At 36.7% G+C, this 72,089-nt stretch overlaps 4 protein-coding genes and 1 long non-coding RNA gene across 5 annotated transcripts; 4 read left to right on the forward strand and 1 right to left on the reverse strand.

Moving 5' to 3' along the window:
- Positions 1–5,760: 5,760 nt before the first annotated feature.
- On the forward strand, positions 5,761–7,095 carry LOC120014155. The gene is made up of 2 exons (XM_038866077.1): positions 5,761–6,357; positions 6,415–7,095. The coding sequence occupies exons 1-2, from the start codon at positions 5,761–5,763 to the stop codon at positions 7,093–7,095; spliced, it is 1,278 nt and encodes a 425-aa protein (XP_038722005.1).
- Positions 7,096–17,636: 10,541 nt separating this feature from the next.
- Positions 17,637–21,581, forward strand: LOC120014157 (probable LRR receptor-like serine/threonine-protein kinase At3g47570). Its single transcript, XM_038866079.1, has 3 exons — positions 17,637–18,359; positions 18,821–21,274; positions 21,418–21,581. The coding sequence occupies exons 2-3, from the start codon at positions 20,935–20,937 to the stop codon at positions 21,579–21,581; spliced, it is 504 nt and encodes a 167-aa protein (XP_038722007.1). The 5' UTR covers positions 17,637–18,359; positions 18,821–20,934.
- Positions 19,131–20,666, forward strand: LOC120014156 (probable leucine-rich repeat receptor-like protein kinase At1g35710). The gene is made up of 3 exons (XM_038866078.1): positions 19,131–19,353; positions 19,915–20,024; positions 20,307–20,666. Exons 1-3 carry the CDS (start codon positions 19,131–19,133, stop codon positions 20,664–20,666), a joined length of 693 nt encoding a protein of 230 aa, XP_038722006.1.
- A 124-nt stretch (positions 21,582–21,705) lies between the features above and the next one.
- On the forward strand, positions 21,706–30,848 carry LOC120014158 (probable LRR receptor-like serine/threonine-protein kinase At3g47570). The gene is made up of 8 exons (XM_038866080.1): positions 21,706–21,784; positions 24,641–24,735; positions 24,836–25,475; positions 25,562–25,860; positions 26,050–28,093; positions 28,237–28,596; positions 28,773–28,874; positions 30,525–30,848. The coding sequence occupies exons 1-7, from the start codon at positions 21,706–21,708 to the stop codon at positions 28,793–28,795; spliced, it is 3,540 nt and encodes a 1,179-aa protein (XP_038722008.1). The 3' UTR covers positions 28,796–28,874; positions 30,525–30,848.
- A 12,040-nt stretch (positions 30,849–42,888) lies between these two features.
- Positions 42,889–45,102, reverse strand: LOC120015429. The gene is made up of 4 exons (XR_005471757.1): positions 44,933–45,102; positions 44,759–44,855; positions 44,251–44,309; positions 42,889–43,096 (listed from the first exon to the last, which is right to left on the reverse strand). It is a non-coding gene; the product is annotated as an uncharacterized LOC120015429 (long non-coding RNA).
- Positions 45,103–72,089: the final 26,987 nt, after the last annotated feature.

The following is a 72,089-nucleotide window of genomic DNA, read 5'->3' on the forward strand; positions in this document are numbered from 1 at the left end:
ATCCGCAGCCACAAACCATATTGATGCATAAATTTTGTACAAAATTCACATGCGCCCAAAACAATCCAAAAACTAGTTTGGAAAATATTTTATTTACTAAAATATTATGCTATACTCTATGAAGAATTTTACTCACACCAAAACACTTTAATTTGGTTTAAATTCTTTTTAAATAATTTTTTAACTAAATCAACACAAAATAAATATTTAACCATTTTGTAAACATGTAAAAAAATTTTAAAATAAATATTTTTTATTTAAAAAGTTCCATGTGAGCGGTTTAGGGAATCTTTGGCATTTAGTGGGTTCCTTCATCACCAAGAGAGGAATCTCTGACATTTCTCGCAGAATAAGCCTTGATTCGAAAGATTATACTATAATAATTAATACAGTAATAAGTATTAAGTAGACATAAACCTAACCCCTCTTTGAAAAGTTGTAATGATTCATAAGTTATTAATGCATGCATGTTTTGACTTTTGATTGGAAGTGATGTAACAGAGATGAGGTTCTGTTTGTTGAAGATTTAATAATTACAGGTCCTTTAGATTGCTAATCATCATCTAATAAAGCAAACGACCTTATATTTGGATTTATGTATTGGTGCAGTGACAACTGATATGATGGTCGAATGATGAATATTGCCTTCACGCTGAAAAATCTTGTGATGACCCTTCTCGGAAGGGTCTGTGAAATGACTAATTAGTATCGATTACCAAAATTTTTGTTACAATCCCCAAGGTGTATTTATTATTAAAAATAAATATTAAATAGTAAACTAGCATGACTACCGCAAAAAAGTCCATCGGCAACTAAAAGGTTACAATAATCCAATAAACTCCAAAACCCAACAATTCACAACCCAAAAAGAGACCATATATAGAGAATTTTAGTCAATGTACAATACCATTATTTATTTATTTTGTTACACCAAATTTGATGTGTAATTGAGACCTAACAAGTTAGGGTCTTTACCATGACCTATTTTGGTAAACAATATTGACTGTAGCATATATGCTACCATATATGATAGTAACAGAAATGTTAGACAATAATAGTAGCTAATATGCTGATTGAATGGTAGGTAGTGTTTGGTTAAACTTTTGCAGGTTACATTGATGTTGTGTAATATTTTGTGACAAATTATGTGCAGGGGTGCTATGCATTTTAGTTGTAACTGACGCATATAAATGTAAATAGATAAAAATTAATTTAGGAAATAAAGATAATTAATTAAAATATTTATAAATAGTTAGAAAACATGAGTTACATATTCTTTTGTCTTACAATTAATATAAATATATCCAAATAAGTTCGTACATTTTTGCATACATTAAAATGGGGATATGAGAGAGATAAGGTGCCAGGGGTAAAATGAGAATAACAATTAAGTATGAAGGTCATAATGGTCAAAACGAACCGAAATGCTACTAAAATTGTTCAAAATGGTAACATTCTCAAAAGGCTTTAAAATGCTCTCAAAATTGTCTAGGTTTTGCTGCTCAAAAATGCTTCTTTGATATGTCAGAGGCAAACATAATTACTTATAAAAATTGTTTACCAAAATGAGCCTGTGTGGAGCTGTTTAGATGAATCTCTAGCATCTGATGGGCTCGCTCGCCTCCAAAACAGGAATCTCTGGCAATTTCGGTAGAATAAAACTTCATTTCCAAGATTATGCTAAAACAAAGAACATAATACTAAATACTAAATAGACATAAACCTAATCCCTTTTGAAAGGCTGTTATAATTTATTAATGCATTCATGTTTTGATTTGAAGTGATGTAACAGAGAGACCAGGTTCTGTTTATTGATGATTTAACAATTACAGGTCCTTAGATTGCTAATTTTCATCTAACCAAATGACCGTAGATTTGTATTTACATTTGTGTGCAACGGCAGCGGCTTTGGTGGGGCGAAGATAGCAGTCGGCCGAAAACTCTTTAACATTCTGTTTTGCAGGGATCTATGAAATGGCAAAATTAGGCTCGACTATCAAAAATTTTGCCAAAATTCTCAATGTGTATTTATTATTAGAAATAAATACTGACCACCGCAAACAGCCAGTCAACAACAAGAAGTCTACAACAATTCAACAAACTTCACAGTCCAACAATCGGACAGATTCCAACAGAGCTTTTTCAATTACAGAAGCCTAACTCTTTGGCCTTTCATGACAATATGCTAAATGGATCAATACCTATATGTATTGATAATCTGTCTAGTCTGATATTCTTGTGGAGCTTACTTATATTCAAAATCTTTTAGTGGCTCCCTTTCTTCAGAAGTCAGAAGTTTGAAGGTCCTCGTAATATTCCTAGTAGCATTGGGGGATTGAAAGATCTCACTTTCCTCTCACTTGCAGATAATGTTTTTGATGGTGAAATTCCAAAATCATTTGTAAAGTTGTATTCTATTTAGTATTCTTAGAAATTTAACTTTCGTAGACGAAATAAAATTTGGAAAAACTTTCATATTTTAATGTCTCTTTCAAAAAGTTACAAGGAGAAATTCCAAAGTCTAGACAGACTGTTTGCAAACTTCTCAGCTCAATCGTTTGTATCCAACAATGGGCTTTGTGGCTTACCCCGATTTCAAGTCCCACGATGCAAAGCTATCATAACAAAAAGATCCAAGCCAGTTTTATTCAAATGCATTCTCCCTGTAATAGTTTCTTGTGCAATATTGGTGGTGCCTGTTATAATCATTCTTCTAAGATGCCGAAAGAAGAAACCCCAAATTTGCCAACACAATACAATCTAATCCTCTTGCAACGTGGAGAAGAATTTCATATCTGGAATTTCAACAGGCAACAAATGGATTTAGTGAGGCCAACTTACTTGGCACTGGAAGTTTTGACTTTATTTATAAGGGAATACTTTCTGATGGAAAGAAAATTGTGATAAAGGTGTTCAATTTGCAATTAGAGGGAGTTTTTATGAACTTTGAAGCCTAGTGTGAAATGATGTGTAACTGATGAATACCTGCCACACAGGATGGGGGCCCAAGTCTAGCATCACAAGTTTGGGCCTAACTCTCTATTGAAAACCCAAGTTGACAATAGGAGGTTTGTCCTCCCTTATAAGTTAGACTCCAAATCCACCATATTTCGATGTGGGATTCTCATCAGTAACGTTCGACATGAAATCTTGTAAAGATTAGCAAAACAACATGGATTTCAAATCCTTGGTATTGGAGCTCATGCCTAATAATGGAAGCCTACACAAATGGTTGTATTCTCACAACTATTTCTTGGATGTAGTCCAAAGGATAAACATAATGGAAGATGTTACCTCTGCATTGGAATATCTACACCAAGGCTATTCAACACCAATTGCTCATTGTGCTATAAAACCCATCAACATCCCACTAGATGAAGATATGGAGGCACATGTTGGTGACTTTGGGATTGCCAAACTCTTGGGTGAAGGAAAAACTATGAGACAAACAATGACATTGACAACCATTGGATACATGACTCCAGGTGATAACACTTAATAAATTTCACCATTTATTCTTAGTTCATTTAATTTTCTATAACTTGATTCATTCCTTAGAGAGTATAGTGGTATAATCTTGATATGACTAACAATTTCAATATTTTCAGAGTATGGATAGGAGGGAATTCTTCCTACAAGATGTGATGTCTTTGCTTTTGGTATTCTATTGATAGAAACATTCACAAGAGAGAAACCTACTGATGAAATATTTGATGCAGAAATAAATTTAAAAAGTTGGATGAAAGAGTTAGCACATGCACTAACTGAAGTTGTTGCTGCCAATTTGTTGAAGAGAGAGGACATACATTTTGTTACTAAATTTAATTGTATTTCATCTGCTATGGAATTGGCTTTGGTTTGCATAGAAAATTTACCAAAAAATCGGATAAACATGAATGATGTCTTGACAATGTAGTTGCCAAAAATGGTGTGACCCCACTCAGTCATGTAATGACAAATCAAGTTGGACAATCTGAGTCCACAGACTTGACCATTACAGTTATGCCCAACCTAAGGCCCACTGTGAGGCCCATATATGATCTTTACATCATCGTTAAGTAATGTAGTAGTCATCTGACACCATATCTGACACTTGCAGCTAAATGTCTTTTAGGTCATTTACTTTGTTATGTTTACCGTAATCGTTTCCCAAAGCAGGAACTAGGTTACAAGATGTCTTTATTATATTGGCGCCCGTGTAGAGACACCAATATAGTAAGGGCGCTGGCACGTACAAACGCCACTTCGTGGACTACTTTTCCTGTAAAGTAGTTTCAACCAATACAGCTTACAATCGACATTTATGGATGTGACAGACTCGTATCCCTAGGTATGACATTCTTTCATGTAAATATCTATTCATTGATATCGCCTACTATTCCATCCATACTTCAATCGACACTTGTCGTATTCGTTTCATATTGGAACCTTATCTCATTATTTACCTGTCAACCCTGACACAACCGAGATAATGGACTTTTGTACATCCACTTTATACAATTTGATCCAATGGAATACGGAAAGTAACACACAATTCCCGAGGTTGATCCTCATTCTCTTATAAATACCCCCTTCCTACCATGTGCGGGGGATTGAAACATTTTAGACTAAAAAGAAAGAACCGTACTTCCCAAACCCTCACAAAATACACTCAGACAAAACATAGAAACCATAGCTGGTCTTCCATCTCCGATAAATACTGACTTGATCGTCGGAGCCTCCACGATCGGCCCCATCCAAACCGGTTGAGGAGCTTTCACGATTGTTCTTGTTGTGACGTTTGCAGGATTTGAAGTTAGAGACGGACCCCACAGAGATAAAAGTTGACCCTTCAACGATTGTAGCAATTTGCCCCTACAATTTGGCGCGCCAAATAGGGGGACTTTTGCAAGCATTTGATCAAAAAGATTTCGCGACAAGCTCCAATTATGGTTGATGCCAACAAGGCCACTAATAAACAACTGATGGAATTCATGCAAGCTATGAGAGAAGACATCTCTAAGAATAAAGAGCAGATGGATGCGCGGTTAGAGTCAATGGTTAACGATAATGCAGCGCTCCGTGAAGAGATGTTACAGCTTAGAAATCAAAATACTTCGCAAGGTCATGATCCTGCGTCAGTCCAAATTCCATCTTTCCCCCACCTTGAACAAACACCACATAGAAATCTTTTGGCCTACCCTTTAAATACCCAGTTCGTTCCTGGGACCACCCCCTGGGGATATGATATTTCTACTTCACGGGTAAAATTCCGGCGACGGAAGAGATCCAGCAAAATGTTGATAGGGATTCTCTCGTAGATTTGATAAATTCTCCAAGAAATAGGCCTAACAGCCACCACGCTTTCCTACCGCACCTTTCACAGGACCCACTATAGCTTCTGTTGCTCAGGCAGCCATGGCCAAGCAGATTATTGAGTTGAGGGGAGACATAGACAAGTTAACTAAAGCACCTCCCGCCTTGGCCAAAATTAACGCTAATTGCTATATGGGGTCGTCGTTTGTGGATAGCATATACCAAACGAATTTGCCACATAGGTTCAGTGTACCAAGCATGAAATTGTACAATGGAACTGACGACCCCGAGGATCATGTGGCCCATTACAAATTGAAGATGGGTGAGATCGCCACACCGTATGGGATGCATAAGACGTGCATGTGTAAAGGGTTCGGATCAACTCTTACTGGTCCTGCTCTGCGTTGATACATTAACTTACCCAACGACAGTATCGCTTCTTTCGAGAAGCTAATAGAGACGTTTATGATACAGTTCTCAAGTAGTCGCAAGATCCATAAGTGTTCTGATGACTTATACCGACTGCCACAGCGAGTGGGAGAATCCCTCCGTGATTTCTTGGCTAGGTTCAACACGGAGAAGGTATCTATACCTTACTGCGATCCAGGGACTGCTATACAAGCACTTCGGAGTTGTCTACTCCCAGATGAGCAATTTTACGAAGAACTCACAAAGTATAACATAAGGAGTTATGAAGAAGCTCTTGTTAAAGCCACTGTGTTTGTTCGATGGGAGGAGGATGCGAGGAGAAAATCATCCAATCCTCATAAAGAAGAGAAGCGCGAAGATAAGCGCATGAAAAAGGAGCAATCCACCGTTGGCCAGCCTAGCAATAACTGGCGCTCCCATAAGTTGGGACCATCACATTATACGAAGAATTGCCCGGAGTATCCCCTTCGGATACATCAAGTCGAGGCTGTGCAAGTCTTGAAGAAGATGGGCAATGAGGTGACGTGGCAACCCAAAAAGGAAACTGAAGGGTGGAAAGACCCTAAGAAGTGGTGTGATTTTCATCAAGATATTGGGCACACCACTCCTGAATGCAGAGGCCTCACGTATGAGGTGGATTACCTGCTGAAAAAAGGTCATTTGAGGGAATTACTATCTGAAGCGAGGTAGAGCTATTTGGGAAAGAGGAAAGTTGATGACCCAGAGGCGTTACCACCGCCACCATTAGCCACTCAAACTTACTGTGTAATCTCTGGAGGGTCAGAGATTAGAAGACTTTCTCATACCTCTGCCAAGAAGCATGAGAAAGAAGCGGCGACCCCAGCCGCCAAAATGGCACAGTCTATAGGGACTTTCACTAACCAAATAATGGTCTTCGTTGATGACGAGGCTACCCAGCTTTTACATCCGCACCATGATGCTTTGGTGTTTATGCTTCAGGTTGCTAACATTAATCTGAAGCAAATCTTAATTGACAACGGAAGTTCAGCCAATGTATTATTTTTGGCTACGTATAAAGGGATGGGTCTAGATGAAACCCTAATATTGCGGAAGTCAACAACGCTTATTGGGTTCAATGGTGAGGTGAGTCATTCGCTGGGTGAAGTTACCTTATCAATCTATGCTCCAGGATTGAACAAGCAGACTAGGTTATTGATTGTGGATTCGCCTTCTGCTTATAATGCTATTCTAGGACGCCCTTGGTTGCACGCTATATGGGTTGTACCCTCTACTTATCACCAAGTCCTACATTATCCTACCAATAATGGCGTTAGGGAAATCTTGGGGGATCAGCACTCTTCTAGAAGTCGCTACAAAACCACCATGAGGAGCAAGAACGAGTCCTCATAGCAGCTACAGAACTAGGTTCCCGGTCTGGAGCCAGATGAACCAGGGATGGAAAAGCTTGAGGAAGTACAGATCCACCCTGACTTTCCAGATCACAAAGTCCTGATTGGAGTGCAGCTACCCGTTCATCTAAGAGAAAGATTGATCGAGTTCTTGTCACGGCATAACGATTGTTTTGCATGGAGCCATACAGATATGACTGGGATAGACCCTGAGGTCGTAATGCATCAGCTCAAAGTTAATCCTGAATATCCTCTCGTTAAGCAGAAGAGAAGGAAATTTGCTCCTGAACGGAACATGGTGATTAACGAAGAAGTGCAGAAGTTGTTAGACAATGGGTCTGTAGTGGAGGTACAGTACCCTGACTGGTTAGCCAATGTAGTTGTTGTGAAAAAGAAGAATGGCAAGTGGAGAGTTTGCATCGATTTCATAGACTTGAACAAAGCTTGCCCGAAAGATCTATTCCCGTTGCCCCATATCGACATGATGGTCGACGCGACTGTTGGACACAAATTGCTGAGTTTTATGGATGCTTTTTCTGGATACAATCAGATTTTGATGCACCAAGAGGATCAGGGGAAGACGACCTTCATAACTAAAAGGGGAATCTATTGCTATAAGGTGATGCCCCTCGGATTGAAAAATGCCGGAGCCACGTACCAGCGACTGGTGAACAAAATGTTCTCAAAATATCTTGGGGACACTATGGAGGTATACATCGACAACATGTTGGTAAAATCATTGGTTGCTGACCAATATCTCGAACATCTCCAACAAGCATTTGATCTGCTGATCAAGTATAATATAAAGTTGAATCCCACCAAGTGTTCCTTTGGAGTGGCATATGGAAAGTTTCTAGGGTACATGGTCACGAAGTGAGGAATTGAGGCCAACCCAGATCAGATTCGGTCCATTCTGAACATCCCTTCCCCGACTTGTGTCAAGGACATTCAAAGGCTTAATGGGAGTGTAGCGGTGCTCAGTCGATTTATCTCTAGATCATATGATAAATGTTGCCATTTTTTCTCTACTTTGAGGAAATCTGTCAACTACGAATGGACGCCTAAGTGTGAGGATGCTTTAAATCAATTGAAAGCCTACCTTACTTCCCCTCCTTTATTGTCTAAACCACAAACCGAAGAGCAATTGTACATGTACTTGGCTGTCTCTGGAGTAGCAGTTAGTGCAGTTTTAATCAGGGAAGAAGATAAAAAGCAATTGCCAGTATACTACGTGAGTAAGAGTTTACTGGATGCCGAGACCAGGTATAGTTTACTGGAGAAGTTGGCTTTAGCTTTGGTGGTTGCAGCTAGGAAGTTGAGGCCATATTTTCAATGTCATTCGATTGCAGTAGTGACTAACTTCCCTCTAAGAAGCATTTTGCATAAACCTGAGCTTTCTGGAAGGATAATCAAGTGGGCGATGGAGCTTAGTAAGCATGACATCTCGTATCAGTCGAGAAATGCAATAAAATCACAAGTCTTGACAGATTTCATAGCTGACTTCGCTCCATCGATACAGCCAGAAGCAGACAAAGAACTATTTTGCATGGTAGAGCAAGCACCTAAGGTTTGGACTCTATATGTAGATGGTTCTAGTAATGTCAGAGGCAGTGATCTGGGAATTGTGTTGATTTCCCCAGAAGGGAGTGTAATTCAACAGACAATTAGATGCGGTTTCCATGCAACCAATAATGACGCAGAGTATGAAGCTCTAATCATTGGGCTGATGTTGGCTAAGGAACTCGAAGTAGCAAGTTTGAAGGTTCACTCGGATTCGTAGCTAATAGTGAATCAGTCTCTTGGTTCTTACCAAGCCAAAGATCCCATGATGACTTGTTATTTGGAGCTAGTGAAGGAATTGCAACTGGCGTTCGTAGAGTTTTCTATAACTCAAATTCCACGTGCGGAGAATTCGTATACAGACGCACTAGCCAACCTTGGGTCATCAATTCAAACAACCCAAGGACAAACAATTCCTCTAGTACATTTGAAGTGGTCATCGATCAAAAGTCAAAAGGGTTCACAAGATCAGAATCATAGTGAAGTCTTCCCAGTTAGCCTGAACCAGAATGGATGACTCTGTTCATCTAGCATCTGGTTGATGGTATTTTGTTGGCAGAGAAAAATGAGTTAAGACTCTTGGTCGCCAAAGCTGCACGATATACAGTGTACGACGGACAGTTATACAAAAGGTCTTATTCAGGTCCTTTACTACGGTGCGTAGATTCAGCGCAAGCCTAGTATGTACTTGCACAGTTGCATGAAGGGGAATGCGGTAACCATTCTAGAGGTAGAAGTTTGACTTATCGTGCCTTGACAACTGGGTACTATTGACCAACGACGAGGTCAGACGCGATTGAATACATAAGGCGATGTGACAAATGCCAAAGATTTGCTTAGATTCTTCACATGCCTCCAGAAAGACTCACTCCTATTCTGGCACCCTGGCCCTTCATGAAATGGGGAATGGATATAGTTGGTCCCTTGCCTAAGGCGTCAGATCAGCGACAATACTTTCTGGCAATGACAGATTACTTCACCAAATGGATAGAGGCTGAGTCTTATTCATTGATTAAAGATCTTGATGTGAAGAAGTTTGTTTGGAAGAACATTAATTGTAGATTCGGAGTGCCCAAAGAGATTGTGACAGATAACGGGTCACAGTTTGCTAGTAACAAATTTCAGGAGTTTTGCGCAAATTGGGGAATAATGGTGGATTTCGCAACGCCAAGACATCCACAATGCAATGGTCAAGCGAAAGCATTCAACAAAACCTTGATTAAAACCCTGGAGAAATGTTTGGAGAAGGCCAAGGGAGCTTGGGCTGATGAATTACCAGGAGTGTTGTGGTCTTATAGAACAACTTCACAGACGCCTACAGGGGAAACTCCATTTTCTCTTGCTTTTGGATCTGAGGTTGTTATACCTGTTGAAGCTGGGCTTCCATCTACAAGATTCCAGTGGACAAATGAACAGCGAAACTGGCAGGAGTTAAATGATCAGTTGGATACAATTGATGAACTCAGAGACCGAGCGCTCACACAAACAGCAGCTTATCATGACAAAGTATCAAGATACTTCAACAAAAATGTTTGAACTCGAACATTTAAGGAGGGAGATAGGGTGCTTCGCAAAGTTTTTGAGAATACCAGGGAGCTGAATGTTGGGAAGTTGGGTCCAAATTGGGAAGGCCCGTATTTGATTGATAGAGTGTTGGGAAATGGCGCCTACAAGTTGCGCAAGGAAAGCGGTGAAGCCATCTTACATCCTTCGAACGCCATTGACTTAAAGTTGTACCATTCCTAAAAACTCTGACTTTTTGTCTTTATGATGTTATGACTTTTTGTATGATTTTCTTTAAATGCCTTACCTATTTAAAATGTACGGTCCATAGTAACCTGTGTGTTAATAATATATGGACTGATTTAAGCATCGGCGTGTCGATGGGAGTCCCATCGACTACCTTTGATTGTTCCTTTAAGTGTAGGAACTGAATAGCATGAAGTTCCACGACTCAACAAGATGTTCAAGCGTCAAAATATAGGGGCACCGTCGTTACAGATAAGCTTTTTTAATTGATGAATTTTTATACTCTTTATTTCTTAAAGCTTTATTATTATTTGTTATTTGCTATTTTCTGTAAAGTCGTGCTGAATCACTATTATATTGTGAAATATAAATAAAAATTATCGTAATAACAAATAATATTAACAAAAATTTATAATTTTATTAAAAATAAAAGTTATGTTGCATAAAACTTTGAAGACCATAGATTTAAACTTTCGTTTATTTTTTCTACAGTCTCCTTAACCAAAACAGAGAGATTAAGGAGAGAGTCTTGAAGTTTTTGTACGTCTTGTTCCATGGCTCGCATTTCTGCGAGTTCATGGAGCTGCGACAGAGTGCTCCCCATAGTTTGCAGAGCCTTGGTAAGCTCTGCAATCTTGTCTTCATAATCTTCCATATCTTTGTCCATTTCCTTCAATTCCTTCTTCAGATAAGTGATATACTCTGTAGGATTCCGGTAGTCAAGGGGGAGATAGGAACTCACATCCTTGAAATCGTCCAAATCTGATGGAGAGTTGACGGAGCTTTGAGAGGCTGCCATATTATAAGATCAGAACTAAGTTTTTAGAGGAATGATCTTTTTGTCGTTCTACACTGCGCTTTATAAAGGGAAGAATGTTACCTTTTTATCTTCTCGAACATACCTACAATTAAATCTGCATTTAATTCTTTGTGGTAATCAAAGAATTAGGATTAACTTTCCAACCGATAAAATCTCTACATAAACATTTAATGTAGACAAAGAAGTCAATAACGTATTAAAAACTTTAGTCTTTAAATTCAATTAATCTAGAGAATTGTAACAGGCTTCAGAAACTAGCGTTAAAGAGTTAAAAACATTAATAAATGAAAATCCATATTACACTAATTGGTGCATGTCATTAATGTAGTTAAAATGGGGGACAAAGGTTCACCCAACCTTAAATGCTTAGAACAATTAAAATAAGTTGATGCATATCTAAAGATATGCAGATAGTTTTACCACGTACCACCGCTAAAACGTCGCGTCGCCAAAACATGTGACCATGGTTGGAATGTTCTTTACTATCTTTTCTCTTATCATTAAAGCCTAGTTGGACTGACTAATACGGTGACCTATTCATTTAGCTCTAAGCTCGGATTTTGGTTGCACCATGATATAAGGCATTGATGCTCAAACCCACCGTCAGTAGTAGGCAACCTGCATGGACTTTGCCAGAACTGACAGTGTAGATTGAACATCGGCACCGATATCATAAACTTCTTTTTTCCGATCTTCTTAACATCCTATAATTCACGCTGGTTTTCTGTCTCTTATATAGACTAGCCTTGTGTTATTTTCGTAACTTAACTTTTACGGATTTCTCGATCACTTAAGTCCATTTGTCAGATTTATGGGCCATTTGGCATTATAACGAGTTTCCTGTGGCCACCCTAACATTTAACTCTTAGAGTACCATTTGGTCAAGGTCTAATACTGTTCCAAAAGATATGGATATACTGGGAGGTAAACGTCCCATCTTCAACAGTACCAGTGTACCTAAAAGTAAACTACTAAAGTTTAAATTGAACTTTTCGAGTTACGTCCTAAAAAGTCCAACTAAAACTGGGGGACAATAATAGGGTGTCCTGATAACAAAAATACTTATAAATGTTTGTTATGAAAAATTAAGAAGAAATAAAGCGCGAAATGACAGGTTGTTGCTACGGATAACTAGGAATTAAATCAAAGGAATAATTGGTTTCTTCAATAGTCTCTGCCATTGCTATTTCAACGGAAGGTCAGCACGTGAAATGTTTGGGTCTATGGCTTCTGGCTGAGGAGTTGAGGCTTCGATCCCAAGGATCAGAGGCCTAGATGGAGGTTCCACTCTTACGGTATCAGGAGCAGGTAGAGTATCAGTACTCTCGTGTACTAGCGGCTCAACAGCCTCTTCGGGTAGTTGTTCTGCAGAAGGAATATTGCATTCTGGAGGCACCAATTCTTTTCCAGTGCCAGTGTCTTCAGGCTCTTCTTCGTTGATAACCCATTTTTGGTTAGGCTGATAGTTTTCTAGTACTACTACAGCCTTCTTGAGCAGCAAATCTACATCCCATTTATGATGTTCATTGTTCTTGTATTGGGTCAGCATTCTGAACCTTTCCATGACTTGTCCAATACCTCCCATGGCCCCTACTTTGATGATGTAGTTTTCTTCCATTTTTCTGGCCATTTCAATCTTTTCTGCTATCTTTAGAGTCTGCGCTGCCAATGAATCTTTTAGAAGGTCTCTTTCTTTGGAGACGTCGCCAAGCTTGTTAGACTGGTGGTGCATTTGGGATTCCATTATCTTTACTTTGCTTTTAGCACTCTCCAGTTGCTTGGTGACTCCTTTCCAGCAATCTTTGAAGTACTGAGCATCCTTGGTTGCCTGAGTAATTCTTGACTCAAACTAGTTGGCCTTTTATGCATCATCATTAATTTTCTTCTCCTATGTACTCAGTGATTCAGCCGAGTGCGATAGCTGCTCATTTGCTTCTTTCAGTTTTTCTTCCAACCTTGTGATTTGAGCAGACATTTAAGAGTTTTTACTTTTCTCTCCAACCAGCTGAAGCCTTATTTCTTCTTGTAAGGCAGTGGTACTGGATAATTTGTCTTCTAACAATTTTACTATGCCTTCTAGCCTTTCCTTCTTAGTTCTTTCTTTGGCCAAATTATCAATAGCATTCTCTCCAGATCTTAATACTCCCTGTAGAGCCTGTAAGAGGTGCAAAGGATGTAAAATCAGTCATATACGATACATATCAAATTAGAGGTGCAAAGGATGGACACTCCCGATTAAAATGATTATTACATTGAACATATCTGGAAACTTACAGTAAAACAATAGGCCACTGAGTAGTTGAATTGACTAGGTAAGGGCACAACACCCAATTTCCTAGCATCTTCAGGGAAGACAAATTTCCTGATACCTATTGGCGGAAGCATAGGAGCAGAGGAAACAGTCAACGATTTGGGGACCCCATATAGATATTTCTTCCATTTCACTCCCCGTGACGTCCAAACTAAGCCTAGGTTGTATATCATCTTCTCTCTGGGTAGTGTCATCTTCTTCTCGATCGCCCATTGGCGGTAGCTCAGTCCTTGATCCACTTGCCATAGTTCCTCCTCTAGCAACCTTGGTCTCGGTCTCCAAGATTGTGTCAACACATTCAATAATTACTGGATCGAAATCCCCACGGTCTTCTGTCCTGAGTACTCCACTGGCTCAGTGGAGTCCACTCTTTCAACTTTGATTCTGGGAAGCCGTCTAATTAAAGGAATTGTGTCTCCTTCACCTTCATCCTCATCCGTTTCGTCATCCAGAATGATGGCAGCAGATGTGGACATGGCGGTCATAATGGGAGCGCCACCCTGACCTCTAGGTCCTGATACTATGGTGTCGTGAAGGAGTTTTCTAGGGATTTCTGTTCCATCGCCAACATGTGGAGCCGCCACTTCAGTTACTGATTTCCTACTGGCTTCAGTGATTTTTCCTTTTCCTTTGCCGATAGGATCTTCTCTTTTCTTCGATCTCCTTTCAGAATGCTCTTCAGCTGTTTTTCTTTTTTCCCAACTTTCTTAGCCTTAGATGCCTCCGCCACACGTTTAGCTGTATCAAATCCTAAACCTGAGTTTTCTTGACTTTTCTGAGTTTGTTCGACATCTTGCATTAGAGCCTCATATAGGTCATCAGCATCAGTTATATCGACAAAGACCTTTTCAAACATCTCGTCACCTGCACATAAGGGAAACAAGAGAATAATTCCATAAAGTATATTGACTGTGAAAAATGAAATATTTCTTCATGCACTCAAAGACGCTTACTGATATATCTCCAAAGTGCTGATCACTTCAAATTATGAGGTGTCAGAATATTTTTGCGAGATCTCTTGCGCTCTCCTAAGTTGTAGAATGCACCTACTCGTTTAAGTACCTCTGAGCTGGGTTTCCATTTGGTCAGAAAATTCCGCGACACTGCAAAGAAATAGTGTATAAGATTCAGTAATAGTTATTTATAGATTCAAGAGAAAAGAAACTTACTATCAGCCTTAGACCAATTCAAATTTATGTTTCCATGAAGCCCATATACTAGGGTGCCCCTAGCAAGGATATATTTGTCTTTCCAACCGCCACTATGGTCATTAGAGACAGTGTCAAGAATTAAGTCTTGTCTATTTCTCCGTCGCACTAAGGAGTACCTTCCAGGCCCGCTTTCCTCGGCGTAATATACCACCACCAATTCATTAATCTCAAATTCCATGTTTTCCTTTTCAGCCAAACATTCTATACTTAGCAGGATTCTGAGGTTGTTGGACATCCATTGACTTGGAGATATTTTCCATACTCTACAGGCCTCCACAAGAAAATTTGGAATGGGGAATCTCAGCCCTATGGTGAACGACAGCATATAAAATGGTGACCATCCAAGGACTTGATGATCAACTACTTTCGTATCAACACCAGGTCTGATCTCAATTGATGGATGAATCTTGTACTCCCTTCGAAAAAACTCCATATCACTTGCCGCTAAGACCGACTTAGGGTTTAAATTCTTTGGTATCAAAGGTCCTTCAATGTGGCCGTTTCTTTTTGAGTTTTTATCTTTATCAACAACGCCACTGGATTCGGTTTTGCCATCACCTGATTCTTGACTTCTAGACCCAGTCCACGAATAGTTAACACTATTTTCTTTTTCGCCTCTGGTTTTCCCAGCGGAAGCTCTACCCCTTCCAAATACCTCTTCACTCTCTGGTTCTTGATTACTAGGTCGAGCCATTCTACCCAATGTAAACTTAAGGCAAAAGGAGATGAGAGTTACCTTCAATTGATATGGTATGTGTGGTGGTTGATTTCTTCTCTTTGCGTCTTCGTAAAATCCAGAACAATTCCAACGAATTATGATTGAGAACTTTTTATCCAAGTAATATGAATACAATTATTCAGTTTCAGAGTTATACGTTTACCAAAATACCCTTAAATCCATCATGATGCATGGTTTTCGAAACGTGTTCCCCAAGAAACACTTGCCGTAAAAATTCAAATTATTACTGTGCACGACAGCTGCATTAAATACCTGTCGCTTCATATGGACACGTGATACGAAATATTTCTTTTAATAGTTTTCGTCGGTTTTCATTTTTATTTTAGTATGATGGCGACTATACAGTATTGTCTTTGGTATAATGGCATATAAACAACTGCTCCTTAATTGTTATTTCTGTGTATCAAACTAATGTTTTCTGAGCCAACAGCAGGGTTGTGCACGCTATTACGTGACCAAACGAGTTGAAATCAGTTGAAGACATACATGTAAAAAAGTGCAAGCACTTACATTCAGCTGCGTATATCCTGATACATATGAAATTAGATTCGGTTTCATCAGATAGCTAACATGCTAGCGCCTATACTAGTCACAGCTACAGCTTCAGTTTAGTCAACATGCTAGCGCCTATACTGGCCACGGCTATGACTCCAATCTAGCTCTTACGCTAACGCCCATGCTGGCTATTCATAACTTCAAACAAACGAAGTTATGCCTTGTCAATCTCAAACAAACGAGGTTGTGCACCATATAACTTCAAACAAACGAAGTTGTATCTCACCAGCGTCAAACAAATGAAGTCGTACTAGGCTATATATGCCTCTTTAGGATACGTTTCATATACGCAACATTTCGGGTTGTCTGTGTTACACATTCCATTACAGATTGTACTTATTCAATTATTTCTTATTCTTTGCAGGGATACATCACTACTCTCCAAGATGAAATCGTTTTCATGCTTAGAGAGTGGGGGACAATTGTAGTTGCCAAAAATGGTGTGACCCCACTCGGTCATGTAATGACAAATCAAGTAGGACAATCTGAGTCCACAGACTTGACCACTGCAGCTAGGCCCAACCTAAGGCTCACTGTGAGGCCCATATATGATCTTTACATCATCGTTAAGTAATGTAGTAGTCATCTGACACCATATCTGACACTTGCAGCTAAATGTCTTTTAGGTCATTTACTTTGTTATGTTTACAGTAACCGTTTCCCAAAGCAGGAACTAGGTTACAAGATGTCTTTATTGTATTGGCGCCCGTGTAGAGACGCCAATATAGTAAGGGCGCTTGCACGTACAAATGCCACTTCGTGGACTACTTTTCCTGTAAAGTAGTTTCAACCAATACAGCTTACAACTGACATTTATGGATGTGACAGACTCATATCCCTAGGTATGACATTCTTTCGTGTAAATATCTATTCATTGATACCGCCTACTATTCCATCCATACTTTAGTCGACACTTGTCGTATTCGTTTCATATTGAAACCTTATCTCATTATTTACCTGTCAACCCTGACACAACCGAGATAATGGACTTTTGTACATCCACTTTATACAATTTGATCCAATGGAATATTGAACGTAACACACAATTCTCAAGGTTGATCCTCATTCTCTTATAAATACCCCCCCTACCATATGCGGGGGATTGAAACATTTTGAACTAAAAAGAAAGAACCATACTTCCCAAACCCTCACAAAATACACTTAGACAAAACACAGAAACCATAGCTGGTCTTCCATCTTTGACAAATACTGACTTGATTGTAGAAGCCTCCACGACCGACACCACCCAAACCGGTTGAGGAGCTTTCATGATTGTTCTTGTTGTGACATTTGTAGGATTGAAGTTGCAGACGGACCCCACAGAGATAAAAGTTGATCCTTCAACGATTGTAACAATTTGCCCCTACAGACAATGCTAAAAAAAGTCAAGAAAAAACTGTTGAAGGATATTGGAGCGGAGCTTAACACAAGATGTGAGATTCCTTTTCTTTAATTTTCTTCTTCTTAGATATGCAACTTTAGTTACATTCATATATAAATGATGAAACACTCGGAATAATTTTTTCTTAACTCTCTTAACTGCCATGGAAAGGTTAACGAGATTCTACTATTGGATGCAGCTAGAATGAGGAGGCAATCATATTAGCGTCTTCACATTGCCTATTGAAGATATAAGAGAAGAAGAATCCAGGACTGTCTAAGGCCTGGCCTGGTGTATTTAACTATGCATCTGTGTTATTAGGTTTCGATCTTCTCATATTTACTACTTTTACTGTGACGTTTCGTTTCAAGATTACTAAGTCTGAGAACTCTGAAACGGGGAATAATGGTTGCTCGAGTAGAAAGGCTTGATCAATAGCATTGTCAAGATATTACATAGAACTTTTATGTTCACCAAGAACTTATGATCAAAATAAACACACATGAAATGGCAAGGCCAGAGGTCTACGCTTAACTCATAAAATACGCAATTCCCCGCTGGTTGATAGACATGTGACGAGAGAACATGTGGTTTCATGATTAGTCAAAAAGAAAATAACAGAGGAGAGGGCATTGAATTGAGTTTCCACAGCATTAGGATTAGGAGTTCCAATTTTGTGTTTTTCCTTTTCAATGCCTTATCACTTATGTAAGTAACTTTGTTGAAGCCCGTGATAACATGAGGCCCAAATCCAATCAATTAAATTGAAGCCCCAAGAGACCCTTAACAATAAAAGGAAAGGAAGTAAAACAATGACATATATGTATGCAGAGCATCGTAGGGAAGCGTTAGCTTTCTCTCAAGGATCAGGATCAGGATCAGGATCAATCTCGTATTGTTTTTCTCTAATTCGCAGTTGTTTTGTGCGGCACATCTAAGGTATGTACGATATTCTCCATGAGCTGTAAGTTATTTGTTTTGTGGGGTAAACTTGATTGTGACAATGTATTGTTCATAACGCGTTTGATTAAATGCCTCTATGAAGTATAATTTGGAATTTTTCTGTGGGTTTGTGCTGGTATATTAGCTCGTGATGTGCATTCAGCGACCGAAAATGCTAATAAGTAATAGTAAAAGGCAATTATTAGAGTTAAGAAGATTTAAGCATGTCCAATATGCATCATGAGCTTCCTTGACCGACAATGCTATTCTTTCATCTATTTAACTTGTCATTTCAGATTCTTCGTATTATGCTTGATAGACACTTCATTTCTTAAATGGGGTCGTCGTATATTTATTTCTATGTGGTTGCGTTTTTGTTTGTTCAATGCTTCTTGACTGGTTTAGCAAAGGTTGTGACTAACACCACCACTGATCATTAGCTCTTCTTCATTTCACAGCCCATATGATCTGATCCTTACAATATCTTAACTCAAAATTGGTCGAGTGCCATTCCCATGTCTCGATGGGTTGGTGTCTCTTGTAGCACACGCCATGGAAGGGTCACTGCCTTAAATCTTCCAAAGATGGGACTCCAACGAAGCATCTCTCCACACCTTGGAAGTCTCTTGTTCCAAATCTATCTAAACATCTCAATCAATAATTTCCATGGCCCTCTAACAACTTGTTTGTGCATTGCGCTTGAATCTTTATCGTTTGCAAACAACTTGTTTGTTGCAACCATACCAAGAAGTATTTGGCCTATCTGGCATGGGAGTTGGAGGTCCAATTCCATTTTTCATCTTCAACATGTCCTCTCTTACAACAATCTATCTAGAAGGCAATGACTTATTTGGGAGTCTTCCCAAGGATACATGTCAACATCTTCCTCTACTTAATCTTGGTCAAAATAAGCTCATAGGAGGGATACCCAAAAGTGTCGGAAATGGTACTCTACTTAAGGGGTCGTATCTTGCCCCAAATTACTTGAAAGGTAACCACATACACAACATTTATCAAATAATTCTGTCATTTTCTTTATAAAATTACTAGTATATGTCATGCCAGCATTTTATATACACTAGTCAGGAGCCCCTGCAACGTACGGGATGACCTTACAAATAAATTTGTAAATTATGCCGGGTATAATTATTTGAAAAGTAATCACATAATTTTTCATGCAACTTTAATTAGTACATGCCATGCATGCATTTTTATACGTGTCAGTAAAATAAAATTGTTGTTTCTGGTAAAGTTGATAGAATCATGGCTCTACTTGTGAAACGTTATCAAGTTTTTACGTTTGTTAGTTAGACCATGAAAGATTTAATCATATATAATTTTTCAAGAATCTTCTGCTAAAAGCTTGTGGTGTAATGGAGTACTCTTCCAAACCTTGAGAGCATTCAACTACGGGACAATCAACCTAGCGGACCAATCCCAAGCTCTATCACCAATGCTTCTAAAGTTAGAATACTAGAATTGTTAAATAACTCCTTCAATGACTTGACTTATCTCACAAATTGCCTGAATTCAAGACATCTTGACTTATCAGGCAATCCATTGAATGATATTCTTCCAAGTTATATTGGCGATTTCTCTACAGCACTTGAAGATGTTGTTCTAGAACATTGCGAACTTGAAGGAGGCATTCCCATCAAATTGGTAACTTGAGCAACTTAATACTTCTAAGCCTTGCAAATACTGAATTTATTGGTTTGTTCCAACTGCAATCAGTGGATTACAAAAGCTTCAGCTGTTGTATCTTTATAGTAATAAATTACAAGGACAGATTTCATCATAGCTTTGTCAATTACATAGGTTTGATACTTTGTCATTTAGTCACAATTGGCTAAATGGATCAATACCTACATGTATTGGCAGTCTCTCTAGTATGAGATATCTCGACTTCAACTCTAATAGCTAGGCTTAGTTCTGTTATTCCAGTTTCCAACAACCTTGTGGAGCCTTACTTATATCTTGGAGATCTACCTAAATTTAAACTCTTTTATTGTCTCCCTTTCTTCAGAAATTAGAAGTTTGAAGGTCCTTACCAGAATTGGTTTGTCAGGGACTCAACTATCTGGTAATATGCCCAGTAGCATTGGAGGACTACAAGATCTCCGTTATCTCTCACTTGTAGAAAATGATTTAATTTGGGGCAGTCCGATTCCAGAATCACTTGGGAGCATGACTAGCTTGGTTACTTTGAATCTCTCTAGCAATAACCTCTCTGGAGTGATTCCAAAGTCGGTGGAGGAACTTTCATGTCTCAGCTCTTTCAATGTCTCTTTCAGTAAGTTATAAGGAGAAATTACAATGGGAGGACCTTTTGTGAATTTCTCAGCTCAATCATTTATGTCGAATGATAAAGACGCCAAAATAGAACGACCCAAGCCAGCTTCCATGCTTCTTTTCAACTACATTTTGCCTGCTATTGCATCTGTGTTATTGGTTGTCTCCCTTGTCATTATTCTTCTTAGATTCTGCAAAAGTAAGCGAAAGTTTCCAACACAAAACAATCTAATACCTCTTGCAACATGGAGAAGAATTTCCTATATGGAACAAGCAACAAATGGATTTATTGAGGTCAACTTGCAACAACATTGATTTAAAAGCCTTGATATTGGAGCTCATGCCTAATCGAAGCCAACAAAAATGGTTATATTCTCACAACTACTTTTTGGATGTAGTCCCGAGGCTAAACATAATGGTAGATGTTGCTTCGGCATTGGAATATCTTCATCAGTGTTATTCAACACCAATTGTTCATTGTGATCTAAAACCCAGCAACATCCTACTGGATGAAGATATGGTGGCACATGTTGGTGACTTTGGCATTGCCAAACTGTTGGGTGAAGGAGAAGATATGAGTCTAACAATGACTTTGGCAACCATTGAATATATGGCTCCAGGTGATACAACTCAACAAATTCATCATTTAGGTGGAGTTTAGCATGGCTTCTTTTTAGTTCATCTAAATTTATGTAATTGATTCCTTCCGTATAGAGTATTGTGGTATAATTTTGTGGTGGCTAACAATTTCAATATTTTTCAGAGTATGGATTTATAAGAGGGAATTGTTTCTACAAGATGCGATGTCTATGCTTTTGGTATCCTACTAATGGAGACCTTTACGAGAAAGAAGCCGATCGACGAAATGTTCGTTGGGGAAATGAATTTGGAAGGTTGGGAAGAGTTATTGGCACATGCATTAACTAAAGTGGTGGATGCCAATTTCTTGGAGAGAGATGACAAACATTTTATTGCTAAAGTTACTTGTATTTCATCTCTTATGGAATTGGTTTTGGCTTGCACATAAAATTCACCAGAAGATCGGATAAACATGAGCGATACCTTAGCTATGCTCAAAATGATCAAGAAAAAGTTGTTGAAGGATATCAAATCAGACAGTAACACAAGATGTGAGGTTCATTTTCTCTATTTTATTCTTCTTAGATCAGTCATATATCTTCCAAAGTACAAAAAAGAAACGTTAAAAATCAAAATTTAATAAAATATGATAAGTAATAATTGTCACATGTCTTCTTGTTTCAACCATGATCATGATTTTAAACAAGAAGGGGGCATGTTGCATAAATTACAATATAATTAGAGTTAGTAATTTTTTTCTTGAGCTGGCCCCCTCAATATAACGTGGCTTTGCCACCGGAGAAATGGGTGGACGTGTACTCTTAAGTTAATAAATCATAGCTTCTGAGGAATGGAATCTCCTTCAATTAGTGTAGAGCTGTTCTTTTTGGGATATGTTTCTTTGGCCAAAGTAGTGTTAATGTTATGTAAAGGGAACTTGATTGTGGCTTTTTGTTTTGTTTTGTTCATGACATGTTTGATTAAAAGCCTCAATGAACTCCATCAAGTCTGAAATTGGTTGCGTTCGAGTACAATAGATACGGTGTTTAAACTATGTTGCATCAAGTTTCTTCCTTCGATAGAAAAGAAAACTCAATTATAAGAACATAATGCAATTCATTAACAAGTGTAGAAAATTCAGGCTTTCTCCTTTAAACATTGAATTAATTACCGAATATTAAAATATAGGAATACAATAATAAATTCAGAGTAGTAGAGATTAAGCCTCTAGCCAATATTGACCCTGCTCATGAATGACTAAAAAGTTTGTCAAGTCATGTGTATGATAAATATCTGGTAGAGAAAAGTTTAGTGATTGGTGCAATTTCGGTGGATTAATCATTTTCTTCTTTCCACTGACTAGAAAACCTTACAAATAGTATTCTTCCACCAAGATCATGCAAGTCCTCCCATTCCCACCACCAAATACGCCACTCTTTCATTTTTTTCCCAATGTGGGACATTTGGTACTACAAAACCATACAAATAGTATTCTTCCACCAAGATCATACAAGTCCTCCCATTCCCACCAAGTACGCCACTCTTTCATCATTTTTTTTCCAATGTGGGACATTTGGTGTGGATTTCTCCAACAAATTCCCACCACAATTAGTGCAGTTTGTACTAGTCGTTAATGTTGAGAATTGACCGTTGAGAGTTGAAAGCTTATTTTTCTATGCCTTTGTATGCATGTGGAAAGTTCTTGTGGACTAAGTTATTTGTGTTTTACTTATATTGACTCTTCTATTCTATTTTATTAATTGTGTTTGGTAGAGCGTTTAAATTGATTTTTAATACTAATGAAAAAGTTATGGAAAAAAAAAACTGAGCTTAAAGTTGTGTAATATGTTGTAAAATATTTGGAGAATTAAAAGTTGATGCTAGCGGAAAAACTGTTGAATTAAACCCCTATAATATTATATTTTATGATTTTAATATTAAATTTAATCTATTAAATATAATTTTTATTAAAATTCATTTTAAGTATAAATTATTAAATTCATTTTCTGTTTATTATTTTACTTATTTTATCATATTATTCTGAAAATACTTTTTTATAAATAATTATTTTATTAAATATAATTTATAACAAAAGTGGGCCCACTTTTGTAATTATAAATATAAAATATCGTTAAATATGTATACGTACAATGGGTCCCATGTTTTTTATTTTTCACAAAAAAAACTTTTAAGTCCTGTAATCATATGTGGACCCCACGTTTTTGGAATTTATAAAAATATATATGTGAAGCGCTTGAATAGAAGCTCCAATATTGACCTTTTTTCCAGCAGATCCGTTCACGAATCGACTCTATTTGGTAGAGCGGAATTGTCGCCCCACCAAACACGTTTTCAGAGTGGAATCGTCGCCCCATCAAATAAACTCTTAGAATATGTTTGGATTGAGGAATTTAGGAGAAAGGAAGAGGATGGAAATGGACATTCATTTATTTGGATAATTTATAAAAAACTATGGAGAGAGATTTGAAGGGAATATTTCATTAAATTTTTGTCAAACTTATTTCTCTCAAAATGGAGTCATTTGAAGGGAATGGATGACTAATTAAGTTATTTATAAGTCAAAATTCTATTTTATCCTTATACATGACACTTCTAACATAAAAATAAGGATAAATTAATAAATTGAACTAATTTTCTTTCTTTTCTTTTTTTATCTATCCAAACATGATAGATGAAAATGTATTATTCATTCTATTTCTCTTCCCTTCTCACCCCTTCTCTTCCTTTCCCTTCCCTTCCCTTCCCTTCCCTTTCCCCCAAATCCCTCAATTCAAACACACTCTAAGTAATTTTTGTTTTAATAGTTTCCTTTAGGAGTTAGTTTAGTTATTTTTCTATTCTTATTAGAAGTTTATTTCTAATAGAGTTATTAGAAGTTTTAATAGTTAATAAGAATTATAGTCAAATTAGTATTTTTAATTTTATTAGGGTTTTTTTATTTTTAGTATTTATAGGGACTCTAGCCATTTGTCAAAAGTAGAGATCATTGATGAATTAATAATATTTTTGAGGTTTCTCTCAATTTTCTTCATGGATTTCAAGTTATGTTGGCTTAGTCGTGAATTAGTCAATTTATCCGTACATTCGCACCACGTTAGTTGGTATCGGAACAAGATTCTACCCCTCAAGATGACTAACAACAAAGGAGGAAGAAACCTTATAGTCGTTGGACGAGGGGTGAAAATAGTGTTCCCTACTTGACCCATCCTACTTAATTCTCAAAAAATATTGTCTAACCAGAGGCTAAAAAGGAAAGCAAACTTACATTACTAGGAAGATGTGAAGTCATGATCGAACTATATTTCAATAACTTGTTTGACGCGGCCTAGTATAAAGCATCTCGCTTTTGTGGACTTCACTTCCACGGTGTGATGGAAAACACACAGGGTACAATAGTGAGTACGACATTCATGTGTCTACCACTGCAAATATTGGAGCCATTATTGTGCTTGACCTTCTCCTTGCTATTCTTTTATATATAGTTCTCACCTCAGCTTGTCCACATACATTGTGCTTGACATATATAATTATCATTCATGGAGAGTATTATTTTTTACTTGGTTGCATTGCTGTTGGTTCAGTTCATGGTGATTAGCACAGCTAAGGTTGTGACTAACATTACCACTGATCAATACGCTCTTCTTGATTTCAAAGCTCATATAACCTCCGACATCTTAGCACAAAATTGGTCGAGCTCCACTCCCATTTGTCGATGGGTTGGCATCTCTTGCAATGCACGCCATGGAAGGGTCAATGCCTTGAATCTTTCGAACATGACGCTCCAAGGAACACTCTCTCCACACCTTGGAAATCTCTCATTCCTAATCTCTTTAGACATTTCATTCAACAATTTTCATGGGCCTCTACCAAAGGAGTTGGGAAAACTGCCCCGACTCAAGCGAATTGATGTTTATAATAATAGCATTTCTGGTATCATCCCTCATTCCCTGTTCAACATGTCAAAGCTGGAGATTATGGATCTAGGCAACAACCTTATTGAAGGGAGCATCCCATTTGAGGAAGGCGAGCTTCCCAGCCTGAAAGTATTATATGTGGATGACAACAGACTTTCAGGCTCTTTACCAGATAATATGTTTAAAAGTCTTCCAGAAGTGGAGAAGTTATCATTTGCAAATAACACGTTTGTTGGAACCATACCAAGGAGTATCGGGAACCTTACTAAGCTCAAGTGGTTATTTCTAAGGTCCAGCAACTTAAAAGGTATGTATGACTCCTGACTTGGTCATCCCAAAGCATATTTATTTTTGTTTCGTGACAATTTAAAATAAAATAATAAAAAATTGAAGGTGACATTCCAAAAGAACTGGGTAATCTTGTTGAATTGGAGAAACTTAGCATGAGAAATATGGGAATCGGAGGTCCAATTCCGCTTTTCATCTTCAACATGTCTTCTCTAGAAGAGATAGATATGTATGGCAATGGTTTAGTTGGGAGTCTTCCAGTGGATATATGCCTCCATCTTCCTCTACTTCAGTGGCTTTCTGTTGGTGACAATAAACTCACAGGAGGGATACCCAAAAGTATTGGAAATTGTACTCTACTTGAGGAGTTATGGCTCGGTCGGAATTACTTGAAAGGTAACAACGTATTTTTTTTTATCAAGTTCTATATTTTTCTACAGTTTTAGTACATCCCTCCACTATATATACATGTCAATAGAGTAAATTTTTTGTTTGTGGTAAAGTTCATAGAAGGATTGCTATATTCTACCTTGTGAAATGTTATTAGGTTTAGATCTTATTATTGTAGACTTTTTCAATAATCATGTGTTCAGAATTTGTGGATGAATGGAGAAGTATCATTCACATCTGTTACAGGTACAATCCCCCTTGAGGTTGGGCACCAACAAAACCTGGAGATACTAATTGCGGATTTCAACCACCTCAACAGCAGCATTCCATCTAGTATTTTCAACATTTCAACACTGAGAATACTCTCCCTGATAGACAACCACCTCACAGGCTATCTTCCACCAAGCATAGGCAGTACTCTTCCAAACCTTGAGGAAATTCGTCTATTGGACAATCAACTTAGCGGACCAATACCAAGCTCTATCTCCAATGCTTCCCGACTCACAGCGATAGACTTGTTAAATAACTCCTTCACTGGAAATATTCCTACCAATCTTGGCAACTTGAGATCCCTTCAGTGGCTTAGCCTTGCATTTAATGACTTGGTTGGTGAATCATCTCCTAACGAGCTGGAATTTCTCTCTCCTCTGACGAATTGCCTGGATTTAAGACATATTGACTTATCATACAATCCACTGAATGGTATTCTTCCAAGTTCTATCGGCAATTTCTCTTCGGTACTTGAGAGCTTTTTTCTAGTAAAATGCGGACTTAAAGGAGGCATTCCCATGGAAATTGGAAACTTGAGCAACGTAATAATGCTAGACCTTTCAGCAAATGAGCTAACTGGGTCAGTTCCAATTGCAATCGATAGACTACAGAATATTCAAGGGCTATATTTGAATAGTAATCAATTGGAAGGACAGATTCCAATACAGCTTTGTCAACTACAGAAGTCTAACACTTTGTCATTTGGTGACAATATGCTAAATGGTTCAATACCTGCATGTATTGACAATTTGTCAAGTCTGAGATATCTCAACCTGAGCTCCAACAAGCTGAGTTCCGCTATTCCAACAACCTTGTGGAGCCTAACTTATATCTTAGAGGTTTATCTAAATTCGAACTCTTTGAGTGGCTCCCTTTCTTCAGAAATTAAAAGTTTGAAGGTCCTTACCGCAATTGATTTGTCGGGAAATCAAATGTCAGGTAATATTCCCAGTAGCATTGGGGAACTAAAAGATCTGAAGAAACTCTTACTTGCAAAAAATAATTTTGAGGGTCCCATTCCAGAATCATTTGTTAGCTTGACAAGCTTGGAGACTGTGGATCTCTCTAGGAATAACCTCTCTGGAGTGATTCCAAAGTCATTGGAGAAACTTTCATATCTGAACTATTTTAATGTCTCTTTCAACAAGTTACAAGGAGAAATTCCGAAGTCTGGCCCGTTTGCAAACTTCTCAGCTCAATCGTTTGTGTCCAACAATGGACTTTGTGGCTTACCCCGATTTCAAGTCCCACCATGCCAATCTATCAGAACAAATAGATCCAAGCCAGTTTTGTTGAAATACATTTTGCCCACAGTATTTGCATTCGCAATATTGGTGGTGCTTGTTATAATTGTTCTTCTAAGATGCCGAAAAATGAAACAAAATTTGTCAAGACAAGAAAATATAATACCTTTGGCAACATGGAGAAGAATTTCATATCTGGAACTACAACTGGCAACCAATGGATTTAGTGAGGGCAACTTGCTTGGCACTGGAAGTTTTGGCTCTGTATACAAGGGATTACTTTCAGATGGAAAGGAAATTGCGATAAAGGTGTTCAATTTGCAATTAGAGGGAGTTTTTAGGAACTTTGAAGCCGAGTGTGAAGTGATGCGTAACATTCGACATCGAAATCTTGTAAAGATTATTAGTAGTTGCACAAACAACATGGATTTCAAAGCCTTGGTATTGGAACTCATGCCTAATGGAAGCCTACAAAAATGGTTGTATTCTCACAACTTGTTCTTGGATGTAGTCCAAAGGCTAAACATAATGGAAGATGTTGCCTCTGCATTGGAATATCTACACCAAGGCTATTCAACACCAATTGTTCATTGTGATCTAAAACCCAGCAACATACTGCTGGATGAAGATATGGTGGCACATGTTGGTGACTTTGGCATTGCCAAACTCTTGGGTGAAGGAGAAGATATGAGACAAACAATGACATTGGCAACAATTGGATACATGGCTCCAGGTGATAATACTCGATAAATTTTATCATTTAGGTTCAGCTTGGCATAAATTATTCTTAGTTCTTTTAATTTATGTAATTCGATTCCTTCCATATAGAGTATTGTGGTATAATCTTGAGATGACTAACAATTTCAATATTATCAGAGTATGGATCGGAGGGAATTGTTTCTACAAGATGCGATGTATTTGGTATCTTACTGATGGAAACCTTCACGAGAAAGAAACCTACTGATGAAATGTTTGTTGGGGAACTGAATTTGAAACTTTGGGTGAAAGAGTTATTAGCACATGCGCCAATTAGAGTGGTGGATGCCAATTTGATGAATAGAGAAGACAAACACTTTGTTGTTAAATTGACTTGTATTTCATCTATTATGGAATTGTCTTTGGCTTGCACGGAAGATTCACCAGAAGATCGGATAAACATGAGGGATGCCTTGTCTATGCTCAAAAAAATCAAGAAAAAGTTGTTGAAGAATATTGGAGCTGAGCGTAACACAAGATGTGAGATTTCTTTCCCTTAATTTTCTTCTTTTTATGTATGAAACTTTTAGTTACATGCATATATGATGAACACTTGAATAATATATTTCCCCCTTAACTGCCATGGAATGGCTGCATCTTTTACTTTTTTAGGGGGAAAAAGGATATTCTAACCACGATTCTACTATTTTATGCAGCTAGAATGAGGAGGCAATCATAGCTTTTGAGAAAATGGGCATTGGGTGGAACTAGACTCGTAATAAGTCATAGCTTCTGAGAAATGGGCTCCCCTTCAATTGGTATAGAGTTGTTCTTTCTGCGAGTTGCTTCTTTGGCCAAAGTAGTGTTGATGTTATGTAAAGTGAACTTGATTGTGAGTTTTTGTTTTGTTTTGTTTTGTTCATGACATGTTTGATTAAATGCCTCAATGAACTCCATCAAGTCTGAAATTGGTAGTGTTCGAGTACAATATATACGGTGTTTAAACTACGGCATCAAGTTTCTTCAATTGATAAGAAAGACAGCTTAATTGTAAGAACAGAATGCAATTCCTTGACAAGTATAGAAAATTCAGACTTTCCCCTTACGGCATTGAAGTGCCGAAAGAAAAAATATAGGAATAGAGAATTAAGCATTAGCCAATATTTTTTCAAGTCATATATGCACAACATCTTGTAGAGAAAAGTTTAGTAATTGCTTGTATTTCGGTGCTTTCAAGGATTGATCATTTTAATCTTTCCATCTACTAGAAAGCAATTAGGCATGTCTTTTTTTTTTTCTATTGTTAAAAGGTCAAATGGAGACATTAAGAGGCTGTTTGTTTTGAGTATTTTCCAGCATTCTCTGTTTTCCTTTTCTAAAAAATATGGAAATGGTGTTTGGTTTACTATTTTCATTTTCATTTTCTAGAAAACGAATCCTCATTTTTTGAAAATATAGAAAACATCATTTAGACGTTTTCAGAAATCTGAAAAGACGGAGTGATTGTTGCTTCGTCTTCGTATCTGGTAAGATCCGGTATTCTTTTCTTTGCTTCGTATCTCCTCTGTATCTCCTTTACTTTGTTGAGATCATTGATCTGTGCTTTGATCTTTGTTAGGTGTTCATATATCCTAGTCTCCATTGAAAGCCCCAAATTGAGAGAGATGTAATCTGTTACACAACCCAGTGTACACAGCACTATAACACAATAATCACCAAGTCAGCAGTAGCTATGAAACGGAAATGGGATATATATAGATATATGGCTTCAATATTCACTGGATACAGCAGATTATAAGAGACAAGACAACGCCTGTTTGAGAGAGGCGGCTCTCCAATCTAACCCAGATAACAACAAAACATTACTCAACAACACAACCCTAGCTTACAATAGTAATATATATCTAACCCCAAAAGCAAGTCTCAGCCTTCAGATCTTTCTTCACATCCACGGCTCTAATAAAACCACAAAACGACGTCGCCTAACAACGGTCGTGACATAATCTTAACAGATGCCTCCTTTTATTCTTGGATACGTGCTTTGATCTTTTGTTAGGTTTTTGTATCTGTGATCTGTGATCTTTTTTTAAGTGTTTATTTCCTGATCTGCAGAAGAAGAAAACAAATTGCATTTCTTGTTTGAATTGCGTGGTGAATTACATGATGGGCTGGATGGTTATAATATGTGCATCACTTTTAATTAAAGACATGAAACAGTGAATGCTATTTGGTTGATTCAATGATTCTAGCCATTTGTAATTAAGTGACACGTTGATCAGAATTGGTGGTAGTAAAATTATTATTAGTGTCAAAATGTTCATGATCGCGCCATGGCTGGCATGGAATCCTTGTGGTTAAAAGCATACATATTAGCATGACCTGACGTAGTAAAGTGAATGCAGAGTAATTCTTCTATGATAATGTGTTATTCACTGGATTGATGTAGCCAAATTGGTATTATCGTGCAGTTATGAAATCTTTTTTGAATCTGAGGAAGTTGGATGATTTTCAAATGGAGAGACGCAAGAGGACATCCAAGCAGAGACGCCAGGAATTGAAGGCGGAGATTAGATCTCAAATGCAGGCTGAGTTAAGATATATACTATGCTCCAGGAGATAGCTACTAAAAGTGATTGGTTTATGAGCTTTAAAACTTTAGTTCATAGTTTAGAAGAGGATTTATTAGATATAAATCTTAGTTCAAGTTGTTATGGATTGAATATGTGGTGAAAAGGGATTTTCTTCTAATGAATAAATTAAAGAATTGCAGCAACCTTCAGCTGCTATTATTAGCCTTTGTTTTTGTAGACTTTGCTGCAGATGTGTGTAATATGTATGTGTGTGTAGACTTTGTAGCCTTTTCTTTGTAGATGTTTCTCATTTTTTAAATTATACTTAATTAAAAATAATATGATCAATAGAAAATAGAAAACAGCTTTTTAGTATTTTATACCAAACATGTTTTCTGCTTCTTAGGAAATAGAAATGAAAAGAGAAAATAAAAAATAGAAAACAAACCAACTCTAATTCTTTCCAATATGCGCGTCATGAGCTTCTTTACATTAGTCTCGGTAAATATTCTTGATGCAGACGGTACTCAACCTAGACTTCTTACAAATGACGTGGAGATCATGAAATGTTCCTTGGGGAAATGAATTTGAATTTTTGGGGGAAAGTCATTAGCATATGTGCTAATTGGGGCAGTGGATGCCAACTTGTTGAATAAAGAAGACAAAAACTTTGATGCTAAATTTACTTGTATGTCATCTCTTATGGAATTGTGATGTAGGACATGGTGTTGAAATTTTTTTCCACCTTTTGGATCATCCGAAATAGAAAATTGTCTATTAGAAATTACAAATTTAAAACTCAGAATTACGTGAAATTTGGTAGGCTGACTCAAAACATCGATTCACATTCGATGAGTTGCTATGATATTGGCTCCATCACTTTTTGGCCAAATTTCATCGTTTAGGCATCCAAATTAATGTTTATTTTAGCAATATTTCATTTATGTTATATCTTTTTAATTAGAAGTCAGGAACGTGTTTCGTCGATTCTGACTTTTTCGGAATATCAATAGTAGTGATTTGTGGGACTAACCCGACTTTGTCATTTTTGACATTTTTTTTTATTTTTAGAATTTTTTTTATCTTTAGAATTTTCTTGTTTTTGTTTCAATAGGGCTTGGAGCGAGCTGCCGAACTAAGTATTCTTAAAATAAAATAAGCCATCAAGTTGCATCTTTTAACATGATTCTAGTACTATTGCATGCAGCTAGAATGAAGAGGCAATATTAGCATCTTTACAGTTTGAGAGTGTGTTCTTCTTCAAGAACTGTTAGTCAAATACTATGGAACGTGCGGAATAAGTAAACGATAATCAAAACACAGAAATAACAAGGAAACCCCAATAGGAAAAAAACCTCGAGTCTATTAAGCAACCAACCTCGAAAACAATCCACTATACAAATAAAGATTACAAAGGATCTAACCCTAAGATACCTTAGTACATCAACTATTCAGCGTATGTTTCCTAGACGTAACAAGTACATTAGCTGCTCAAAGTTTGACCACAACCAAAGCCTCTAAGTTGAGAAGAAGTTGTTTCATACTCCACCAAGAAGTGATCCACTCCACCAAGAGCTGTCTCATGCCAAGGCTCTTCTTCAACAAGAAAACATATAAAGCGAAACTCCAAAGCTAACAGAAACTGCTTTGTATTTGTGCACAAACTTCGGTGTTTTGTATGTCTCAGACGGCACGTATATATAGTCTTCAAGGAACCCTAGTCGCCTTAGACTACAAATTTTCTAAGATTCAAGTTTCCTAATTAGACTTCAATCACACAACCTAATTTTAAAAAGCTTCCTTAAAACATGAAACTAGGAAATTTTACATACAAGTATTCCCTTAATCAAAAGCCTAGATAAGGAGTTTCTAATTAAAGCTAGCTCTATTCTAGTATTCTAATTACAAAAACTCAGTAGCCCATTATACATAAAATATTCTGATCCATCCACCTCATTGCTGAGTTGGAATACTTATGCCTTGTTTGATTAGATCCAGAAGCACGACTAGAACAACCTACATCAAGATACATGAAATTGTACAATAGTCCACACAAAACAAGCATAATGGCACAAAAATATCTAAGGCCTTCTAGTATACAATTATCATTCAACACCCAATGTCGAACCACTCATACTATCATAACCAGTAGGGATAAGAACACCAACACAGTTCCTAGTGAAGAAGAGAAGAATAGTTTGCATACAAAACTGTCCGAGGACTGGTGTGAGAGAATAGCACAGATGGCAAACAAATGGAATTGCCAATGAGGATGGCATGGAGAAAAAGACAATGTCGTTCATTCAGGTCCTCGTGATGTTCAATGGGGAGGACATTGGAGCAGATAAAAATATGTAGGAGTCTATGAGAAACGCTCAGAAATCTATGGGGCAAATTAGTCCCAACAAAAGAACCTCCATCTTCACGAAGATAGGAGTGGTTTCAGACGGAGGAGGATCAATATGAACAGTAAAGGTATCAAACTCTGGTTCAATTGCCTTATGAATATTGAAAACAAGAGCCAGCAAATCAACAGTAAAAAAAAAGCATTTTTCTTTGACTAAGTAAAAAACACAGAATCATCAAGCTCAACAAGATTAGAGTAAAATTCACATACCATATCATCACATACTGGTCTTGTAAGGCAAGTAATGGGTTTCCACAATCTTGATTCTATCACATGTGTATTGTCTGGGTCTCCCAGAGTCTAGTACGGAAAAGACGTCTCAGTGTTTTAAGGTCTATCCTTGAAGAATGTTTTAAACGTGGATGTACCCACCGTGTCAATAAACCATGAGGGAGAGGAGGAAGGAGACGAAGGACCAGGCGTCTTTTGCTGTTTCTTGTCTGGGGTTACATCAGAAGTGGAGGAAGACTCTTTTGGTCTTCTTGTCTTCGCCATTACATCAAGAAACTCAAGATTTTTGAGTTAGCAACAAGACAGGGCAGAACGACAACAGATGCGAGATTTCAAAAAACCCTCAGCCAGTTTGTGTTATCTTAGAAGCAGTTAGGGATTTGAATGTGAACCAATTGAGAGTTGTTTTGAGAATAGGAAACCATGGAGAAGTTAAGCCTAATAAGACGCTTTGGTTTCCCAAGATCAAATAACTTGAGCGAAAAGGAGTGCCTAATTAAATTTGGATTTGAAAACAGTCAGACCATTTGGAGAAAAGACCAAAACTGTCCTTAATCAACTCTAGAAGGAAATCTTGAAGATACTCCATAGCTGCTATCAATTTGGCTCCAAAGAAAATTCTCACACAAGACAAAAAAAAAAAGAATTCAAGAGTATAAAACTCACGAAGAGAAATTCCAATCACTCGATAGACAGTACAATACACAATCAGAGATGAAATTTTTTACCTAAAACCTATCAATGCAATTTTGATTATACACAGATAAGATGTTATCATAATATCAAGTATTCAAAAAGATTGAACAAAGCTCTATTGAAAGCATGTCATGAAAAATGAAGCAAGTTATGTGAACCGTGATCAGTGTGTGTATCTCAAGAGCTTGCTATTTTCTAAGCAAAAATAATGCTCATAAATCACAATTTCATAGATTTTCAAATCTAGCTCTCCTTCTTGAAACTTTTTGAAATCACAACCCCTTTTTTAATATATTTTCTTTATTATAATGGCGCCTTTCACAATCTTTTCACATTGGAAATCCCTTTTTATTTCAAAAGGATATTCATTTTAAGAGTATGTCCCATTTTATTTCAAGGGGAGACTACCTTTGTTTGACCTAACCCTTTCTATTTTGGCTGGTATGAAGCTTCTTTTCAGAGAAATTGTTCAATATATCTATGAAATAGATTTTTTTGAAATAGGGGTTTGGGGAGGGGGTAGGATTCGAATCCACAACTGATAGGTACGATAATACCTATTGTTTTTGGTAGAAATCTCCCCCTCTTAGGCTTCCTTTTGATAAATAATGGGTGTGTTCATGTTTTGACTTGTATTTTGATAGGTTGATTGCTGATTGGAATGAAAAGCGGCAAAAAAATGGCTGAATTGAAGAGAATGTCTACCGACCTTTGTATGTTCAAATGGTCATAACTTTCTGCAAAGTTATTAGAATAGATCAAAACAAAAGGCATTGGAAACTAGACATCTCAATCTTTTCATAGACTTCAAAATCACTCAAATTTGAAGTTTCCCAGGGTAGATCCAGAGATTTTGGTGAAGAAGTTTGCCTAGGGTCACGCCTAGGTGAGGTGCGCCTAGGCGCAGCATTTATGCATGCCTAGAATAATTCCATCCGCCCAGTCTAGGGAGCATTGATTTGAAGAGAACCGAAAATATGAGCTTGCACCTAGGCGTGGCACGCCTAGGCATGAATTCAACACGCATAGGCGTAAAAAACAACTTTTGGGCTAGCTTTAATTCACGATTTGCCCTAGCTGCAAGAGACTTTTGACACTTCGAATAGACTTTATGGAGAGCGAAAACAGAGGGAAAAGGGATTCTTGGAGCTTGGAGGATGAATTCTTCAACCCAACTTGGATTATCTCAATATTTGGGGTTTATTCATGCCACTCTCTTCTCTCTCTGTGTTTTTCTCTCTCTATGTGTAACTAAACCACTGTTGCCAAGGCTAGGATGAAGCCTTAGGTTTGATGACTTTGTGTATGATTTGATTTACATATATATGAGTTGATTTGGGTATAAATCTTGTGTTTCTATGCTTGATTGCAATTTCTTCATGCTTGTTGTGTTTCGCCAACACTTTAGGTTTTTGGATGAAATTGTTTGAAGAATTTGCTCAGACGGTAATATGTCAAGTAGATTATGCTTCTTGAAACTCTTGACTATGAATGTATCTCTCTTTAATTAGGTGACAATTTATATGATTCCTATTCTCCATGGAACTTCATGAATTCCTTTGCATGTTTAGACCAATAAGATGGCTAGAATGTATTTAGGAATATCTTACCTAGACCAATAAGATGGCTAGTAATCAATTTTTGGGAGATTTGGCTTAAGTGCGCTAAAATCGACTTAGGTACAGATTTGTTATGCCCGAATTAGCAAATGTGTGTGTGAATTTGTTTATTTGCAATTCATTTCCCAAAGGGAATTCCGAAGCCTTGGTGTTCATCTCATATTCATTAACTCGTCTCATTCATATTAGTTGCATTAGCATAATTTGCATCCTTATTCCAAGAAAATACCAAGAACACTTTACTATTGGCTTGTCATTAGTTCAATTGCTAAACCAAACAATCTTACTCTTTTGCATTGTCCATACATACATACAAGTATACATTTATATTAGACATAACTCCGTCCCTGTGGATTCAACCCTTGCTTACTTATCATTGTGCTATAGTCGCCGACTAGTACACTTGCTAGTAAGGTTGATTTAGACCCAACAACGACCTAATGGGTGAGTGATCCCTTACATGTAAGGTGATTGGCGTTCAACTAATGGCTCACTTGCTATGAAATAGATTTTAAAGCATTCTAAAAGCTCAGATTTCACAAGAAGAGATATATGCAATACAATTTGTGAGATAACTTGTCTTTTCAAATAACATGATCCAAGATAAGAGTGATTATTCAATACAGTTAAACACAAGTTAGAATGATAGCACATATCACAATATATCATAGACCGATAAACTCAAGCATATACTCCACACTCTTGTCTTGAGAGAAATACTGAAGATCTAAGTAATATTCACTACCCCTGGTGCTTTCCACAAGAATTCAAATCTTTGTCTATTTAGGGTTTTTGTAAAAATGTTAGCCAATTGATTTTTCACTAGTGATGTACTCAAGTGACACAATTTTGTCTTTAATAAGTTCACGAATAAAGTGGTGACGAATCTCTATGTGCTTACTCCTAGAGTGTTGAACATGATTTTTAGAAATATTAATAGAGCTCAAATTATCGTAAAAGACAATCTTACTTTTCTGTGTTAACCCATAGTCTTGAAGTCTATGCTTCATCCATAGAAGTATGTGCAGCAACTACCAGCAGCAATGTACTCAACCTCAGCTGTAGAGAGAAAGAGACTAAATTCTGTTTTTTGTTGTGCCATGCAACCAGATTATTACCTATGTAAAAGCATCCGCCAAATGTGCTTTTTCTTTCTTCACTACATCCTACAAGAAAAGTGTTACTATCCTTAGAATAAAAGATTTTGAAGTCCAGTGTTCCATTGACATATTTTAGAATTATTTTAATAGCAATCAAGTGACACTCTTTAGAATCAGCTTGATACGGTGATACCTTTCACAAACACAAACACTGAATGCAATATCATATCTACTAGCACTTAAGTAAAGAAGACTAACAATCATACTCCTATAGTAGTTTTGATCAATGGATTTACTAGTGGTGTCCCTACTCAATTTGTGTTGGGGCTCAAAGGGGTGGGTGTAGGCTTATAAGAGGCTACTTCAAACTTTTCCATAGTAGTACACCTTCAAATAAGTTTCTAAGCCACTCTAGCTACTTCTTTAGATGCATCAACTAATGCAATGAATACAACCAGTGATGTGCCAAATATATACATACATTTGTGCATCCTTTACACATGAGTTCATCTCATTTTGAGTTGATTAAGAGTTGATATTGCCTAAGAAAACTATATTTGCATATTGTAGGTGTCCAGGCAAGAAAGGGAGGAAAAGAGTGCAAAATGAAGATTTGGACTCTAGAACCAATTTTCGATCGATCGGAGCCATTCTCGATCGATCGGACCTACCAAAACACTCAAAAATTCATGGAGACAGATTCTATTTCCGATTGATCGAAAATATTTCCGATCGATCGGAGGTACTATTCATAGCACGCGCAGTTTCGTGAAAAAGTTACGAATTCACGTGTTTTTAAGCCAAAACGACCCCAACTTGTTTTTGGAAACGACATAAGAGTTTGGGGAAGTATAAAAGGGAATAAAATAGGGTTTTGGGGGAGTTCTTGGAGCTGGGTTTCATCCTACCACCATTGGAGAGCTTGGAGCCACCATTGGAGCTTAGAGAAGAAGAGGGTCTACGAGGGGGTTTTCTCTCTCCTTTTCTATCCTAGTTTCTATGGTTGATTTCCTTTGTTTAATGATGTATTTTGCTTCCATGAGTGGCTAGATTTCTTACTAGGGTCTTAATGTAACCAAACCTTGAAGATTCAATAAACTTGGTTTCCTTATTTCTTGATTTCTCTCTCTCTCTTGATTGTCTATGGGTGTGATTAATACTTTTGAATGTTTGGTCATCATTCAATTGATTTGTTGCCTAGATTGAGACCGGAAGGAGATATCTAGGGTTTTGCCTCAAGCCATAGATGACATAGGGTGCATGAACCATAGGAATATAGGTTTGTGACTTATGCAATCGCTAATTGATTTCCATAGTTCTTAATGGGTTTTTGATATATTAATTTGATTGTTAGGAATAACAAGGATTTATATTGAAAACACGTTTGATGTATCTAGGAATAGAACATTGAATAGGTTGGGAAATCGATTGTCATTATTGAGAGATGAATTAGGGATTAAGGGACCAAGGGAATTGAATTGGATAGGTGAGATGACGTTAAGTACCCTAGTGCTTTCCATCTTTGATTACATACTTGTGTTTGATTTGTCTTTGTTCTTTTGCTTTAGTTTAGTTTAAAAACAAGACCAATCTCGAATGCTTTTCCCCAATTTGCATAATTGTTGCTTATTTGACATTGATTTCTATTGCAACACATCCCTAGTGGAAACGATAATTTACTCATCTCTATATTACTTGTGTGATTTGTGTGCTTGCAATTAAATCCATATCAAGTTTTTGACGCCGTTGCCGGGGATTGAGGCAATTGGTTTTTGTGTCAAATTAGGTTTTCAAATGTGTTAATTGGTTTTTATTTTTTTGCAGAATTTATTTCTCTTGTATGAGCTTGGGAAGGAGTACTCTTAATTCGGAATTGATTGATATCGATTTGGAAATTGAGAGGACTTTTCTCAATCTTAGGTGGGAGCATACTAATAATATCATGGAAGGCATGGGAGACAATATAGCAAGGAAGAATGTTGGTGAGCCCGGTGGGGGCATGAATGTGAATGATGGCAATGGTAATGGCGGAGGTGCCAATGGAAGAAATGGTGGTGAAGAGGTTGAAAACCTTCCTAGGCAATTTGATCCTCGCTCTCTTGAGGATTATGTTAGGCCTACTTGGGATGCAAATCCTTCAAGCATCCGTTATCCTCCTATCAATGCTACTAATTTTGAGATCAAGCCGGCTATCATCAACATTATCTCTAATTCGGTGGTTTTCTATGGTCTTCCTGATGAAGAACCCAATGTCCATCTTCGCTCTTTCTTGCATGTGTGCACTACTTTTGGGATTAACGGAGCTACAAAGGATGCTATCTTGTTGAGGTTATTTCCATTTTTTTTTGAGGGACAAGGCTAAGGGATGGTTGATGTCCTTGCCTCCCAATTCTAGCACCACTTGGGATGAGATGGCGGAGCAATTCTTGACAAAATTCTTTCCTCTAGCCAAGACGGTTCAAATTAGGGCAGATATCATGTCCTTTGCTCAAAAGGATCTTGAATCATTTTATGAGGCTTGAGAGCGCTTTAAAGGCATTATTCGAAGTTGCCCAAACCACGGACTTCCAGAATGGGTGGTATATCAAGCCTTTTATAATGGTTTGAGTGTGCATACGAAGGAGACTATTGATGCAGCCGCGGGAGGTTCTTTTATGACCAAAAATCAAGAGGAGGCTCGGGAATTACTTGACAAAGTGGCCAAGACCACTAACTATTGGTCCTCGGTGAGGGGGAATCCAAAGCAAGGGGGAAGTTGTAGAGATGATGAAGTTATGTCTACCTTGACTATTATGGCAAAGAAGATTGATGCATTGTCTATGAATCAAGCTCAAGGGGTACATGCTATCCAAAACATTCCTACCTACGGTGGTTTGTCTTATTGCGTCCCTAGCAAACTCTAGTGAGCAAGCGAATGTCATTGGTGGAGGTAATTTCATTCAACCTCGAAATGATCCTTATTCCAACTTCTACAATCTGGGATATAGGAATCACCCCAACTTCTCTTGGAGCAATTCTCAAAATGTGCAAAATCCTCAACATCTAGTGCAGCCCCAAGAGAAGAAGAGAGATATTGATGAGATGTTCTCAAAGCTAGCCAGAGGCCTAGATACACTTACAACTCATACCTCTCAATTTATGACAAGGACGGAGCAATACATGAGCAAAACCGATGCCACTCTACAAGCTCAAGCAACTTTGATGCAAAACTACGAAACTTCCATCCTAAATCTTGAGGTACAAATGGGGCAAATAGCTAACACTTTGTCATATAGAGAAAGAGGTACATTGCCAAACCAATCGGAGGTGAATCCAAAAGGGAAGGAAAAGGAGCAATGTATGGCAATCACTCTCCGGACTGGTAAGGTGGTTAAAAATGCTTCTGATCTAGATGTCGAAAAGGCGAAAATTTTACAAGAGGAGGAGAAGTGCAGGAAAACAGGGGAGAAAGAAGCTGAAAAATGTCCAGAGACAATTTTTGATTGATCGGAGGGGGTTCCCGATCGATCGGGCCTCCTTGGTAAAACTTTACCGGAGGCTATTTCCGATCGATCGACCTACTCCAATTCCTGTGAAAGTGAAATATGCGCAGCCACGATATGCAGTTGAGCCCGATTGGCCCGATAGTTCTCTTCCTGCACCTCCAGTCAAACCTTATGTACCTCCAATTCCATTTCCTCAAAGATTGAAGAGCACTAAGAAGAATGATGATCAATTCTCTAAATTTTTGGAGGTATTCAAGAAGCTTCAAGTGAACATCCCCTTTGCTGAAGCTTTAGAGCAAATTTCTTGCTATGCCAAATTCATGAAGGTGATCTTATCCAAAAACAAGAGATTGAAGGAGCATGAAAGTTACAACTAACCAAAAAGTGTAGTGCGATTGTGCAAAGGAGGCTCCCAATTAAGCAAGACGATCCGGGAAGTTTCACAATCTCGTGCACTATATGTAACATCTTGATTGAGAGATCCTTGTGTGATCTTGGAGCTAGCATAAACTTGATGCCATTGTCGGTTGCAAAGGAAATTGGGATGAAAGAGATTAGTCCAACCACGATGTCTTTGCAAATGGCGGATAGATCAATTAAATACCCACTTGGCATAGTGGAGGATGTCTTAGTGAAGGTGGGTGATCTTATGTTCCCGGTGGATTTTCTTATCTTGGATATGGAGGCCAATCCCACTACTCCCATAATCTTGAGAAAGCCAATCTTGAGCACAGGAAGAGCTTTGATTGATGTGGAGAAAGGGAAGCTTACTTTGAGAGGTGCGGGAGGTGACCAAATCACTTTTAAGGTGTTTGGAAATAGAAGGCAAGAGGAGGTTTCTCAACAATGCCTCCAAGTGGAGCATATTGACATGGTCATTCCCGACACTATTGAGAAGGAAGCTCATTATATTCCGATTGAAATTCTCCTAGGCCAAGACTCCAAAGTGAAGCATGAAGTTCCCAAGGCAGCCACCCAAGCTGAAAATGATGTATCAAAGTCTCAAGTGGAAGATCTCAAAGAGAAGCAAAAGAAGAGGAAGAAAAAGAGGAAGAGGAAGACCAAGAAAATGAAGAAAAATGTCTTTCCTAAGGAAACGGTGGTGATGAAAGCTTATGCTCCTTACATGACACCCAAGCAATCAAATGTCAATCTCAAGAAGCCATCAAGGGGAGTCTACACCACAACCCTCAAGGATCCCGGTTGAATCCAAAACGGAAGTCGGGCTGAAGACTTTAAACCAAGTGCTTTTGGGAGGCAACCCAGGTTTTATTATTCTATCTCTATTTTTTTATTTCTATTTTCACCTATTCCATGCATTGATGACATTGCATATTTTAAGTGTGGGGGTGGGAATTTAGGTTTCTAGTTTTTGTAAAAAAATAAATTTTTTGACTTCAAATGCCTTATGCCATGTCATTCTTGAGTGTATTTGGATGAATTTTGTGATCTGTGAAGCATTGATGGATCTTGCTATGGACATTCTGTCCAATTGAGTTTTCCTATCTTGAAAATTGTTTTTTCCATTGTGCTTTTGTGAATATGGAACACTTGATTCTGGGGTATGAAATATGACTTGACTTTGGCATTTGTGGTTGTTTGAGATCAATTTGATTCTAAGTAGCACCACTTGAGCAATGAAAAAGAAAAAATATATATATAGAAAAAAAAAGAATAGAAAAGAGAAAAAAAATTATGTTTATGAATAAATGGTTTCTTTCATAAGTTTTCTACTGAGTAACCGGGCCTCTTGCCTAGCAAGCAATGAGTTTCGTGTAAAAAGGTAGAAAATGAATGTTAGAGTACCTTGGTGACTAGTTTAACCTCGTAGCCTTTTTGACTCGGGTAATTAGATCCGTTGGGGTGTCTTAACACCTAGTGCCCTAAGCCAACTGGATTGGGAGTCATTGGTCGAAAGCTCGTTACATGGGTCATTTAGAAAGCTTAAGGAGGTTGAGCATTGCACAAGTCACCTTTGAGAAGAAAAAGAAAGAAAAAAAATGTGAATAAGAATTAAGTTTGAATAAATGCTCATTGTATTTGTTCTTTGATTCTTATTGTTCTTGGAAGACTACATGATTATTGTTTATGTCACTTTGAAGTCAAATATCAAGTGAAATTCATTATGTGCATTAATTCTTGAATTTATAAGCAAAGGAGATGAGATAAGATTCTTAAAGGAATGTTTTTATTGGTTTGAATGCCCTAATGTTTGGTTTGTTAGTGTGGATAGGGTTGCAATTATGAGTTCACTTTATACTCTTGTTGATGACATGAATTTTGGCATTGAAGTTGTTTAATGTTTGTGGGTATCATTCTAGTAAACCCTCAGGAGACACAACTTCTCCTACTAGGGGCACCTAGGGGTTTAAAGGCTTATGGCACATGCTAAGTGTCATCGCGAGCCCTACGAAAGTGGCATAGATTAGTTACTTATTTAGAGTAGGTCTTAGTTGTTTTATTTTTCATTTGAGCTTAACGGAAAATACTCTTTCCCTCCTTTATTCATTCTCAATTTGCTCGAGGACAAGCAAAGGTTAAGTGTGAGGGTGTTTGATGTGCCAAATATATACATACATTTGTGCATCCTTTACACATGAGTTCATCTCATTTTGAGTTGATTAAGATTGATATTGCCTAAGAAAACTATATTTGTATATTGTAACGACCCGTCCCGGAGGGGGGTCTGTGAAATTACCAATTTATCCAAAACATAAACTATCTATGCAAATCCTCAAAAAAAATCATTTAATACAATCCCAAAATGAAATAAAGGTATTCATAAATCTATTGAGACGTAACTAATAAGTCTTTATAATTTATACAAAGCGGAAGTCTTTATAATATCAACCCTACACTACCCATAACCTCAACTATATCCATGGGGAAACCGCTCACGCCTCGAGAACCTGGCCACCATCTACGTACTCACCTGAAAGAGAAAGAAGAAAATAGAGGTTGAGCTAAATAGCTCAGTAGGGGTATAGTACCCGATAAAGACTCGGATATCCGTGATGCGAATACCGAGAGAGAAAATCACAACGATAATCACATATGATGAGACAAAGAGTAGAACTAGTCTATAAATACAACAATCAGCTCAAGAGTAATGAAAGAATAGGCAGGAACAATACGATTATGCTCATGTCACAACCACAACCCAATATGCATATATATATATATATATATATAAGCATGCAATTTATATATGTAAAACGCACATCTCCTCCCAATGGGCATAGCGCCACAAATCATCCACATCCAATCATCGGCACACGGTAGTCCGGATTTCCCCTCGGAGGCCGTGGCAATCAAATCTCCGTATAATCACATCGCAAGGCAATCCGGATTTCCCCTCGGAGGCCGCGACAATCAAATCCCCGTATAATCACATGGGAACAGATTAAGGGGAATAAATCCCAGACAGTGATCACGTCTCAAGGTGGTGTGTCGCGAGTCACAACCACCGCACAAACCAGAGTCAGACAACAACAACAAGGCTATCACATCCACCCATCTCCACAAATCCACAATCCGAACACACAGTCAACATATGTCATGATGCATGTATTACAATAAGTTTCCCATGCACTCAAAACCCATTTCCAAACTAGTTAAGAAAATATTTTACTTTCTTAGAAAAATAGGACACAAAGCTCTACGAAGAGTCCTAATCATATCAAACATTTTCCCATAGCCAAAATTACACATGCCTATCTACATGCTGAAAAGATTATAGTCAAGCACGGAGAAATGCGAACCAATGTATAGACAACAAAGAACCATTCAAGAGGCAGGGATTTAACAAGCAAGGAAAACACAGAAAATTGTAGAACACAAAGTATCGGGTAATAGAGGCCAATAAATGAAGAACCCCTACATGTCGTGACAGCGATCAAACTAACAATACAAGGAACGAGCTCTACACAAATCCAAATCAGATATAGCATAATACACATAATTCCTAATGTATATCACATTAAGGAATTCAATGAACATGCATATAACAAGGGGAATAATATCCCAGAATTTATACTGAATCGAAAAGTCAGGTATTTAGAAGGCAAGGTGAATCAGAACCCCTACCTCAATAGCAGTGCAAATCAAATATGTGTCCACAACGTCTACTTCGTCTTCTCGATTTCCTAAAAATATATCAACGTATAGTAGGTTATTAAATTGTCAAAAATGACTAAATTGTCTAAAAAAATAACTTCCCTATAATTTAATTATTTATCTAACCTGTACTAATCCACTAAGCGATAGTCTCCTTTCATTATTTGATCATACAAGTTGATCAAATTTGTCAAAGTCAAACTCTAGTCATGTAAATAAATTGGCCAAAAGGAACGAACTTATCAAATGGATTAGGCCCTTTGGGCCACCATTTACTCTCTTTAATTTGATCCAAGGAGGCCATGCAGCCTGATCTCTATCACACCCATTTTTGGGGCATCTCTGCCAACGTTGGTTGCAATAGAATTCCGAGCGTGCGAAGAGTCAAAATGGTGATGCCGGCAGCCCAATTGGGTGACCTTCTCACCTCTGTGATGTCTATTCGTGAAACCAGAGAGAAGGGGAATAGAGAACTTACCCCCTTGTCTATCCACCCCTCCTATGATTTTATCAGTGTCACAGTATGTCTCTAACAAGTCTCCGGCTAGGGTAGTGACTCCTTATCATGACTATCCCTGCCAGAGTGCCGTGGTTAAGATCTAATCCGAAAACTAATATTAGGATGAGGGAGAGAAGGGACCGAAATCATTACCTCTCCTCTGCAATGCCCGATGAAACAGGTCGGTTTTCTATGATCTTCGACGTCGACGAACGAAGCTGGGTTGTTGGGAGTAATGCCTGAGAGTGTACGGCTGCTAGGGTTTATGTGGTATAGAGAGTGTTCATATAATGAGGGATGGAAAGTATAAGTATTGGTATTTAGGTACTTAAGTATTACCAAAATTATAAATTTAATCCCAATAGTTCTTTATTTTATTAGTTTGCCCCTATTGTCTTGTTGAGAGTACTTTCTTACCCTTAATAAAATTTCGGGGTTTTACACATATTATAGGTGTCAAGGCAAGAAAGGGAGGAAAAGTGTGCAAAATGAAGATTTCAACTCCAGAACCAATTTCCGATCGATCGGAGCCATTCCCGATCGATCGGACCTACCAAAACACTCAAAAATTCATGGAGACAGATTGTATTTCCGATCGATCGAAAATATTTTCTATCGATCGGAGGTACTATTCACAGCATGCGCAAGTTTGGCGAAAAAGTTCCGAATTCACGTGTTTTTAAGCCAAAACGACCCCAACTTGTTTTGGAAACGACATAAGAGTTTGGGGAAGTATAAAAGGGCATAAAATAGGGTTTTGGGGGAGTTCTTGGAGCTGGATTTAATCCTACCACCATTGGAGAGCTTGGAGCCACCGTTGGAGCTTGGAGAAGAAGAGGGTCTACAAGGGGGTTTTCTCTCTCCTTTTCTATCCTAGTTTCTATGGTTGATTTCCTTTGTTTAATGATGTATTTTGCTTCCATGAGTGGCTAGATTTCTTACTAGGGTCTTAATGTAACCAAACCTTGAAGATTCAATAAACTTGGTTTCATTATTTCTTGATTTCTCTCTCTCTCTCTTGATTGTCTATGGGTGTGATTAATGCTTTTGAATGTTTGGTCATCATTCAATTGATTTGTTGCCTAGATTGAGACCGGAAGGAGATATCTAGGGTTTTGCCTCAAGCCATAGATGACATAGGGTGCATGACCCATAGGAATATAGGTTTGTGACTTATGCAATCGCTAATTGATTTCCATAGTTCTTAATGGGTTTTTGATATGTTAATTTGATTGTTAGGAATAACAGGTATTTATATTGAAAACACGTTTGATGTATTTAGGAATAGAACATTAAATAGGTTGGGAAATCAATTGTCATTATTGAGAGATGAATTAGGGATTAAGGGACCAAGGGAATTGAATTGGATAGGTGAGGTGACGTTAAGTACCCTAGTGCTTTCCATCTTTGATTACATACTTGTGTTTGATTTGTCTTTATTCTTTTGCTTTAGTTTAGTTTAAAAACAAGTCCAATCTCGAATCTTTTTCCCCAATTTGCATAATTGTTGCTTGTTTGACATTGATTTCTATTGCCAACACATCCCTAGTGGAAACGATAATTTACTCATCTCTATATTACTTGTGCGATTTGTGCGCTTGCAATTAAATCCTTATCAACCAGCATAGTTGAATCTGAAACACAAGTCTTCTTCTTTGAACTCCAAGACATAGCAGCACCTCCCATTATGAATATCCAGCCAACTGTGGATTTAGATTTAGATTCCATATTATTATTCCAACTTGATTCCATATCACTATATGCTTCTTTTCATGGTTTGGAAGAACAAATCCCTCTAATTGTTCCATATAAATCTCCTCCTCTAATTCACCATGTAAGAAAGTTGTTTTTACGTCCATTTGATGGACAACTAGTTGATGAATAGCGACAAGAGAGATTAATACTTGAATTGTAGAAATTCGAGCTACTAGAGCATAAGTATCAAAATAGTCTATTCCTTGCCTTTGTTTGAACCCTTTGGCAACTAACCTTGCCTTGAATTTGTTAATTGAACCATCAAGATTCAATTTCTTTTTAAAAATCCACTTACACCGAATGGCTTTAGATCCAAGCGGTAAGTTAGATAATACCCAAGTTTTATTTGACAACAAGAAATTCATTTCATATTAATTGCTTACTTTCAAAAAGGGCATCTCTAGAATTCACTGCTTTAAAATAAGTTTTGGGTTCATCTTCTATATTTAGGACAAACAAGGTTTTATCCTTGATTTCATGTCTATTCTCTTCAACAAGGTAGACTAAAAAATCCAAACCACATGATTTTTCAACCTGAGGTCTTTTACTTCTTCTTGGCTTCATGTCAGTAGAAGCATTTGGATCATGATCCTCTCTAGGGAAATTCTCCAAATTAAGAGTAAACGATTTGTGTAAAAGTGTCTTACTTTCATTGATAGTATGTAATACAATATATAGTGAGAGTTTATTACAAGCATGGACAAGTAAAGAGAACAAGATCACCCTAATTGAGGAGATTACAATCATACAATTAAAGATTGGTAAACTCTAGTAATAAGGAAAACAAATCATGTGGAGATTATGTACACACAGTAATGGCCTAAATTAGTGTTCTATCAAGGAGCGCAAGAATTCTGGCTGATGCCATCTAAGTTAGGAATAGAAAGACTAGACTCAAAAAGATGTTCATAAAATTTTACATCTACGATTCAAAAATTTCATGAGATTCCAAGTTATAAAATATGTAAGTAGAACTATGTAAAGAATAACCAATTAATAAAAACACACTTATAAGTCTTATTGCCTAACTCTGGTCTTTTTACATAAGCAATACAACCCTATACCTTAATACGATTAAGACTTGCTTTACAATTAAATCGAATTTCATATGGAGCTATATTCTTCTTCTTCAATGGAATTCTGTTCAAGATATAACAAGCAGACAATATTGCTTCTCCCCAAAATGAAAATGGCAATCCGGAACTAAGTAACATGGCAATTACCATTTCAGTTAAAGTCCTATTTTTCCTTTCAACAATTTCATTTTGTTGTCGCGTAAAAGGAGCCGTAACTTGATGGATCATGCCATGAGTTTCATAATATTTTGTAAACTCACTTGGGTAATATTCACCACCTTGTCGGTTCTAAGGACTTTAATCTTACGGTTAAGTTGAGTTTCAACTTCCACCTTGAAGATTTTGAAAATTTTCAAATGCTTCACTTTTAGTTTTTAAAAGGTAAACATATGTATATCTTGAACAATCATCTATAAATGTTAAGAATTATTTGTTACCTCCCCTTGATTCACTATTTTTCAAGTCACGAACATCACTATGTCTAATATCAAGTAACTCAAAAGTTCGATCTACAGATTTAAAGGAGTTTCTAGTTATCTTGGCTTGCACAAATATGTGGCATTTAGTATGATTAAAATCATGACAATTAGAAATTAATCCTAAATTAGACATGTTCTTGATGCAACCATAATTTACATGTCCTAGTCTATCATGTCATAAAGAAATATAATTCACAATATAAGAAGAAGATATATTTTCTATTAAATTCAATTTAAACATGTCATTACAAGAATATCCCTTCTCAATGAATACTCCATTATTGGACAAGATATACTTGTCTGATTCATACAACAGTTTGAAACCCCTCTTATTGAGCAAGTCCTTAGACACTAGTTTTTACTCATGTCAGGTACAAAGAATATATTAACAAGAGTAACAATCTTTCCTGATGTGAACTTCAATTCAACTGCGCATTTGTCAACAACTTTTGTGCGAATGTCATTTTGACTAGGAGACTTTCGATCTTTCAAATAGAGAATTTAGGGTCATTCATTATTAGTACTTAATGAATTTCAATCAATCCTCATGAGTTCGAAACTCTACTTTTCACTATTACTATTTGTTCGATTTGTACACATGCAAATTTGCACAACAACGATCTACTCCAAAGTTATAACTCTATAGACTCATATAGAAGGGGACATACAATGTCAAGTAAAATATCTTGAACCCTACAGTTGTTACTTTAGAGCTACGAGTACCGAGCATTTGTAACCTCTTTACCTCTTTATTGAACCCTACACTTGTTACTTTAGAGCTACGAGTACCGAGCATTTGTAACGTCTTTACCTCTTTATTTTGAGGTTGGTTCTATCACCTGATATGTCACAAGGACCCAGCTAATTTTGGACGTGATAACCCACATTTGTAACCTCTTTATTTTTGACCGAGTCTCCTCTTCATCTTGCTCTCTTTTCTATCTGGCTCTCTACCTTGATCTCTTCATCTTTTTTGGGTGTATAACTATAGGGCCCATGGGCTTTTTCCCCTCTCAAAACAGCCAAAGAAGGAAAACTTTAGTCACACCCCACTTTTTACTAAAGACACCCCGTCAACTGAGTTTTACAAGGGATGGTCAACTCAAATTGGGGTGTCTTTAGTAAAAGGTGGGGTGTGACTAAAGTTTTCCGCCAAAGAAATAAACAAACAAATAGGTACAGTTTTCATTTTCAACACTAGAGCTCCAACATGATTTACTATTTCAAAGTTGGATTCTCTGAGCGGAAAGTGTTTGCTACCTGATCAATGATTGCAGAAAGCCACAGGTGTTATGAAATTTTATTGATAATTAACGCATAACGAAAACTGAAAGAAGGTGGGATCTTCGTCAAAACCTTAGGGAACAAGCAAACTAAGAGAATTGAAAAACAAATCTCTTTGGAACTGTTGTTAATAAAATTCAAGCGTGTCTCCAACTACAACTTAAAGAAGTATTTATAATAGAAAAGAAACCATAAAACCCTTAGAAAAACAAACAAAGGAAACCGAATTAAATAAAGAAACAATGAAAAATATGCGCAATAATAGAAAAGTGCCGGGTAGACCCCTTAAACGTGAAAATTTGGGCCCCCAACTCTGCTGTTATAGAGGACAAAGTGCAGGTAATTTGTGTAGGGCACATAATTCCCTTTCCAAAAACATATTATGGACCCCGTAACTCCTTCCGGATTGAAAGTTATGGACCCTGAAAGCTCTATTGTCAAATCCCTTGCTTTCGATCCCAATTGTCATAAAATTCAACTGCAATATGTTCTACATCAATAATGCCAAGTCTTTTTTTTTTTTTTTTAATTTCTAATGTCCATCCAGGTGCGCCAGCTGCATCCGTACAGTCCAAACGAATATCAGTGAGGTTCGGAGGTGCTGTTCAAGTCATGTATATATACACACATACAATCCAAGAACATATATAAACAGGGCAGGGTCACAAATCACAATTATGCCAAACTGGGTTGGGCCTCCCACAACCCTGACTACATGAACTTGGCTAACTTAAATTATATATGGTCAAAAGCACCATAATGAGTGCAGACTACGTACTCTATGATGATCTGTTTCTCTGTTCTGATTGCTTACCACAATAATATATGGGTGGAACCTCAAACCACCATGAATTTGGTCCATCTTGTTACAGCTAACTCCCCAACATCATTTGCAGTCAATATCCTTGTTAAATTAATTAAGCTAAACTATTTATATCTTACTCCATACTAATTAGAACAAGCACAGGAGCTTAAATATCGATAATTATCGTGCCGTGCTCCAAAAAATAGCACAAACAACGGTTAATCATGCATGAACATGATAATAATTATCGTCATTTATCCTGCTCTATCAGCTTCTAGACATGGAGTTATGTATTAATTAATTGTTTATGTCAGGTGGAAATTGAACCTTACAACTCATTCCAGTACCTCTCAATCACGTCTTCAGTTCTCATTGTTTATAAGTGCTTTCTTGATTTAAACTGGTGAGGAAAAAAGTAGGGAATTGGGCCCTCGGGCTGCAGGTAGCATCCAGCAATATATAAATAATTTGTTTTCTTATGCCAGTCTAATATGTCCTCCATAAAACACTTGTAGTGCAAGAAGGAGACATTTTGGACTACATATATTTTTCACATTTTTATGACAATTTGTACACTCTAGATTCCAAAATTTCTTCTTTTTCTAAAGTGTTTTAGGACTCCATACCTCTCACCTTTTCTTTTTCTACTATTTCACTATTTGTTTTGAATGTCATAATTAAATTAATAAATCATATCATATGGGCCACATTATTCTTCATAATTTAAAAAAAAAATTGTGAATCATGGTCACTTACAAACTTATCAAAGATCTAGGAAACTTCTGTAATGATCACTATGTATTTATATATAATATTTCATCTTTTTTTCCTTATTATCTAAATGATTAAAAAAAATCTAATAATTTGCTACCTGAAAAACAGAGTTGATTTTAAAGAATTAAGATTTAATTTAGATTATTTAATTTCTCATGTTAAACTATATCCCCACTTCAAGATTTACAAATATTGTACCATAGATCACCTATCAATCAGTACTAGAAAGATTATCTAGCACACACATCCAATATTGAATGTTTGTATATGTAGAAAGGCAGGTGGTGCCATGTGACAACAGGGATATCAATGTTGGGGGTCATGTGGTAGCTCACAAAAGAAAAAAAAAAACCCTTTATTTCAAAATTAGGGCAAAGTTTAAAAGGACTTTTTATTTCATTTTTTATTTTAAGGTGTGATCACATGATGTGGGTGATTCCTTTGCCTTTGAAACACTCAATGTGAGACCCCAAAGTGGAAAAAGGAGATAATTCTAAAAATAACCATACATCTAGACTAGCTCTAGCTTAACTTTCACTAATCACTACCTTTGATTCTAATATTTTAAAGTCACTTTTAAGCTTTGATCATTTGAACTCTTTGACTCACTACATTTGCTAGTGTGTAATGACTAACGACCCAAAAGCTTCCCAAAAAAATGGGTAAATACTTGTAAAGCGCATGTGGGAAAGATAATATTTGTTGGAGCAATTCTACAGACCCCAATTTATAACTCTTATTTTACCAAAAATCCATGTGGTATGTCAGATAGTTATTGACCATAAATACATACGTAGGGTCCCTTTAACATCCAACACTTCCACATGGATTGAGGGTAAAATGGGGGTCACAAATTAAAGTCTCAAACATTTTTCTATTTGTTGCTACTAGGTAGCTAGCTAGCTAATTTCCACCTATTTATTATAATAATTGTGATTCACTGATGATTAAGCTTGATTATTGAACATGACCATGTCTTTTGTAAGAGACAAATTAATAGTAATGTATATGTAAAGAATATGGACTGGTAAAACATACAATTTTTTAACTGAATTTCCCATGTGATTTTTTATGGAGGAACATGTGACCTTGAGATATAATTGTCGGAGTGTAACCTATAGGTCACGTGTTTCAATTCCTAAAAATAGTCTCTCCACATATTATATGTGAATAAGGTCTGCGTACATACTACTTGTCTTCAACCCCGTCCACAACGAGAACCTTGTGTACGGGAGTTGTTTACCTTCTCATGTCATTGCTTCACTTGAAATCAATATACACTGATAACATATTAGGTGGGGTTTGAGTGTGTGTAAGTGTAAAATAATTGCGAAGGATCCTCCATCCTATAGCTATCCCAATTCTGCTTCGCTTGCATGTGATCATATCTTACTGTCATGTTCCTAAACAAAGGAATATGCAATGTTCTTTGCTACTTCAGTTTTAGGTTAAATCACTGTTTTTATGTAAAAAAAAAAAAAGGAATTGATTGCAACTGCAGAGAACAAGGTAACCATTAATATGGAAAATCCGTTGGAATTAGTAGTTTTGTGAAGCAACTTGATTGGTCAATCAAACTGTCTCTTGTGAAGATTAATGAAAAAACTGGATCTAATCATCTAATGTTGGTTTAATTATATCAGAGAAATTCTATGGATTATTATTAAGAGAACTAGAAAGATCTCCGGAAATAATTTAACATAACTTCGCATTAATTCATGTAAATTTTTATAAGATAATTATAGATAGACTAAAATTCATGCAAATTTCATACACATAGACATTCAAATAAAAACTATTGAAGAAGAATATATATCAAATCAATCAGCTCTTCCTTGGGAAATGAATTTTGTAGTAGAAAATAGAAATATTGTTTATAATTAAATGTAGAAAACAATTAATTGATAAATCATCTTGACTGACCTGATATTGTTTGTATATATGAATCATCTTCTCCAGAAACTTACCATTACGTACATGGCAGAGCTAGTTTTCTCCGGCAAGTTTTCCGGCCAGTCGTAGTGGTGGAGTTTGATTCATGTGATTTAATTAATTGGTAGAAGCTACAAAAGGATGAATCCAAAGGGATAGCATGATCCAAAATTCATGAATTTAATTAATTCATAATTAATTAGGATCAATGCGATCCCTTTGGATGCCTCCTCAAGTTGCAGTAGAAGAAAAACAAAACCCAGCAGCAAGAACTTCTTCTTCAACATCTCTCTCTATCTTTCTCTCTCTTTCCACTAATATGAAGCAAAGTGGGTTTGAGGAAGGCTTTGCTTCAATATAAAAGAGTAGTGAATTCTCAATTTTGGGTATTTATTATTTATTTTGAATTAATTCTCTCCAAATAATGATCATATGGAAATTTAATTTAATTTAATTTGAAAAGAGAGAGAGAGATTTATTTTGATAATATTGTAGACCCCATTCCCCAACAAACTAAACACATGGAAAAGGTTTTTAGTAGTGGGTCAACAATGCCTTTGTTAGAAAATCAAATACCCAACAAGTTGGGTGGCTATTATTTTTACTAATTTTTGTTATGTTTGCTTATTTCAATGGAGGGTTTGTGGTCCATTCCATGTTCTCTCTCACACCCCAATGACCAAACCTCCCCTTTTTTATGCTTATTTCATAAAGAATACATTCCTATATATTATATATTTCCCATCATTGTTACTATATATATGGAGATTTATTTTAGATATATAATATTTTATATGTGTGTAAATGATGGTCAATCATATGACCATATGATTGACCCAAAAAGATTGTTATCGGTGGATCAATGCCATCCATGATGTCGGATTAAGCATACTATATATACATATACATGTCAGCATGGTCAAAGATATGCATCACACATTATGCTTGCTATAAAATTAGTAATTAATTAACATATCCGAAATTAAAGTTTGAGAATTTCAGATATATATATATACATATATATGAGGAATTCTGCTCTGAGATCCTAAAATTAGATCTCAAAATGATTTTTTTTATTCGAAATAAAAATCAAATTCAACATGAAAAGGGTATGATAATTCTGAATCATTGGATATAAAATAAAAGACATTTCATATACCTTTCATATTGTATTTGATTTTTGTTTCGAATAAAATATATATCTTTGGATTCGTAAGACCGATCAAAATATTTTTTTTCAAATTTAAAAAAAAATTTGATATCTAAAAGTGAATCCTAAAAGTTATAACATCATTTTAAGACCTAATTTTAGAACATCATAGGTGAATTCCTCGTATCATATATATATATATATATAAAAAGTTAATTTCCCATCAAAGTAATTAGGGTTAATGAAGTAGAGAGACCCAATAAAGGGTGCACATGGGTAGTTGTTGACCCATTATTCGTTTGGCATATCAGTTGTAGTTGCTGCTAAGAGAAAAAGAAGAAGTTGGATTGCATGTGATAATAACAATAGATCCAATTTATTAAAGTCTAGCTAGGGACCAATTAATTAATGGCTTCACATTTCATTCAAAATCAATAAAGGATATATCCTTCTGTTTCTTCTTATGCTAATTAAACTATTTGTGAATAATGAAATTTCATGTGTACATTTGTTTTAATATAATCTGCCCTAACCCTAGCCCTGCCTAAAAATATTGTAAAATCCTTAAAGTTATTATCATTCTTTGTTGTGACGTTTCTTTTCAAAAGAAAATTATAAAGTTAGATTTTTAAAAATTAAAAAACATCAAGTGAAAAATCCAATCTTCTCTAATTGGCTCCTCTATACTTGAGTACTCTACATACTTTCTTAATTCATATGTCATTTTTCATCCTTCTAAATTTTAACATGTGTCATTTTTCATGCCTCCAACGTTTTCACGTGTCCTTCGAAGAAAGAATCATAGATTATATACAAATTTTAGGAGAACATTTTCTTTTATAATTCAAAATTTATTGTGATGTTTCTTTTCGAGAGTAACTAAAAAATAATGTTAACGACTAAAATAGTTTGTGATTTATTTTTATTGCAAATTAGTAGTTTATGAATTAAGGGTGTTTAAGTCATTGATCATTTTGTTGACAATTAATTTATTTTATTTAATTATTTCATTCCTAATTTAATTGTAAAGAGTTAATATTTCCTTCTTTTTTTTGAGAAATTTTTTTTTTGTATGTGGTAGGATATGAATTTTTAATCTGTTCTAAATCTTAAGGAGTGGCTATCATTAGCTAAACAACTCCTTATTTTCATTGTAGTATTAGGGTTGTAGTACTCCAAGTAATAGTTATATACGGTGTTATTTTTATTCAATAAAGATATTAAAGAAATAGTACAATCTTTTATTGAACTTTGGGAGGTCTTTGTTTTCCTCGAACTAACCTTCAAATTTATAAATCTTGCGGTTGATCGCTGGTCACAACTTTAGACCGTAACAAAATTGATAAGAGGGATTTATAGATAAAGGTAAAATGTGAGAGTTGTGTTTCAATAAGAAGGGGTGTATGTTCGGTTTTTAGCTGAAGTCGAAATGTCTAAATTGATTCGGGTATAATATTTTAGAATCTATCGGAACCATAAATGTTTGGATAACCAAACTGAAATACCCATATTTTTTGGATCAAATCGGATCAATTTTCATTTTTTCAAGAAATTGAAGAAGTATTAATAAATATCAAATAGAGGGAGAAAATAACTCATGATCAACTCCAACTCCATCTAACAAAGTTAGATAAAAATCCATGATAATGATAATAAATATATTATCTCATTACAGTTAAAGAAAAACAAATATATAAGACCGAGAGAAATAATATAATCAGGAAAAAAAAAAGAAAAAGAAAACATACATGAGGATGTTTCACCACTTTTGCTTCAGCAACAATCAATCTGACCGATTTCAAAGACTCAAAAGACTAAAAAAAAGATAGATACAATATTGCTTATAATTCAACGCTAAAATAGAACGAAATATCTCTTGATTCTCGAGTGTATGCTAAAAGCTAGATACCCTTGCAACTCTGATTTATTTTAAGCACCAATAACCTCGGTCCTATGCTACTTCAACATAGAGAGGAGTCTAGTTCTTGCATCATTATTGGCTTAGTCAATGAAAGTTTCATAGAATGCATTTGAACTATAGCTTAATTAGCTAAAACAAAAGACAAGGTTTATATGAATTTTAAAATGATAAAGCGACAAAGAGTTTCAATGAATCAATCTTAATTTATATGCACAGATGATGATTTTACCATATAATATAATATAAAATCATGATCTGTGCATATTAAATAATGAAATGATACTTGGTAAATTTGTTTAGTCCAATGTGTATTTCTTCAATATTAATTAAAAAGTTAATCACTAATGGGAAATTGGGGCCTAGCCTAAACCTTTAAGTTTTTGGTTTTTTTTGGGTGTCGAAACGAATCCAAAAAACCCGAAAGTGAAATAATATCCGAAAATATTCTAAAATCATAATCAAATCCGAAACCGAAAAAACTGAATCCGAAAATCGAATACCCACGGTTCGGATCGGTTCCTCAGTTATGGACACCCCTATCAATAAGGTCAAATGGGGAAAATGAGGGTATTTCTGTTAATAAAATTAATGTTTATAATTATTTTATCCTTTGTGTAATATTGTTTTAATTTTTATGGATCTTATAAAACAAAATTTATTTGAAGGACAAAACAAAATTTTTAATTGAGGGACTTATCTCTAATTTTTTAACCAATAATGAAATATTTATATAAAATTTTTAAGTTAAAAAATAAAGATCAATAAGTGAGAAATTTTAAAACTAGAGATTAAAAAAAAGCTGAGCTCTGTAAAAATAAAGATCAATAAGTTACCAACTGGATTATTTCAAAGTCTCTAAAAAATAATTGATGAACAAAAATGTGGGTCCTTGTGTCTTTAATTCCATGCCAAGATAAAAAGAGTGATTGCATATTATTGAATGGCTGAGATCAATTGTTAATTTCCTTTACAACTTTTTTTTTTCAGAAGCAGAATCTTTTAAGCAGAAAGTGTGAAAAACCAGCTAGTTCCATTCAGAATGACACACATATCAAAATCAGTTAACAATTGATCTCAGCCATTCAATACATAAGCAAACATAAAATAATAATAATAATAATAAAAAAACAACCTCACTAGCTTTCTGACCATATGTACATGATGGTGTGGTGCTAGATATTGTCTACACTAATGAAGCATATATGGACCCAATTAAAGCCACTGTAGGCTATTTTTATGGTGGTGCATAAGCCCCACCAATATCAATTAATAACTCTTTTCACACAACGTGCAAGTATTAAGTAAACTAGATAGTTGTTGTTAGAAAGGGTTTTTACAAATTTACACTTTGTTGGGCTGTGGTGACAAGTTACACTACCAGCAATAGTATGACTCCCAGAAATTTCACAATGGGTGGGTATTCATATAGTCATGCCCAGGGAAGATTGCTAACGTTGGTCGCTCCAACCCATCCTTTTTCATTTGTATAACAAATAATAATAGTTGGTAAATACGTACAATTCTCAATTAGCTTTGTCCATCACGAGCTTTGGCTGCCAAAGATGTCCCTTTCCCTTCTTTGCAAGACATGACTTTTATGCTCACCAAGTCAAGCCCTTTATTAAGTGTTAACCATTCTGATGGTGCAAGAGGAGTACCATAGACCCAAAAATCTACAATCAATAGAATATCGATTGAGGCCTTCGATAACTCTGTACCAATTAATTACCACTTGATTTTCTACCCTTAGATTTAAGGTCTCATTGGCCGAACATTAAAATGCATCGCAATTCTCTTCCATATTGTTAACCTTTACAGAATAAATCTCAACATAAAAATAACAAAAACTGAAGATGATTTTTGAGTTTAGTATGTAATTCCAAAATTCTTTTTGAATTATCAAATTTCAAAATATGTATCATTACTGACCAAGACATGGGTCCTATGATAGAGTTGAAAAAATACAACCTAAATGTCACAAATTCAATTAGTGGAAACAGCCAACCTCTCCACTACTACACTTATTAATAGTCCAGAGGGTCTTAAAGAAAAGTAGCTACAGCATATCCTTCAAACGAGGATTAGGTGTTGAATTGTAACTGGTGAGGAAGTGAAAATGGAGCTAGGGTTTTCCTTTTAAGATGGGACAAGGTAGAGACAAGCAAACAACGACGGATACTTTGTTCTTAATTTCCCATAATCGATAGAGACTCCCACAACTTAATGTCTCCAACATTTAAGCAATCAGATAAGATACTTTGTCTGCTTTAAAACACAAGGTTATTGAAAATGATAGGCAGTCGCGCAACTCAACTTTAATAATTACAGTATTTCAATTTCGATCACAATCAAATTATATAAACCACAATCAAATTATATAAACCACTTCAAATATTTATGATTAACCAAGCTGGCAGGAGATGAAAAATTTGGCGTTCCACAAGTCATGGTTTTCTTTTATAAGATAAGAAAAAAATTCAGATGACTATTGACTACATGTGTCATGTGTGCTCATTTTTTGGAAAATTTCATAACGATACTTAAGTAGTGAATTTTAAAAAATTGTTGGATATTTAAGTATCCATTAAACATCCAATTACATTTTTACCTTGTATAATGTCGTCGAAATTCTCAATCTCCTCAACCGGAATTTTCTTAAATCCAACACCTAAAAAGGGGGATAGGGTCTACCCCTTAATGTATGATGCGTGTAAAGTAAAGTGAGATCTATCGGTGAGCTTATTTGAAATCGTATATTGTTTCGTGTTTAGATTACAAAAACATACATAACAGGTATATTAATGGCGTAATTTCATATTATCACGATTTTTGAATGGGCACGATTTTTTGAATTAAAAATTTTTAGGTAGTGGACCGAGTTGGTGCCGATGTACAGAAAATCCAAAATAAATATTAAAGATAGCTCAATTAAAAGATGGCCCAAAAATAAAGCTATTATCTCTTTTAGAAGATTTTCGAACTGGTTATGTAGTTTTGGAGGGCTGGGTAATCAGTTAATGTAAATAAGGTTCACTAAGGTTGTAGGTGAGTATGAAGAACAAGTAGTCCATGGGAAAAACTTTTATTGTTTTGCCGAGCGTTAATGTTCGATTTGCAACCAATTAGTGAGGCCATTGATGTTGTATATGGTGTATATGTCGAGTAGTAACTATGTAATCTGAATATAATCGTGGTACTTGGTTTTGTTATATTTAGTTGGGTACAATGTATGTGTTCGCATAGCTGAAAATTGACATAGGCGGGAAGAGCATTGAAAGTGTTCGATGATTTGACTATGAGATCTCAAAGTCAGATTGTACGAGAATTTGACGACGCTGTTTTAGGCCAATGTATTCTTAGATGATTAGAAAACGGTATGTTGTGATTTTTTTTCTTAGATTCACCGTAGTTGTTTTGTTAGTTAAGGGTTTCGTAATTTCAATTATAAGTTTCATATGCATATGAGCCGGACATGGTAAAATCTCTTCTCGAAGCAGCTCGAACATCCATCGATGTAGATTGAAAAATTAAAGTTTAAAGTGAACGTGAGACATGCTGGGCATTATGCGATCGCAATACGTGTTTGTGGTATTATGGCAACACTACCAGCACATTGTGGTGGTCACTTTACCATGAAAGTCAATGTAATATATTATGTGTTATTGTCAATCTGTTATTTGTATCTAAGTAGTGGTGTAGAGACATAGTAATCACACCAATGTTTCATTAAGGGTATTTAACGATTGATAATGTTAAGACATTTCAAACATGCCACCATTGAGTTAACGCAATACAATACTAACAAGCATCCTGCTGTGTCGATGGCGCATCTCAATGTGCTGAAGAATTTCAGATTAGTCACTATAAACACTTCATTTTCCTTCATAACCGCAAACACTTGATTGCAAGTGAAACTATGTATAGATATTTTTTGAAACTTACAGACAACTAATTCCCATAATCAGTATTTCTCCTTTCCCCATAAGTAATGATTGAAAAAATCTCTCTCAAACTTATGGACAAAAAAGAAAGAAGACTTGACAAGCAATGAGAAATGTTTAATACATGTAATCACTCTTGAGCAAGTTGCCCAATGCATTACAAATGACTTGTTTATATACAAAAGTACCAACGGCAAAACAAGTAAATAAGGAAAGAATAAATTTTGTTTTGAAAGCATATATCTCTCATATCTTCTTTCTTTAACATTTCCTCTTTGTGAGCCTTGCTTTAGTGAATCCCTTTGCTATTGCCTTGCATAGAATGAGGTTGGTGTCTAACGGTCCAAGAGAGATTTTCTCCTCGACTGACTCTGATTCTTCAATGGTAATAGATGATACGTTTGCTTCATTGTTGGGTTGATGTTTGTGGCTATTGTCAATGGCCAACGGTCCAATAGTTAAACTTGATTGTGCATGATTTCCTCCTTGATTTGTGTGGCTATCTAAGGTGACAAGAGATATATGGGAATTTGCTTGATCTCCTCCATGAGTTGCATGAGTGGTAGGGCTATTATCATTAACACCCTTCCTCAAGTGGGAGAGTGGAATGCAATGAACTCCCAACTTGACTTTAAAGTGGTGAAACAGATGCTTGGGGAGTGCTTTAGTGAGAATGTCGGTTGTTTGGTGAGTAGAGGGGATGTTGACAGACTCTATTAACCGCATGTGTTATATCTGGCCGAGTGAAAGTAAGATATTGTAATGCTCCAATGATGCTGCGGTATTCTGTTTCATTAACAGGCTGACTATCATCCAGGAGTTTAGTAGGTTTAATAGCGATTGGAGTGTTGAGTTTGGTGGCCTCAAGCATTTGGGTGCGTTCAAGTAGTTCTCGTGTGTACTTTGTTTGAGATAGAAACAACCCTCCATGGAAACAACCCTTCAAGTAGTTCCTCACCAAGTTTGGAGATGATGGCACGAATAAAATTGTCATTATCACCTGTAATTATAACATCATCCACATATACAAGTAATAATATGGTATGGTCATTGCTTTTTAAAATGAATAATGAAGAATCAGATTGTCCACATATAAAACCTAAAGAAAGCAAAAACTGAGATAATCGATCAAACCAAGCTCGTGGAGCTTGTTTTAAACCGTATAGAGATTTTTGAAGTAAGCAAACATGATGGGGAAGAGAAGGATTGATAAAACCTGGAGGTTGTTCCATATATACTGTTTCTTTGATAAGTCCATGAAGAAAGGCATTCTTGACATCGAGTTGGCGGATGGTCCACTTTGAGGTGACAGCTATTGCAAGGATGGTACGAATAGTTGTGGGTTTGACAACCGGACTAAACCTCTCATCAAAATCAATCCCAGGAACTTGAGTAAATCCTCTAGCAACAAGACGAGCTTTATAACGTTCTAAGGACCCATCCTCCTTATATTTGATGCGATACACCCATTTGGAGCCAACAATGTTTGAGTTGGGAGGTCTAGGAACAAGCTTCCAGGTGTTGTTGGCATGAAGAGCATCTATTTCTTCTTGCATAGCTGCTCTCCAGTAGTTGGATTTGAGAGCTGTTTTTAAGGACTTTGGTTCCTCAAACTTTGAGCGTTGTACTGCATTCAGAAGAAACATTTTAGACTTTAACTGAGGATTTTGTTTGAGTGTACCTCGTGTGATGATCGGAGTTGGAGGAGATTGTTCTGACGACGTGGTTGAGAGCGATGGAAGTTCGACGAATAGTTGTTCCGTGAGATCATTGGTAGCATCATATAATCGTGAAATGTCTGTGTTTATATTGTCATCAATGGCACTTGAAGTGGCTGCGGATGATACAACTTCTGGGATAATTTGCTTGATTGAGGGAGTAGTTGCATGAGATGGTGTTGTTGAGGCAGTTGTGTCGACAAGATTTCTATCTATGAGAGGAGAGTTCCCTTCCTGAATAGGAGCTTGCTGTATTTCAGTAGGAGACGGATTCTCATCTGGAATGGCATTTATGGTGACAGAATGTTGATCGATGTGAGGAGGGCTCCCTTCCTGAATGGTAACTGGTCGTATTTCAGTAGGAATATAATTCTTTTCCATGATAGGTGCTTCAACATCAAGAGCATAGGGAGTGGTGGATTCTGGGATATGGATACCATCCATGGTACGTTTCGGTTGGAAAGAACAACAGTCAATTTCTAGATTGCTTGATGTTGGAGGAGTTGTTTTGGTAGGTGGTGCTAGTGAATGATTCTTCTCAAACCAATCAAAATCATTGGGATATTCTGTAACTGCAAGATCAGTAGAGATATTAAAAGAATTATGCATATAAGGAAAAACTTTTTCGTCAAAAACCACATGTCTTGAAATATAAACTTTATTGGTAGAAGGATCCATGCATCTATAGCCCTTATGAATAGGACTATATCCTAAAAATATACATGGAACAGTTTTCTTAGAAAATTTGTTGTTAGAAGAATTTTTTATGTAAGGAAAGCATTTGCAACCGAAAACACGTAATCCACTATAATTAGCATCTTTTTGGAATAACTTTAAGAAAGGGGTTTTCTTATTTAAAACCGAAGAGGCAAACGATTGATAAGAAAGATGACAGTTAAGAAAGCATCAACCCAAAAACATAATGGGACATTAGCATGAAAAAGTAAAGTGAGCCCTGTTTCGACAATATGACGATGCTTTCTTTCTGCGATGCCATTTTGCTCCGGTGTGTGTGGACAAGATAAACTTTGAATGATGCCGCAAGAGGAAAGGTGATTTGTGAATATTGTTGAAGTAAATTCTCCTCCGTTGTCGGCTTGAAATACTTTTATTTTCCTGTCAAACTGATTTTCAACCATTCTTTGAAACTTTAAAAAACAATCAAAAAAGTCAGATTTTTTTCTCAAAGGATACAACCATGTGTAACGAGAGAAATCATCAATAAATAAAACATAATATCTGAAATGTTGGATAGAAGAGACCGGAGCCGGCCCCCATAAATCACAATGCACTTTTTCTAAAGGAAATTCAGAGATGCTATTAGAAATGCCAAATGGTAGTTTGCATTGCTTTCCTATTTGACAACTATTACAAATAGCTTTCTTTTCAATCCATCTAGCAATGTTAATAACTTCGCTTCCTTCTAAGATTTTTAAAGAATTTGAGTGGGGATGTCCCATTCGTTGATGCCATAAGAAAGATGTTTCGGCCCCTCCTTTTATTGCTTGAAAAGCTCTTATTTTGTCTTGTTCTAATGCATAGAGTTGCCCACGTCTACATCCTTTCGCCAGTATCTGTTTATTGTAATCCTTGACAACAAAGCCATTAGAGTCAAATTCAAAACTACATGCAATATCATCCGTTAATTGACTAACCGAAATAAGATTTTTTGTTAAATTGGGCACAACAAGAACATCATTTAATACTAATTTTCCATGTGGTGTGGGTATATGCATATTACCAGTACGAGAGATAGGTAATTTTTCACCATTTCCAACATAGATTACTTCATTTCCTTTATATAATTTTGGTGAAGAAATCTTACCAATATCATTTGTCATGTGGGTCGTTGCTCCTGAGTCGGCATAGAAGTTTGGATCACTTTCATCATTGATGTGCATTGCCGCTAAAGCTGTGGGAACTTCATTTTCCTGATAAGCATAATCATATCTATTATAGCATTTTAGAGCCGTATGGTTGTACCTGCCACATATTTGACATGGATTGCCTTGTGCATCATTGTTGGCCTTTTGATTTGTTTCATTTCTAATCTTGTCTCTTTCGGTTCCACCATTGAAATTTCGTCCATGAGGATTGTGGTTTCTATTCTGATTATAGTATCCTCTTCCAGCAGGAGTGAAGCCTCGCCCTTGAGAATTGAAACGTCCTCCTCCTCTGCTGAATCTACCACGTCCTCGTTGACCAAGGAAGGCTTGCCCATGATTAATGGTTGCACCTCTTTCCTGTGAAACAATCATCTGTTCATGGTTTTGTAGGGACAAAACAAATTGAGTTAGTGTAGGATATGGTGGTTTAGAAAGCATAGCAATTCTAAACTCGAGATATTTTGGCCCGAGCCCTCGCCCAAAGCAAAAGACTTTCTCAGTCTCTTGTACTGGTTTGTTGATTGCTGCAAGTTTGTCACAAATGGACTTGAATTTTTTGTGATATTCTGAGATTGAAAATTCTCCCTTTGTTAGGCTGAATAGAGAGTCTCGAAGCAGCGTTTCTTTTTCAAATGAATTTGGAAGGAGATGCTCCTCTAGTCCATCCCAAAGTTCCTTTGCTGTTCCAACTTTTTCAACCATTGTCATACCTTCTTCTGCCATGTTGCTGAGCAGCCAGGATCTGAGCAGTCCATCATTGAATTGCCATTTTGACAATTCTGGGTTCGGTTTCTTTCCACCATCTTCACTGGTTATGGTGTCGGATACTTTGTCTTTGGTGAGATGATGTTCTATTCCCAAGCTTTGTATTAAGGGAAAGATTTGAGCTCTCCATAACAAGTAATTGGAGATTTCCAACTTGATTGAGACCATGCTTTTGCACTGGTGAAATTCGAGGATTAAAAGTTGTGGCTCTTTGGTGGTCATTTTTTGAAGAATCAGAGTTGGCTTCGATACCATGAAAAAATCTCTCTCAAACTTATGGACAAAAAAGAAAGAAGACTTGACAAGCAATGAGAAATGTTTAATACATGTAATCACTCTTGAGCAAGTTGCCCAATGCATTACAAATGACTTGTTTATATACAAAAGTACCAACGGCAAAACAAGTAAATAAGGAAAGAATAAATTTTGTTTTGAAAGCATATATCTCTCATATCTTCTTTCTTTAACGTTTACTCTTTGTGGGCCTTGCTTTAGTGAATCCCTTTGCTATTGCCTTGCATAGAATGAGGTTGGTGTCTAACGGTCCAAGAGAGATTTTCTCCTTGACTGACTCTGATTCTTCAATGGTAATAGATGATACGTTTGCTTGATTGTTGGGTTGATGTTTGTGGCTATTGTCAATGGCCAACGGTCCAATAGTTAAACTTGATTGTGCATGATTTCCTCCTTGATTTGTGTGGCTATCTAAGGTGACAAGAGAGATATGGGAATTTGCTTGATCTCCTCCATGAGTTGCATGAGTGGTAGGGCTATTATCATTAACAATGATGTTCTCCATGTTGGATTATTTGGTGCAAAGCCCAAATAAGAGAGGTGAAGAATGACCCAAATCAGTTGAGGCTCGAACTCAAGTTATGTGATAAGATGAGCTTAAAAGTAATTTGGTTTTGCTCATATAAAATCCCTACAAGATTGGATTCATTCAAGATTGTGTCTATCCACTAGAGTTATCAAAATATGTTCCTATCTCTATCCACATCTCCATTACCTTGTTAAAAAGAAGTGGTCTCCTCAGTTGAAAAAGAAGTACAGAAAAAATGAATTCTAAGAAAACTCTCTTCAAGTCTGAGAGCACAGTTCAAGAGAGGTTCGCTTACGTCCATCGTTGTGATAGTGCTGCCAACGATGGGAGTGAAGCGTTGTATCTTGGGAGGTAAACCGTCATCCATCCTGTAGGCATCGATAGCAGGCGACTTTATCACCTTAAGGAGATTTGCATCCGCGTAACAAAATCAGTTGCTTTAAGTCTGATCATATTGTTAAATCAATAAATATTGTTTCGGTGTGATATTTTGTGCAATCATGTTTCGGTTGATGTTGTGTAATCTATGATTCAATACGTGTTGAACTAAAAGGCAATTGAAGGTTTTATTATTGATTACATTTGTGTATTGCTCTAGCACTGCCGATTAAATATATATATATATATATATATATATATATATATATATATATATATATATATGTGTGAGTTAATGATTTCAATTTATGCAATGATCTCAAAAGCATGATTTGGATTTATTGTCATATATATATATGAACTCAGGATATGATACACCTGCATATACATGGTCTAGGCACATGTGTTTTGTTTTGTATGATTGCTATCTGATGTGGTGATCCCTAGCTTGTAAACAATTGACAACAATCTTAAGGTGATAAAGTGCGTTTGTTGGCCTTTTGTGTTTACTAACTATGTCTTGATTACAGATATAACTTGATACAATGGCTGCCCCTAATAACTCGAGGATGCCCAGAGTAGGAAACGATCCTGCTGTTGACCCTTTTGTTGATCCAGAGGGAGGCAATGCCTCCTCTAATGATAAGACCACAAATGGTGGCAATGGTCGAAAGGCGAATGATGGTCACACTGTGAGTGAGGCCGAGTCCAGTCGAAAGGTTAATGAAAAGCCGACTGTGAATATAAGTGCACCACCAGTGATTTCGCACTCTATCAAGGCTGAGCAACCTGAGAAGTTCATTGGTTTACGTTTTAAATTGTGGAACAGAAAATGTATTTCTTCTTAACCACTATTCATTTGGTCAGATACTTGAAGGAAGAGTGTCCAGCAATTGGTGCTGATGAGACTGATGTGACGGTCGTAGCTGCTATTGATGCATGGAAGTATGGTGACTATCTGTGTAAGAATTATATCATGAATAGCATGATCAATCCGCTATACAAGGCATACTCTAAAATGTTGATTGCTAAAAAATTGTTGAAAGCACTTCATAAACGATATGGTACCGAGGAAGTAAGCTCAAAAAAATAAGTGGTGACCAAAATCATGGAATACAAAATGGTGGATTCCAAACCAGTGATTGATTAAGCTGAAGAAATTCAGGTTATTCTGCAAGAGATTGAAGCAGAAGAAATGACTATGAGTGAGTCCTTCCAAGTGCAAGCTACTATAGACAAGCTTCCTCATTCTTGGACTGATTTCAAGCACCACTTGAAGCACAAGAAGAAGGAGATGAACATGGATGATCTGTTGGGCTGACTATGAATTGAGCAGGACAATAGGAAGAGCGCATGTTCTTCCAAAGAGCCAAAGGCAAATCTGGTGGAGTCTTCCAAACCTAGGCAATCTAGGAAGCAGAAGTACAATAATCAACAGAAGGGTAAGCCCCAGAAGTTTCAGGGGAACTGTTTTGTTTGTGACAAGCCCGAACATATGGCTAAAGACTGCAGAAATAAGCGCCAGAAAAATGGCAAAGGCAAGGGACGAGCCAATAATCAAGCCCACCTAGTTGATGAGCAAGATGAGGAGAGATTTGCTGCTGTTGTAAGTCAAGTTCTAATGGTATCAAATGCCAAGGACTGGTGGATTGACACATGTACCTGTCACGCCCCTCTCTCCTAAGGTATACCGAAGTGTACCTATTCCTATAAGAACGTGACTGGCAGGGGACCCCCTCCCCCGAACCAAGCCTTTATCCAATATATAAACCTAATAAAGTATATAAAATGGAAACAACTCCTGAAACATATAAAGAAACAGTCTCTCCAAAATACCATACATACACCCACCAAAACCATCGGAGTATCTATACAACAACGGAAATAAGAAGACATATCTACCCGAGATCAAACTGAGTAAATACGTAATGTATACAAAATACAATACCCAAAGTCCTCACACTCAGCTAAAGAAACAGCTCGAGACTACACACCAGCTCATGCGTCCCGCCGCTGACCATCGTCACCTAAATCCAACTCACCTGAAAGGGAAAACAAGAAGAGGGGTGAGCCAAGAAGCTCAGTAGGGCATATAAAGGGAACACCGATATCCAGAAATAAGAAATCAATGAATATGAAGCAGAATATGAAGTACAGTAAATATATAACCATCAGTAATCCAACCAAGTAACATGACAGCCGATAAGGCTATACAGCACCGTAACCACAAACACTGGTCTCCGACAATCCACCCCTAGACCCACCCTAATCCCCGTAGGGTGTCTCCCAGTCCAGGTCCACACCGAAACTGGATGAGGATCGAATATCCCGATAGCATAGCTACACCAGAGAGCGTCCCCTGTGATGCACCTCACCTCAGACGGTCTACAGGTACGTACCCAGTTTATTGTATAACCAATCATAATCCAATATATTGGGCTCCTATATGGGCTTCACAACTTACATCAACTACCTCCAATCACCTCACTCCTAAAAGCATACCAATAATGATAACCAACAGAGAATACGTATAAAACATACAAACAGGTCGCATTTCCACCGCTGGAAACCGACAAAACCATAATCCGACAAAACCATAATATAATAAGAGTCTGTGAAACTGGAACCCTAGAACCACACGCGAAAGACACGGAAACCCTACCTGGAAATCAGGATGCAAATACCAATCACGGGTCCTTGATTAACCCCTGACTCCGAAAGTCAACCCACTCTGAATCTCAACCGGGATCAACGTCTACATCGAAAACCACAATATATGAAAATACAGTTAAAATACGTTCGGTCAACTTTGGTCAACGGTCAAAGTCAATGGTCAAACCAGGTCAAATGGGTCAAAATGGGTCAACTCGGCCGGACTCGGCCCAAACCCAGTCAAACTCGGGCAACGTCACCGCTGGTGATCCAGCAACCCAAGCCTATCAAATCTTACACCAAATTGAAGAGCTCGATGAGATGAACTCATAGGTATCTGAATCAAGCCAAACCGTCATCGGAATCGGGCGGATCGACCAAAGGAAGTTCACGGTGGCCGGAACCTCAATCTTAGATTTCTCCCAAACCGGAGCTCCGTTCAACCCGATTCAAGTTGGGTTATGCTCGTCTCGTCCATACGCTTCTTTTAGTACCAAGGTTGACTGTCAACGTCGTCGGAGTCACTAGAACAGCCGGTGACCATGAAGTAGAGAGAGAAAATCGTGTAAGAGAGGGTAATTTTGCAATTTTTTAATTTTTTTAATTGTTCTTTTATACAATCTTTTACTTTCAAAAACACACATCTTTCAAAAACACCCCTTAACAAAATGTTTCAATTAATTTCAAAAATTCATAAGAAATCCAATTTAAATCCGATTCGAGTGATTCTTGAGCCAACAATTTTCTTTTTAAATCGCCCATTTATTAAAAAATATATTAATATTTTTATCTTAATTTACTTTTTATTTTCCCCAAATCCCGATTCACGATCACCGAGGTTCAATCCACCTTGATCAACGTGTTAAAAAAATATGAACCGTGTATAATCGGGTCAGGATATTACAGTACCACTAGCCACATCTGTGTTGATAAGGGACTGTTCACCACCTACAAGGAAACAAAGGAGGAAGAATATATTTTCGTTGCCAACTCTGCCCCAGTTAAAATTGAAGGGAGAGGAAAGGTAACTTTAAAGTTTACTTCAGGAAAGGAGCTTGACCTGCTGGATGTGCTGCATGTTCCCAAGATCAGGAAGAATTTGATTTCAGGCCCCATTCTTAGCAAGAAAGGATTTAAGATGGTATTCGAATCCGACAAATTTATTCTGTCTAAGAGTAGGGTATTTTTAGGCAAAGGGTACTTAGATAATGGGCTGTTTAAAGCCAATGTTGCTGTAATCAATGAAAATTCCAAATTCTTGTACCCAAAGTTAGTTATGAATAAAGATATGAATTCAGTTTACTTGGTGTGTTCTCCATCTTTGTGGCATGGTAGACTAGGACATGTAAACTTTGGTACAATGAAGAAAATCGCAAATTTGGGGCTAATTCCCAAATTTAATTTGGATGCACATTATAAATGTGAAACATGTGTTGAGGCAAAGTTTGCAAAGAAACCATTCAATTCAATTGAGAGAAGCACAATACCTCTACAATTAATTCATAGTGATCTATGTGATTTAAAATTTGTTCAAAGTAGAGGTGGCAAAAAGTATTTCATTACTTTTGTGGACGATTGCACACGATTTTGCTATGTCTATTTATTGACAGACAAAGATGAGGCAATGGAGAGTGTTATCAAGTACAAAAATGAGGTTGAGAACCAACTTGATAAAAAGATTAAAATTTTAAAATCAGACAGAGGTGGAGAATATCAATCATTCTCTTTTGAGGAGATATGCTCAAATATGGGAATAATACACCAAGCGACAACTCCTTATACACCTCAGCAAAACGGAATTATTGAGAGGAAAAATAAAACTTTAAAGGAAATGGTAAATGCCACGCTCATAAGTTCGGGACTACCTCAAAACTTGTGGGGGGAGGCGGTTTTAACAGCAAACTATGTTCTAAACAGAGTACTCCACAAGAAAACAAGAAAAATTCCACATGAGTTATGGAATAGAAGGATCCCGTTATACAAATACTTGAAAGTGTGGGGGTGCTTTGCAAAGGTAGCAGTTCCTCCACCTAAGCAAATAAAACTGGGTCCAAAAACTGTTGATTGCGTGTTTATCGGATGTGCACACAGCAGTAGTGCATATAGATTTCTTGTACATAAATCTGAAATACCTGATATTCATGTGAATACGGTTCTGGAATCTCGAGATGCTGAGTTCTTTGAGTACATCTTTCCTTACAAAAAGGATCAAGGTGAAACTCCTCACAAGAGGTTAAGGGAGTTAAACTTCAAAAAGGGAAAAGAGATAGAAGCTGAGGTTACAGACACTAAACCAAGAAGGAGTAAGAGACAGAGAATCTCTACATCCTTTGGTCCAGATTTCCTAACATTCTTGTTAGAAAAAGAACCTCAGACATATAGTGAAGCAATGTCATCTCCAGAAGCACAATTCTAGAAAGAAGCTGTGACCAGTGAAATTGAATCCATTATGAGCAATCATACTTGGGAATTGGTTGAACTTCCACCCAAAAATAAACCAATTTGATGCAAATGGATTTTCAAGAGGAAATTGAAAGCAGATGGTTCCATTGACAAATATAAGGCACGTTTGGTTGCCAAGGGGTTTATACAAAAGGAAGGTCTAGACTATTTTGATACGTATTCTCCGTATCAAGGATTACATCCATCAGGATGTTGATCGCAATAGCTTTGCTATATGATTTGCAGATATATCAAATGGATGTAAAAACTGCTTTTTTGAATGGTGAATTGAACGAGAAAATTTATATGGAACAACCTGAGGGTTTTCAAGCCCTAGGAGATAATAAGCTTGTATGCAGACTTGTCAAAATGCTGTATGGACTGAAACAAGCTCCTAAACAGTGGTATGAAAAATTTGACAAAGTCATGATTCAAAATGGATTTAGAATCAATGAGTGCGACAAGTGTGTGTACACAAAATCCACCAAGAGAGGATGTGTAATTGTGTGTCTATATGTCGATGACATGTTAATTCTTGGTAAGAATATTGATTCAATTAATCATACCAAGAAAATGTTGGAAATGAATTTTGACATGAAGGATTTGGGTGTTGCTGATGTGATTCTAGGCATCAAAATTTCAAGAACTTCTGATGGCCTTTCACTATCTCAATCACACTACATTGAAAAGGTGATTGAACGATTTAAGGATTTTTGTATCAAAGATACTAATAATCCATTTCTTGCACACCTAATCCTACACAAGAATACTGGAAACAAAATAAATCAACTTGAATACTCTCAAGTAATTGGAAGTGTCATGTACATTATGAATTGTACAAGACCTGATATTGCCTATGCTGTTAGCAAACTGAGTAGGTACACAAGCAATTCGGGACATGAACATTGGAAAGCTCTATTGAGAGTATTGAGATATTTAAATAAGACAAAAGAATTATTCTTTGTGTTATGGTAAATATCCAGCTGTAGTAGAAGGATATTGTGACGCTAATTGGATTGTAGATTCTGAAGAATCTAAATCAACTAGTGGTTACATATTCACTTTGGGAGGAGCGGCAATCTCCTGGAAGTCCTCAAAAAAAATGTTGATAGCGCGATCAACGATGGAATCGGAGTTCATTGCTCAAGATAAGGCAAGTGAAGAAGCTGAATGGCTTCGTCATTTCTTAGAGGACATTCCAATATGGCCAAAACCTTTGTCAGTGATATGCATTCATTGCAATAATCAAGTAGCTATTGCTAGGGCATAGAATTTCATTTATAATGGTAAGTCTCGACATATCCGTCATAAACATAATTCAGTGAGGTAGTTACTCTCGATTGGTGTAATCTCCATCGATTATGTTAAATCGAATGAGAATATTGCTGATCCATTTACAAAAGGTTTAACTTCTGAGAGAGTAAACTGCGCATCGAAGGGAATGGGACTAAAATCCTTAACACAATAAGAGTTACTTAGTGGAAACCTAACCTAGCGATTGGAGATCCCATGGACTAGGTTCAATAGGA

The sequence above is a fragment of the Tripterygium wilfordii genome, chromosome 14, assembly GCF_013401445.1.
Source record: "Tripterygium wilfordii isolate XIE 37 chromosome 14, ASM1340144v1, whole genome shotgun sequence".
NCBI classification, from domain to species: domain Eukaryota; kingdom Viridiplantae; phylum Streptophyta; class Magnoliopsida; order Celastrales; family Celastraceae; genus Tripterygium; species Tripterygium wilfordii.

Coding starts and splice junctions, on each gene's coding strand:
- LOC120014158 (XM_038866080.1), top strand. CDS start 21,706: ATGAGCGATACCTTAGCTATGCTCAAAATGATCAAGAAAAAGTTGTTG. Junction 25,861..26,049: donor ATTACTTGAAAGGTAACAAC/GTATTTTTTTTT, acceptor TCATGTGTTCAG/AATTTGTGGATGAATGGAGA. Junction 28,597..28,772: donor AGCTGAGCGTAACACAAGAT/GTGAGATTTCTT, acceptor TATTTTATGCAG/CTAGAATGAGGAGGCAATCA.
- LOC120014157 (XM_038866079.1), top strand. CDS start 20,935: ATGGATTTATTGAGGTCAACTTGCAACAACATTGATTTAAAAGCCTTG. Junction 21,275..21,417: donor CATTGAATATATGGCTCCAG/GTGATACAACTC, acceptor AATATTTTTCAG/AGTATGGATTTATAAGAGGG.
- LOC120014156 (XM_038866078.1), top strand. CDS start 19,131: ATGGGAGTTGGAGGTCCAATTCCATTTTTCATCTTCAACATGTCCTCT. Junction 19,354..19,914: donor TGCCCCAAATTACTTGAAAG/GTAACCACATAC, acceptor TTGACTTATCAG/GCAATCCATTGAATGATATT. Junction 20,025..20,306: donor GAGGCATTCCCATCAAATTG/GTAACTTGAGCA, acceptor CTGTTATTCCAG/TTTCCAACAACCTTGTGGAG.
- LOC120014155 (XM_038866077.1), top strand. CDS start 5,761: ATGATACAGTTCTCAAGTAGTCGCAAGATCCATAAGTGTTCTGATGAC. Junction 6,358..6,414: donor GCAGAGGCCTCACGTATGAG/GTGGATTACCTG, acceptor GAAGCGAGGTAG/AGCTATTTGGGAAAGAGGAA.